At 42.3% G+C, this 72,089-nt stretch overlaps 3 protein-coding genes across 4 annotated transcripts; all 3 read left to right on the plus strand.

The window, feature by feature from the left end:
* The first annotated feature begins 535 nt into the window (after positions 1 to 535).
* On the plus strand, positions 536 to 11,310 carry ERCC6L (ERCC excision repair 6 like, spindle assembly checkpoint helicase). The gene is made up of 2 exons (XM_063431012.1): positions 536 to 702; positions 7,367 to 11,310. Exons 1-2 carry the CDS (start codon positions 626 to 628, stop codon positions 11,151 to 11,153), a joined length of 3,864 nt encoding a protein of 1,287 aa, XP_063287082.1. The 5' UTR covers positions 536 to 625; the 3' UTR covers positions 11,154 to 11,310.
* Positions 11,311 to 25,948: 14,638 nt separating this feature from the next.
* SLC25A53 (solute carrier family 25 member 53) lies at positions 25,949 to 30,500 on the plus strand. The gene is made up of 2 exons (XM_063431013.1): positions 25,949 to 26,000; positions 29,519 to 30,500. Exon 2 carries the CDS (start codon positions 29,650 to 29,652, stop codon positions 30,496 to 30,498), a length of 849 nt encoding a protein of 282 aa, XP_063287083.1. The 5' UTR covers positions 25,949 to 26,000; positions 29,519 to 29,649; the 3' UTR covers positions 30,499 to 30,500.
* A 23,642-nt stretch (positions 30,501 to 54,142) lies between these two features.
* LOC134572204 (thymosin beta-15A homolog) lies at positions 54,143 to 56,282 on the plus strand. Of its 2 annotated transcripts, none has more exons than XM_063431014.1 (3): positions 54,143 to 54,252; positions 55,031 to 55,135; positions 56,115 to 56,282. In XM_063431014.1, the coding sequence occupies exons 2-3, from the start codon at positions 55,036 to 55,038 to the stop codon at positions 56,150 to 56,152; spliced, it is 138 nt and encodes a 45-aa protein (XP_063287084.1). In that variant the 5' UTR covers positions 54,143 to 54,252; positions 55,031 to 55,035; the 3' UTR covers positions 56,153 to 56,282. The 2 variants fall into 2 exon arrangements, with proteins under 2 accessions (XP_063287084.1, XP_063287086.1); XM_063431016.1 differs by lacking the exon at positions 54,143 to 54,252 and adding an exon at positions 54,745 to 54,835.
* Positions 56,283 to 72,089: the final 15,807 nt, after the last annotated feature.

Consider the following 72,089-nt stretch of genomic DNA (forward strand, 5'->3'; position numbering starts at 1 on the left):
AAACATTAGAAGACTCTTTACAGGAAATGTTTAGGAATTCTGTGCAAGTCACATGCAGGGAGGTGTGACTAGGGCTGTATAAACATAGTTATTTAACTCATAAATGGCAGAGGATTGAGCAGTGAGACTGCAGGAGCACGATCTATACACTAAAACTGCTTCATTAAGTTAAAGTGTTTTTATTTATTGACTATGGTGTCCCTTTAAAGCCAGAATAGCTGAACTGAAATCATAATATAGGTGCTAGATATTTTGTCCCCCCAGTTTAGTGAATATCCCTGATTCCCTGTTGGAGAATCTGCCCAGTTCAGCCTCTGTGACTTTGAATTTGAAATGTGTGTGTAAGTGAGTATGTATTCACTGCACACTGAAGGATAAACTAGCGGAGGTGTAGGATATATTCACAATGACCTGAAATGCGCTGTTTAGTGAATATACCCAGTGACGTCATCACCACAGCTGACCATGTCCTGAGCGCATGCGCCGCTGTAGCCCAGCCCCCTACTTCGCAGAGCATGTCGGGAACTCTGTTCGAATCACCTGGCGGTTCTCCCATCCAGTGAGTGCCTGCACCAGCTCGCTGTGTGTCTCCTGCCGCTCTTAGACCCTCCCTCCCTCGGCGGACATGGACGAACGGGAGTCTAGAAGCTCCGGTGACTGCGGCATCGGGATTGATTCTCAGCTGGCGGAGAAGTATGAGCGGTGAGTGCAGCTCTAGAGGGTTCATATAGCGAGTGGCCGTGCTAAACACTAGAGATAAATGCAGTGTGTGCTGCTCATAGGATTCATGTAGCGGGTGGCCGTGCTAAACACTAGAGGTAAATGCAGTGTGTGCTGCTGTGTAACCCAGGGACAGAGAGGGTTATGTTATTAACCCCTTAAGGACGCTGGACGGAAAATTTCCGTCCAAAATGAAAATTAACCCCTGATTGCCACAATCGCGGCAATCGTGGGGTTAATCTTCCTGTAGTGGCTGATCTGTCTCTGGCTGTAAAAAAAAAAAAAAAACTGTTGCAAAATATCCCCCCCACCTCCTTCAAATAAAATGTAACCCCTTCCCTGCCCTTTGATCACTGATCAAAATACAGATCACAGTATTTCACTGTGATATGGTTTTTTTTTTTTTTTTTTTAACCCCTGAGGGTTAACTTATTTTTTTTACTCCTCAGGGGTTAAATGTATTTAAATATTTTTAAATATTTATTGATTTAGCTAGGGTGGGTAGAAGTTAGTGGGGAAATTGGGGGATTCACGGTTAGACTAGTTGGAGGTTAAAAGTAAAAAAAACAAAAGTGAAAAAAAAACTTTTGAAAAGTTTACACAAAGTTTTAAAATAGTAAAATAAGTTGTTAAAAGCTAAATAAAACTTTTTAAAAGCTAAATAAAACTTTTTAAAAGTTAAATTTTTTTTTTTAAAAAGGGGGAAAATGCGTATTACCTCTACACTTGGTACAGGCTAGCGGAAAAATGATACCACGCTAAGGTTTCAAATATGCCTATACACAACCTATTAAAAAAATTCAAAAGTGGGGCATGGACCCAGCGTAAAAATTCTAACTTAAATGGCTGTGTCTCAAATGTGCCCCTTCAACGTTGTCATATACCTGGTAAAAGTACATACGGGGGTATTGCTGTACTCAGATGACATAGCTGTATTATACTGCTGTAGCACATATAAGGTTTGCAAAATATATATTACAAACTCATTGAGTATGTCAAAAAGGCATAAAAAAATGCGTATTACCACTACACTTGGTATAAGCTAGCGGAAAAATTATTTCACGCTAAGGTTCAAAACACGTCTTTTTAAATACCCTAGGGTGTCTTCTTTGAGAAATGGTATGCCTTTATGGGGTAGCTGGAATAATTAACCTACAAAAACACCTCCAAAGTGGGGTATGGACACAGCGTAAAAATTTAAAGTTTGAAAAAACGTAAATGGCTGTGTCTCAAATGTGCCCATATACCTGGCAAAGGTAATTTTTGGGGTATTGCTGTGCTCAGACAACATAGCTGAGCAAGATAGGAAGTATTATATTGCCGTAGCACACATAAGGTTTGCAAAATATACAGTACAAACTCACTATGTGTGTCAAAAAAGCAGAAAAAATGCTTATTACCACTACACTTGGTACAAGCTAGCGGAAAAATTATTTCACGCTAAGGTTCAAAATACGTCTTTTGAAATACCCTAGGGTGTCGTCTTAAAGAAATAATATGCCTTTATAGGGTAGCTGGAATATATAGCCTGCTAAAAAAACTCTAAAGTGGGGTAACAACACAGCGGAAAAATGCAAAGTTTGAAAAAAACTGCAATGGCTGTGTCTGAAATGTGCCCCTACAACGTCCACATATGCCTGGTAAAGGTACATACGGGGGTATTGCTGTACTCAGACAACATAGCTGAGCAACATATAAAGTATTCTAAAGCCGTAGCACACATAAGGTTTGCAAAATATACAGTACAAACTCACTGTGTGTCAAAAAGGCAGAAAAAAATGCTTATTACCACTACATTTGATACAAGCGAACAGAAAAATTATCCCACGCTAAGGTTCAAAATTTACCTTTTGAAATACCCTCGGGCGTCTTCTTTAAGAAATAGTATGCCTTTTTGGGGTAGTTGGAAAAAGCAGCTTGCTTACATATTTAAAAATAGAATACGGACACATTAAAACTCTCCATGTAAATTCACACTTAAAAACCTAAACTTGTCACGTCTCTTTCACAGCACTGTAACTTCACAAAATAGTGTCTAGATCATACATTGGGCTTATTGTTTTACTCAGAAGAGGTAACTGAGCATACTTAGGGGGAATTTATGACAGTGGCACTTATCAAATGTAAGAAATACCCAGCAAAAAATGCAACATGTATGCAAAAAAAAGCTAAGGTATAATATATGCCTAATAACATACCCTGGATTGTCTGCTTTCTCAAATGGAAGGCCTTTGTGGGGTTATTTGAACAGTCAAATGCCTATAATGCCACAAAATCAGACATATGACCATCTATGAATATTCCAACTATAGAAACTGAAATAGCATGGTCTCCTATATGGCATTGTAGCTTCACAGAATAGGGGCAAAGGTAAAAATGGTGGTATCGTTTTACTCAGCAGATGTAGCTGAACACAATATAGGGTTCTGTACAGGGATAGCACACACTAGGTTTGCGAAATACACATTACAAAAACCTTGTAATGTCTGTATATGCCAAAAATAGAGAAAAAAAATAAAATTTTACTCCAATATTTAGCAGAGATTGGCGGTGAAATGGCTACGCAAAAAGTGTCAAACTAACCTTGGGTAAATAGCCTGTGATGTCTACTCTATATAAATATATACTTTTTTTTTTTTTCCGTTTCCATCGCAAACCTTTTTTTTTTTATATCTTTATTTTTGCGTGCATGAAAATACAACAAGTGGGCTCGTCATGCCCCAACAGCTTGACAAGCACATAAACAAAATATTTAACCATTGGGTAGCATGTAGAGTAATAGTTAGGCAAAACTATAGTCAGCTTGTGTACATAGGAAAACAGGTTAATTACAGCTGGTGTTTTTAGTTAGTTAATAAGTATTGAGTCATTTTTTGTAAGATATAATCTCAACTGAGGCGCTTCGTCATCTATAGGAGCATAAGTGAATTAACAGATAATTTGCAAAGCATACTTAACTAACTAGGTATACGTTTTTAGCTTGCATGGCTAGCTAGACATAAAAAAGGTTATGATAGCCTTATGATACCACATCTAAACAACACTTGTTAACAACATTTTGGATAATTCTTAAGGCTGTAGTTACGTGTAGATTTGGTTACGTCCTATAGTAAGTGAGCCCTTGATTGCTACTACTGCTTGGCACACATGTCAGCCCACTCTCAATGGTACCTTAACTCATGGGGCTACCGCAAAACAAGAATACAAGGCAGAGTCCAGTGTAGCTGCGTAGACGTGGTGGCGTGGCAGCAGGCCCTCCTGCAGTACTGCAGCGAAAGTCAGCCAACTCCCATAGTTGGCGGGAGCGATGTGCTGTCCAAAGAGTCCCATGGAGCCTTGGTGTCGTCGGTCAAGTGAGCTGGTGGGGCTTTACCACCGCCCCCCAGTCTTCCGTGAGTACCTTGAGTGGAGGGGGTCCGGGCTTGGCGGCAAGTCGGCCTCTTCGCTCCCAACGCAGATCTGTAGACTAGTGTCGCTCTTTGTATTCCTGATGCAGGGGTAGAGACCTTCTGGGTATCGGTAGTGGCTGTGCATCTCCTTGGGTGGCCGATGCGTTGAGTCACCCTCTCATCTCTGCTGGCCGCAGGCCAAGTATAGGCTCTCCGAGTATGTCGCTTTGGCTTGGATAGCGGTTGGCAGTGTGTGGGGGATCTCATGGTATGTCGGGACCCAGGCTGGCAGTGTTGAATGCGTGGTCTGCGGCCCTCGGGTCCTGGCCCAGCCCTCATTCTCCTCTGCTGCTTCGCACCGGTCGGCGGTACAGTTGGGCGTATGGGAGCCAGTTTGTGTGCAGGTGAGGTGGTGGGTAATGGAGAGACCGCTGTAGTCGCCTGGGTCCGAGCCAGTGTGGCCCACAACTGTGTCCAAAAATGGTCGAAGGCTGCTGCTATACGGTCCTCACGGGGGATCCCGCTTGCCTGTCGCGCCAGCAGAGGTTGGGTGGGTGTAGGCCCAGAAGCCTGGTTGGTAGCCGCCATCTTGGTAGCTGAGTGAGGGATGCAGGTAGTCGCGGAGGCTTTTAGGGTCTTGTGGCCCCGTGGAATGTGGACCGGGATAACCCCCGCCGGTCCGGGGGGGGGGGGGGGGGAACGTGGGCTCAGCAGTGTGTCAGCCGGGTATGGAAGCGGTGGGAGAGCGGCCGTCCCTCCCGTGCCGCCCATGTGAGTAGGCCGCATGTTGGTGCCGAGCGGGGTATCCGCGTTTGAGGTGTCGATGTGTAGGTCTCGATGTCCCCCGCTCGGTAGTAGCGTTCAAGGGCCCGGATCGGGTATCGATTTTAGTAGATTCTGAGGTTATTGTCCGTTTGCTCAGGAGCTGTTGCTGATTGCGTCCGCTCGGCTCAGCGGTCAGGCCCCACCCCTAAATATATACTTTTGTGTGGCAATTTTGCTTTCTGTAATGGGTATTAAACTTCCAAGACAAACATACCAACTTCTAAAATTGTTTCACATTGAAATTTTATTTTAGACCTTGTAGTTTGTGACTTGTAACTTTCAAAATAAACTGAAATCCTACACACATTATGCATTTTGTAAATTAATTTATTTTGAATTACTTTTCCTAAGCTGGACGTATTATACACACATTATTATTATTATTGCCAAAACTTGGGGGAAAAGGCATTTTTTTGTTTTTTTCCCCACATTATTTTGCATTTTTTTTGTAATAAATGAGAATTTATATATGTATATGTCACATCAAATTAAATTGTTGTCTAAAAAACGGTATATAATATGTGTTGGTACAGTAAATGAGAGAGATGCAAATTGCATTTGAACACAAACAGCAAAAAATGCAAAAATTGCTTGAGTCCTTAAGGGTATGTCCAGCTTCTGAAGCTGTGTCCTTAAGGGGTTAATGCCAGGCATGTGGGGTAACTGCAGGTGATGAATACAAATGAGAATAGCTGAGATTCATCATTTAAATAGATCTATAGGGTCTTCATGCACACTGCTGTTTATCTCTAACTATTGGTTCCATATAGAAACTGCCAGGCTAACATGGTAAAGTTGTGAATACAATGGATTTCTTTATTACTATTTCAGCCTTTCTTGTGTCATTTGGTTTTCAATTAATTATAATACATTTTAGAATGTCTTCCTATTATGGAAATATAGTATATTCGTTGCAGCTACACCGATAAGTAAATGCACTTAATTACCTGATTGGACAACTTCTATGAATAAAATACATATTTTGCTTTTCCTTGAAGCGGAACGGTCACAACTCTCCCCCCAGAAAAATTAGTATTTCGTACAGATAGAATCTTTCTGAAATTCTCATTTTGCCTGTGAGAATTTCACTGAATTTCCAACCAAGTCAAGAGTTATACAGAGTTAAAGTAGGGGGACTACTTTGTTTCTGTATATCTTCTCACCGTGACTTTCCTAGACTCTTGGCAGAACTACAGTGTCATTTCCAACAACAAGCACAAGGGACAGCTGTAGGGAATTGGCTCTCTATAGTATAGAGGGTCTTGCGGGATCCTAAATGGACCTCAAAGTGAATTCGGCTTTAGAGGATCTGCCGGGACAAGTTTAGGTAATTAAATCTCACCTTTATCCAACCTGCCTTAAGACCCCCAGCGGCGATGTCGCCATCAGGGGTCTTTGTAAATTAAGCAAAGTTCCCAGACGGTGGCAGTGACTCTTTAAAGCAAAGCTTAGGGCACATATATCACTTCGGCTTGCTGAAATTCTTTAGGGATGAAATTACACTCTAAACTACAGAACTACAGTTTAAAGGAAGGCTAAAGCATTGGGAATACAAACCTTTATTTCTAACACTTTATTGTCCCTATTTAAATTAAACATCAGGATGTCACTTATCTGCTGATGTCCAATCCATAAAGGAGCATTGGAGACCCAATGCGTGTGTGGGGTTTTCCTATAGGATAGCTTTAAATTCTTTCTTGTAAGAGGTTCCACATTAGTTTTACTCGATCAGTAACCGGGACATGCCTCTAGTAGTCTCTTAAAAACGGCACAGTTTTATATTGCAGTATTACACCTTCATTTTCCCAATCCATAACAAGCCTCTCACACAAAAAAGGATGGCCGCACAGCACATATTTATTTTTAAACTTGCTTAAACAAGATGATCCCAGATTGCAAATGGGAAGCTTGTGCTCTACGTGCAGCCCTTGGGCTGCTAGCTGGACAGCGCTGAATTATGCAGTTGCTCCCACACATAGGCAAGAATTAATAACTAGCCTCTTACCTATTCATACACTCATGCTTGAAGACACATGCAAAAGCACACACACGTAGATATTCGTACTAATATATGTTCAAAGACAGAATTGTTGGTTTAGAGGGACAGTTTTATAGGTTCTTTTGGACTGGGATGTTAGGAAATATGATGGCTACAGCACCGGGTCTCTTTTAGTTAACTATTATAGTTTTTTGCCTATTCAAATTAAATATTGCATGTAAGGGTGTGACTTTACCAATTTCAATGTATCTAAACTACCTCTAACTCGATGACCACCTGGTTGTGGTCAAGTTGCTCAAACAATTTGACCAAGAACCAGAGGTTGGCACCCACAGCCCAATGACACCAGAACCACTACATCAGTATGCGTAATCTGTCCTTTTAAGAGCATACTTATACTAAAACTTTTTTTTTTCCCTTTTCTATTCTGCAGGTACGTGAGAGAAGCAAAACATCAAGCAAAGAATGGAAACATCTCGAAGTCCATTGAGCTTTTCCAAAAGGCAAACTGCATATATCCCAGTGAGAAACTAAAGGGCCGTATAGAAAAACTTGAAGAGGCTCTTCAACAGCTTGATCTAGAGGAAGAACAAGATGATGATGAGTTTGTGGACGTGTTAAGCAGTGGCCTGATGGTCTACAAGGATTTGTTTAATAAGCTGTTTGAGCACCAAAGAGAAGGAATTGCCTTTCTTTACGGTTTGTACAGAGATGGACGTAAAGGAGGCATTTTGGCAGATGACATGGGCCTGGGAAAGACTATCCAAATTATTGCATTTCTTTCAGGAATGTTTGATGCTGAACTTGTAAAATGTGTTTTGCTGATAATGCCAACTACACTAATAAGCAACTGGGTAAGAGAGTTTGAAAAGTGGACTCCAGGCATGAGGTTTCATGAGTTTCATGGTACAAGCAAGAAAGAGAGGACTACGAAACTTGAAAAAATCCAGAGAAAGGGGGGAATACTAATGACAACTTATCAAATGTTGCTTAATAACTGGCAGCAAGTATCTACCTACAATGGCAGGGAGTTTGAATGGGACTATATTATTCTTGATGAAGCCCATAAAATCAAAACCGCATCAACAAAGACAGCCAAGTCTTGTTACGCAATACCTGCCAAGAATCGTATTCTTCTGACTGGCACACCTGTCCAAAACAACCTCCGAGAGATGTGGGCACTTTATGATTTTGCCTGTCAAGGAACATTGCTGGGCACTTTAAAGACATTTAGAATGGAGTATGAAAATCCAATTACACGAGCTAGAGAGAAAGATGCCACCCAAGGTGAAAAAGCTCTTGGGCTCAGAATGTCTGAAAACCTCATGAAGATTATACAACCCTATTTCCTGCGACGCACAAAAAGTGATGTGCAAAAGAAAAGGCCACCTGAAACGCAAACTGCTGTGGAGAAAAGTAATATCTCTCCTGCAATGCCATCTCTTACAAGAAAGAATGACTTGATAATATGGGTGTACTTATCGTCCATTCAGGAAGAAGTGTACCGCAAATTTATTTCTCTGGACCAAATCAAGGAATTACTAATGACTACTCGTTCTCCTTTAGCAGAATTAAATGTCCTAAAAAAGTTATGTGATCATCCCAGATTGCTCTCTGCGCGAGCCTGCATTCAGCTTGGTTTGGATGAAGATGATTACCAGCTTGGAGAAGGTGATCATGAGGCACTTACAAAGTTTGATCATCTGTCAGATGAGGCTTTGATGGAGGAATCTGGAAAACTGATGCTTTTGATTAATCTTCTACATAAACTGAAAGAGGAGGGCCACAGATCTCTTGTCTTTTCCCAGTCACGGAAAATGCTGGACATGATTGCTCGCATCTTGTGTAACAGGGGTTTTAAGATAATGCGTATTGATGGTACTGTGTCCTTACCAGAAAGGGAGAAGGTTATACAAAAGTTCCAGAGCAACAGTACTTATTCTGTATTATTGTTAACAACACAAGTTGGAGGTGTTGGGCTAACTCTCACTGCAGCTGATCGTGTAATCATCTTTGACCCCAGTTGGAACCCAGCTACTGATGCTCAAGCTGTTGACCGAGCCTACAGAATAGGACAGCAAGAAAATGTGGTTATTTATAGACTTATCACTTGTGGAACAGTAGAAGAGAAGATTTACAGACGACAGATATTCAAGGACTCTTTGATAAGACAAACAACTGGAGATAAGAAAAACCCTTTCCGATATTTCTCAAAGCAGGAGCTAAAGGAGTTGTTTTCTTTAGAGCATACCAGAACATCTTCAACACAGATTCAGCTTCAGAATATGCATGAAGCTCAAAGGAAAACTGACATTCATCTAGATGAACACATTGCTTACTTGCATACATTGAACATATTTGGCATTTCTGATCATGACCTTATCTATGCACATGAGGTGCACTCTCAAGATGACGACGATCAATGTGAAGATGAACATCAAGGTCAATACATTAAACAAAGAGTACAGAAAGCTCACGAGCTAATGCAGATGGAATCACAGATGAATGAGCAACTTATGGGACAGATCCGAAACGGAACTGAAGGAGCCTGGTTAAGACAAGCTGATATATCTGAGAAACCAAAGGAAAGACGCGTTGCCACTCCAAGGCAGTTCAACTCTCTGCCTGAGACTGTTGACCTCACCGAAGATGATATTGGTAATGTCAGCTGCCAGATGACGAGTATGATATTAGGAGATTCTAGCGGGGATGAAGTTGAAAAGCTGCCTCCTGCTCCTTTTATCAGTTCATTGCCTACTGTTAAAAATGGAAGTATTCATAGTAGTATGTCTCCTGCTAATCCAGAGACTGAAAATGTAAACTATTCAACATCCTCCTTCATTAATCATAAAAATAGTTTTAGTCCTTCTAGTATAAGAACTGATGTGGTTATAAATGATGACCATGCAGAGCCATTACATGAAAACCCTGTATTAGATTATGATACGGCCTTGGCAATCCGTGAAACCATGCCGCTGTCTAAACCATTGCACAATATGTCAAATGAAACTTCAAGTCATTCTGACTACCTTTGTAGTACAAATAGAGACCTGCATACGTCTGCTGTAGATATGGAAAAAGACAATTTTGAAACTAGCCAACCTGTGAGCAGGCCCCAGTTACAGTGTGACTTTAATCTTATTCTGGATGATTCTATGGAAAGAGATATGTGTAATGGATCTGTAGAGGAGTTGGAAAGTTTTATGGAAACCTCCATGGCTCAGGAAAAGGAGCCAATTCTGGTACTAGAAGATTCTATAGAAATTAATGAACGTAGTAAACACACAGAATCAATACATAGAGCAATACAAGACTTGGAAGTCCAACATAGTATGGAAAACAATTGTTTTGAGTATACAGAAAGTAATGATGAAAAGAATGGTTTGAGTAATAAAAGCAAAACCGAAACTAATAATGAGGACTTTCAATTGAAAATAGACTTGGAGAGTGAGGATGAGGATGAGGAGGAGGAGGAGATCTACACCACTAAAAGAAAAGTTGTAAAAAGAGTCTTATCTGATAGTGAAACAGACAATTCTGTGTTTCTTATTGAGGAGAATGATGTTAATTCACCTTTTAACAGTCCTTCCATGAAAGCAATAATTGCTTCTACACCAAAGTTTGAAAAGTCTGTTAGGGGCACACTTTTTCCCCAGGGAAGGAGTAATGGAAGACGCAGATCTATTGCATCTAGAAGGTCTTTTATTCAAGTTGCAGTTGAAGAAGCAACAGATCTTCCAGATACTATTGATAATGGCAGTGCTGATGAGAGTGAGGAGGAGGAGGAGGCAGAAAAAGAATATTTAAGTGATGAGGCCAAGGAAGCTGAAGAGTCTGTACAGTTAGAGGAGGAGCCAGTTGGGGAGACTCTACCTCAAGAAGAAAGTATTGTGCATTCACAAGATGAGTATGAATCTGATAGTTTTGTAGTTAAAAGTTCCGACCAAGAGGAAGACTATAGCACACACGAGTCTACCGGAGAGTTGGAACTTACCTCTGGAGAGCAAGTAGACTGTCTTTCTCAAGAAACCACAAGTGTCCAAGGTGGTGGTAGTACATTTAATGACAGCTACTCTTCCCTGGTGAAACGTGGAAAGGACTTAAAAGATGCTGGATGTGTGAAAGAAGCATTAGACTGTTTCTTGAAAGCCCTTGACATAAAACCAGGGGACAGTGAGGTAATGATGATCACATTAAACTTATATAGACAGTTGTCATAGCTCTAAATGTAGACGTCAGACACATCTAATCACTTGCTGAACTTGCACATCTCTGTAGAAATAGTTCATAACTATTGCCTACTGCATACTTTGTATTGTTAAAGATTATCACCGAGAGCCTCTAACATTTTAAGGAGACAACTGCTTTTATTTGGAGTTTTTTTTTTTTTTTTTTTCACCCACTCTCCCTGCTCTTGGTGGTTCTTCCCCCCCCCCCCCCCCCCCCCCCCCCCCCCCCCCCCCCCCCTCCTCCACCCTTGATACCTGTAGCGGGTGCTGGACTAGTTCACCATCTCATTCTGTTCAATTTTTAAGACCTAATCTGTCTTTGGTCACCAGTTCAGCCTTATTCTTTGGGGCCCACTTGCTTGAGTAGTATGTTTATCCTGCACTTTTCTATTCTCGTACAAGGAAAAAAAAGTTTCAATGTAAAACAATGTATTTTGTAAACAAATAAATATGCTTATGTTAATGACACACGGCTTCAAAACATTTACATATTTCTTACAAACGTTACTTTTTTGTGTGCAGTCTTTAGTGTAGTCTGTTAAATGATTTTAAGGCAGGAAATCAGACTTGTCTGAATTAGAAGGAAAAAAAACATATACATGTGTTACCTGTACAGTTTCAAAAGCATTTTACACTATAAACTATGCTTGGAGCCTACATGCACTGACTTAATTTTAGTTTAATGGAATGGGTTTGGTGTCTAGATCAGTCTCACTGCTCAATTTTCTGCCATTTATGTAGCGATACCCATACATTCCCTGCATGTGACCTATGCAATCTTCCTGCACACTTCCTGTCTAATGTTTAAACTTCCTGTATTGCACGCTGTTTAGAATAGCCTGCAGGAGCCTCATGTGTGATTCAAGTTGTATTAACAGAGCTATGGGAGTCTAGGAGAGGTGTGACTAGATCTGCATAAACAGAAACCAAAATGATTTAACTCATAAATGTCAGTTGCATTACAGGTAATGATCAATGCACTAGATTCATTAAGCTACTTGTTTTGGTGCATCGATTATCTATTTAAAGTTGGGGAAGTTACCTGATTAGCAGCGAAGGATTTGAATATGCTGGTAAGTGAATACTCCAAAATCATAATACTTTTCTGGTTTTATCATTTGCAGAGTTCATAACTAAAGTGAATTTCAACCTTTTAGGTTAAAGTTTCCAATTCAGCTTGTGTGACCTTAAGTTTTCAGCGTCACACCTGTACATTCTTCTAGAATGGGGGTAGACAACCTTTGTCACTTCAAATCATGTGGACTGAACCTTACTTGATGCTTTGCCAGCATTATAGCTGAAAGAGCATCATGGGAGGTGTAGTTCATAACATCTGGAGTGCCGAAAGTTGCCTACCCCTGGTCTAGAAGATTAATGAATGTTAAGCAAATCATCCCTGTAGCAGCATTTAGATGTATTTCATAGTTGCTAAGACTATAGCAATCCTCTTGTGTTTCACATTGTATCATCCATTCATGTAATTTCAGTGTGAGTGATAGTTTCACTTTAATTTAGATATAAATCGGCAGGCAAATATAGCATTTACCGATAGTGTTGCATTGGATACAAAAATGATTGTTTACTATGAGACTGCCATAAACTAATTATTTTTATTAGGTTAACCCTTTCATGATTGAGAGAATTTTCCCTATTGCTGTATGTAAGTGATCGTTTTGGCTCTTTTGCTATGTGTTCTATTGTAATGTAACACTTTACCTTTTAAATGCACCCATCTATCAAAACATTTGACACCGTGTCTTCACTCCGCAAGTTGAAAAAGAAGCAAGTGGTCTGCTCATACACATCATCTCTAAGGGGAGCGTTCAACTTTTCCATGCAGAGTGTAGGGATGCTGAATGCCAGTATGTTCTAGGCAAAACTACATCCACAATATTTTTGGGAGAGTTACTCTAAAATCCTCACTCCAACAAGACACAGAATATTTGTTTCTGGTTTAAACACACCTTTTCCTCCCCTGGTTCATTTGCTCTAATTAGATTACTCCATTCTAGTATACTAGGATAAAGCACCACAAGAGGCAGAGCAGTGGTTCGGTTTGTGCATATGAAGTCACTGGGACTGGATGCCAGCAAAATGGTGCTTTCTAGAGTTAGGAACCCTGGAGAGAAACCTAAAGACTCTGCGAAAACACAGCCACAGCACCACAAAGAAAGCCGAGGATACTTCTAAAACAAGGAGTAAAAAGGAAAACGAAAAAATACCACCAGAGAACCTAAATAACCATGTTGGCTGCCCGTAACAACAACCAAGATATATAAAATAAAAGTAAAAATCTTCGTATTGTAAACATGAATGACCTAGCATTCTAAATGCATAGACATTATGTAGTTGGTTCCCCCTTTACAGCTATAGCAGCTCCACTCTTCTGGGAAGGCTTTCCACAAGATGTTGGAATGTTTCTGTGGACATTTTTGCCCATTCATCCAGAAGAGCATTTGTGAGGTCAGGCACTAATGTTGGATGAGAAGGCATTGATTGCAAACTCCGTTCCAGTTCCTCCCAAAGGTGTTTGATCGGGTAGGTCAGGGTTGTGTGAGTGCCAGTCTAGTTCTTTCACACCAAAATCATCCAACCATGCCTTTATTAGCAGTCTTTTATTTGGAGTTCAGAGGAAATTACATTTCAGCACTATCTTGTGCCTTTGTCAAGTCACGGCAGCAGGATGGTCATACAAAGAAAAATCCAGCAAAGCATTGCTTCGCCCTGCCCTCCTCTAAAATCTGTTTCAGGAACCTCCAGTCCATCCTATCGAAAGCCTTGTTGTTACTCAACAGCAGCATAGACTAGGATCCCTTCATGCTCACACGCTGAATCAAGCCCAAGACATGCTTGGTGTTCTTGAGTGCTTGTCTAGAACTTTTCCCCTGTTCATAGAATGTCCGTGCAAGACATTCCTTTAGACCTGCATGAGCAAGCAGTAGGGCTGTTAGGGAGGACGTGGTCTGGATAGGAGCATGTGTTCTGCACCTCTCACAGTAATCTCTCCCTCGCAGTTCTAGCAATAACTAATGAGTCAGGGTATTGCCACTAGTATTCCCAGCCTGCACTGAGCACCGGATCGTGAGGGAGATAACCCTGTGATCTACACCCACCAGAGGTGAAGACTACATACTCTGCCACAGGGCTAGCATTTCTCTTAGGTAAATTGGGTAGTGCCCAGCCGGCGGGCGGGATCAGTCTCCTGCTGACGTAATGAAGGGGAGGAGCGGAGGAAGAAGCAGCGACGTGGGACATGTCACTGCCTCTGGTAAGTGACTGAAGGGGTTTTCACCCCTTCAGCAACCGGGGATGAGAGGTGGGGGGAGGGAGAAGGGACCTGCAGTGCCAGGAAAACTGATTGTTTTCCTGGCACTGGAGAGTCCATTTAACATTTTAGAAAAGATTTGTCTACAAGATAAGGTGTGGCCCCACTTGTAGTTAAACATTACCGTACCCGCAGATTTTAAGGGACACTCCAACCACCATAACTACTACAACACGGCCAGAAGATAATCATTACTCTACGGATGACATAAATGTATCTGTCCTCCCTGATTTCTCACCACCCTTCTTGACTAGTGTCTCTAATTGCCTCTCTAATTGCTATTTCCAACTGCATGGCTGCTAATTTCCTTAAACTTAACCTGTCAAAACAGAACTTCTGATCTTTCCGAGAGAGAGAGAGAGAGACTGCAAAGTAAACATTAAAGCCATTAGGCTAAATGCTAGATAGAGACAGACAAATTACCCAAACAAAGAGTATAATCGTATTACTTTTGCAAACTAATAACCAAAGCAGAGCAAAACCTGTCTATTGGCTTTTTAATGTGTATTTTACAGTCTCTTTTTATTTATTGTTTGATAAAATAGCAATAAATATTTTACTAAATGTCTTTATTTTATTCGTGCAGTGATTTAAACAAGCAGATTTGCACTGCCACATCAGCTGGTGCAAACCGATTTTTAGACATATGATAACAGTAGGATGGCATCAAGAACATTGTACTTTTTTTTTTTTATAGAGAAAGTAAACACGATTAAATCGTAACCCTACATGTCCCAGCATTAACCCCTTAAGGACTGAGCCAAATGTACACGTTTTGATCAAAATAAAGAGTAAACAAAACCTGGAATTTGAGCTATATGTCTGTACAGGCGTAATTCGCCTCTTTCATAGTAAGTGCACCCACACTTATTATATATCATTTTATTCAGGGGAAACAGGGCTTGCATTTAACATCAAATATTTAGCTATGAAACATAATTTATTTTGAAAAAAATGGGAGAAAATAAGAAGTGTTGTTTTTTTAGTTCTGCATGACATTTTAGTTGTGAATGTCATAATACTGTTTGCTTTTACTGCAATAAAATACACATTTGTATTTGTATTACACGTGTCTCCCGTGTAACACAATACCCCTATGTACAGGTTTTATGGTGTTTTGGGTAGTTATGGTTGCTTCCTTTTTTTATTTATTTTTACTCTTTATCCAAGTAGCATTTGTTATTAATTCCATTAATTATAAACACACAGTGGGAGCTCACTATCTTTATATGGGTATGGAATCAAGGATATAATATTGCCACGCTCCAGGATCCCCCTTAAGATACATACATTAGTATTGACAATATGACACATTCATCATTGTGAGTGTATGTACTTATAAATGTATAAATACTTAGTATGATCAGATATTGATCTCTATGTGCCTATGACACACTTACCACATGAGTGTATGTCCATTTACATGTAAAGATTTTTTAAGATCAGACATTAACCATCCCTGGGGCCATACAGACACTTTCAGTACCTATGTAAGTTACATTAGGAGATCAGAAGGTGCTTGTGTACCCGTGGTTGCTAAGGCAATAATCAGTGATATTGATAGACACTGGTTGGTAATATGGATGATTACTTTGCCCACACCTCAAATACACTCGTGCGGACACTCCCTTCACTCTGTGGATCCTAATTCCAGCCAACCCAGATCCACTCTGGATCACGCAGGAAGAACAATGGACCACTGTAATTGTGATGGGTATGGGTTTGTGGGGTCACTGAGTACTCGTATTTCAAGCTCGGTAATCGTTTACTTTCCTGCTCTCATTAGGGGACATACAGATACTTCAGGTACGCATATCTGATATATGTAGGTTACATGAGGAGATCCGAATGTGCTGGAGTACCCAGGATTGCTAGGGTGATAATCAGTGCTATTGATAGACACTGATTGGTAATATGGATGACTACATTGCCCACACTTTAAGTACACTCATGTGCATACTTACTCCCCTTACTCTGCGGATCCTAATTCCAGCCGACCAAGATACACTCCGGATCACAAAGGAATAACAATGCAAAAACCTCACAATCACATGGCCCAGGAGGGCCGGATCAGATGCAGGGGGGGATCGCCAGTAAGTGGCCAGGACAGCGGAAATGTACTATGCCACCAGCCAGCGTTTAGAGCAGGGTCCTTATGGACTGCATAGCTAGCCCAATGGCCTTAAGGGGTTAAACAGTAAATACTGGTAGACGAGATGGATAGCATGTAGGTGTGAGGATTTCAGATGATAAGAACCACTGGGTCACAAAAGAGAAATGATTGGAGCCAAAATTTACAATTTGCTCCTTGCTTGGGGGTAATCATGCTAACTAACTAAGTTTAGGCTAACCCCTGTGAGGAAAGAAGACTGATACTTGTGTGAACATATGTAACCTGCTACTGACATGCTGTCAGCCATTTTGCTGTTTATTCATCATCTTAAAGTATAATCAAAAGACGAATATTTCTACAGATACATTTCTGGATGTCTGGACAGTTTTTTGGGATTGGAAAAGGAAAGGTTATTTTAAAAACGTGTCCTGTCAGATGTTGCCAGGGGGGGGAAAGGTGAAATGTGTGCTTAAGTTGTGAAAGAGGAAGTCAGGCTTATATGTGTTAACTCCTATCCTAGACAAGCGATATTTTAGGGAAGTAAGACGCATGACTGTGGTCAAGTCATCTGTTAGAAAGATCATGGGATGCTTAAACTTTTGAACCTTAACCCCTTAAGGACAGGTGACATGTCATGATTCCCTTTTATTCCAGAAGTTTGGTCCTTAAGGGGTTAAATTTGTCAGTTATGCTAGAATTTAGCCAATAGGAAATAAGACCATATTTGGAGTTCTGATTCAAGCTAAACGAAAGGCCGGTTCCGGGTCATATGTATAAAATATGAGGAATTGTAATATGATGTTAGATTGCTTCTTGCCAATCTCCATGAGATATCTCTGTGTATTGTAATGGTCAATTAAAACGCTTTTATTGAACCTGGTAATATTTCTTTTCTACTTCCACACTTGCAAGGGCAAAATTAAAACAAAAGGGCACAACACAAGACTAAATAACAGTAGCTTATGACCTATACGAAAGTATACAATGCTAGAGGATAATACTGGTCATGAGCCTGTAAGAATAACAAATAAGTCCATGAAAAAGAGTATGTCAACAGGAAACGTGCTATATACTACATGTTAGGTATACATGTCGCGGTTGCCCAGAACCATTCAGCCGATGCCCGCGTGTGGGAGACTATGTTCATAATAAGTCGAGAGTCCACCTCGCCGTGAAGGGCCCCCCCCCAGCTCCAAATGCGGATGCGGCTTTGCGTTGTGCCTCCATGTATCCAGCAGCAATCAATCACATGTACAGGACTCCCGGGCCACTTTGAAGCACGCGGTGGACCTCGCTGAGTGAAAACCCTCTGACCGCGAGGTGTGCACTTGCAGGGATGACTTCCCCTGGAGTGTCGGTCAGAGACATGATGGCTGGGTATAACAGGCTGTATATTGTGAGCTTTTCAGCCGTGGCCCCCGCCTCCCTCTCTTCACCCCACAGCTTCTGGGGGAATGCGTCAGCCACGGCAATCTCTTGAGTTGCGATGTCCTGTGACGGCCACTTGGATGAGGCTCTGCCATGTGGCACCAGCCTGCTGGTCAGGTCCGAGAATCTTTGTCATATTTGGGAGGAGAAGTGGTGAGTATGCAGGCACTCATCTTCGCCCAGAACTGGGCACACACCCTGTCGAAGGTTTGCAGAATCGGGTCATCAGATTTGGAGAGCTGTGGGTTGGGTTGTAGAGCATCAGGCTGTGGCGAGTCAGCCATCTTAAGCTGTAGGCCTCCACCTCTGAAATCGCTGTCGGTGAAAAATGAAAATGCTTCTCACAAAAGACCACAGGTAAGTGCTAGTGGGTACTGTGATAACGCCCACCAGTCCAGAGGCGGTGGGACAGGGCTCAAGAATGGGTGAGTATAGACCGGGGCTGAGGATAGGCCACCTTCCCCACCTCGAGTATTCTCTTTCATACTAAAAACAACATACTACAAAAACAATCTGTAAATTTGACTAGAGAACAACCTCAATTTGGGCACTCGACTCACAAAAACCTGTGCTCTATAATACATCACAACCATGTTAAATCTAAGGATGTGATATAATCATCTTTTTTTCTTTTTTATTATTATTATTATTCTTTTTGCAAATTTTACATGAAGCATCTTTATGTAGTAGTGGATTTCTTTGGAGACTCATACAAATGTGTATATCATTAAACGTGCAAAATTAAAAAAGAAATGGAAGGAAAAGTAGTAGTTGCTGTCTTGTATGATGTCCTGCAGTGTTAGTGGCAAACAGTCTATCCAGATTCCGATGGTCCAGGGACAGTGGGACCTGCACAACTGGTGACAGAGGGCGGTTAAGAAAGACATGAGTGTTTGGGAATAAACATGTAATACAGAAATGTCCTGTGCTTCAAGAATAAATTGTTGCATGCTGCGTGAATATGCGCAAAGTCTTATTTAACAGAGTGTCTCAAAAGGCTACTACAGGCAGGCGCTGCTGCCTGACACTACCTTCTATACCTATCTGTATGTATTGTTGGTTTTTCATTTCAGGGGTGTGTTTGTATGCATAATGGGTAATCTCCTATGTCCCTTTGTTTTAGCCAAATAACAAACCTTCTAACACCCTCCCTAACCCAACATTCCCCTTGAAATAATTAACACACCATGCTGGGAGATAAAGCTATTGCTGGCTGCATTTATTGAGTACACCAAGGCATCATGGCCAAAAACCATTCAAACAGAACGGCCGTAAAAAATAAATAGTAAACCATTTTAGCTAGGTTGGCGGCGCTGAGTGCTAGACTTCTCAGCCCACAAGAGGATGCAACTTAATCTAATCCTGCAGCGCAGCACCCGTTGCATCCGCCCAAGCAGGGGCATAAGGACAGCAAGGGTGAATCTTGGGCAGGGCCACCTAGAACGCATTCTGCAGGAGGAGACCCCAGCCGGGCCACTGCCCAATAGGGGGAAAAAGTCCAGCCTCTTTGCTCAGCTGCCTAAGTTGCCGCACCAATCCTGAAAGAATGTGAAGTGATATGGCAGACGGACAAACTCCGCCTGGTGCAGCACTAAGCTCAAAACTCTATTAAACTGAAAACGTGACAACGCTGCACAGTCTGCGTGGACTAGAAACTGGGCACAGATCAGGGGGCAAAAGCTAGAGAAGGAACTAACTTATTGTACTGGGCAAAGAGCGCTATTTTGCGAGGCAGGCATGGACACCCATGTACCTCGCCCTTCTTGGTCGGACTTGGAATGGGGAATAAAAAGCGGAACTGCCTGATGGGAAAGGGAGCAGCTTGGATCCCGTAACCCACCGCCTTGGATGATGGAGCTATCAGCTTTCCCACCCAGAGAGCACCATGAAAAGCCAGGACAAACGCTGCCCGAAAAAGCGAGACCTCAACGCAGAAGAACCAACTAACGGTAAAGCAAGCAGGAGCGATCTCAGACAAGCTGGGGCTATGGGTTCCCAAGTGTCCGGCGGACGAAACTCTTACCTACTCCAACCTTTGAGAACCTGCCTAACCATAAAAATCTGGAAGGATCTGGCTTATCTGCAAATCTCAAAAAGAAGGAGAGGGCAGCGAGCCTGGTCCCCACCATAGCTCTAGAAAGGCCACGGGAAAGCAACATAGCCAGCCAACTCAAAATCACCCATAGAGAAATTGACCCATTTGCCCCAGCAGCAGATTTACGACTTCCAAGTTTGAGGGGCCAGCAAGCTCTCACCAAGGGGAAAAGGAGCTGCCATTGTCCATCAGCTGCCGCTGATAGAAGAAGGGATCTAAAAGGATCCCACTAAAAACGTGACAAAGCATCTGCCAGCGTATTATTGACCCCGGGAACATGGCAAGCTATAAAGCGAATGTTGTTTTGCAGGCAACGGAGAGCTAGCAAATGGAGCATCCTAACCACCACGGGAGAAGAGGCCGACAACCGATTGATGGCATGAACCACCGACTGGTAGTCAGTCCAAAAAACAACTGACTGGTCGTGGAAGTGCGTGCACCACAACTCAACTACCACCGGTATGGGGAAAAATTGTAGTAGAGTAAGGTTTCTCGTAAGGCCCCTAGCACGCCACGTTGGCGGCCAGGGAGCGGCACTCCAAACCCCCTGAAAATAAGCCCCATAACCGCAAGAAACCGAAGCAGCCCTAAACGAATGGAGAGACTGGTTGGAGGAAGGACCCGACTGCCAGAAATGGACACCGTTAAAGTCCTGCAAAAAAACACCCCCAAATGCGAAGATCCTCCAACATGTCCTTAGACAAGGAGATCCTGCCGCGAAGGGCCATCTCCAGACGCCTATTGAAAACCCGACCCATGGGGATAACCCTGCAGGAAAAGTTGAGGAGGCCCAAAAGGGATTGCAGATCCCTCAGGGACAAAACCCACGCTGCCACAGCCGTACGAGCCAAAAGCAGCTTCCTATCAACCTTGTCCTGTGGTAGCCTTCACTGCATTAATGAGGTGTCTATCTCAATGCCAAAGAAGGAAAGCACTTGGGTAGGCCCTTCGGACTTGTCCTCTGCCAGAGAAACACCAAACTCAGCCAAGAGACTCCTCATGATCAAATAGGAGCAATGAAGTGAGCCGCTAGGACCCACAAGGACGAAATCGTCCAAGTAGTGTACTACCGATGTGCTGCCTGCAGCCGAGGCCACGGCCCAGTGCAAAATGGAACTGAAGGATTCAAAGAAAGCATACCACACCAAGCAGCCCATCGGTAAGCACTTATCCATGTAATAAGCCCCATCAAACTTAAAACCCATCCACTGAAATGAAGGGTGGAACAGGAGAAGGCGAAAAGCCGACTCAATGTCAAGCTTTGAAGCAAATAACATAAGTTCACAGGAGCCAGGATCTAAAGATCTGAAGTGTTTCAGGCAAATCAACAACTTCAATGCAAAGGCGATGAGGTGAGTTGGGTGTTACCTTTTTTAGGAACCTAATTAGTCCAGGCAGGTGAGGATGAGAAGGTGAGTTTCCAGAACTAGAGTCAAGGGAGGACAGTAGTGGTAAAACATAATCAGTGCAGGAACTTGGTTTTAAAGAAACAGAATGAACGGAACAAAAAGTCTTGCTTGTCAGGATAGGATCCTAACACGCTGCCACTCGTCAAATGATTCTAGGCGCTTTGGACGTTTTGTAAGCCTCCGAAGAGAGCTAAAAAAATGCTGACATATTTCAACTCCCAAATTTTTGCCTTCACCTTGTGCTTCAGGTGCGCAGAACAGGGGTATGAGTCCCCTTGAATGGCCAAGGGAAGAGATGGGGGAAGTCAGCGGTGCCGGGGTCGGAACAGATCCGCCCACCACGCCCGGATGATTCCCCCTACCCTGCGCTAGTAACAATTTCCTGAGCATGAAAAACATCAATTCCTGCCCTTTAGAGGACAAGCCTAACGCGCCTTCATCCTCTGACCCGGAGTCGTCAGATGAAAAAGATAAATCAAAACTGGCAAGTGTAGGAGGAAAAGACTCACCAAGTGGCACAGCCACCTGCAAACCCGTGTCCGGAGGAAAGCAAAACCCACCTGAGACGATGCAGACCCTCTGGATACAGTGTGAGTGGAGGGACGTTCTATGTTTCTCAGCTCCTCCTGTAAAACAGAAGATAAAATGGGAGCTCTTAGGGCCAAGGACATTGCAGCCGCTGGATCCACAGAAGTAGAGGCATGATAAAGAGAAGGATCAGCAGAGTATGTAGGGGTAACAGTGTTAAAAGTAGACTCGGCGGGAGCACTGCAGTGTTGTTAGTGGATAGCCCCAGATTGAAATAAAAAATTAGAGAAATATTTTTTGCTTCCCTGGTACTTTCAGTGATTTCAGTGACAGGGTTTAAAGAGACACGCTAGGTACCAAAACAACTTTGGCTTCATTAAGTGTTTTTGGTGTATAGACCATGCCGTTTTAATCATACTGCGCAATTCTCTGCCATTTTGTTCAGCAACACCTCCAATGGTCGTAACTCACACTCAGGACAAGGTTGATAGGAACTGAGAATTAAAAGTAAATTTAAAATTTAAGGACATAGTAGCCAAAAGGAAAACATAGCTGACTTTCCATTTTGGCTCTTTTGACCTTAGGTTTGAAATTCAGGGACAATTAGTGAAACAAGTCTGGATCCCAACTCAGGTACCAGTCTTTCCTGTTCCATCTGTACCAGCAGAGAGAGTGCTATCACCACACCATCATACATATTGATATGAAAATAACAGGAGACTGTGATATGACTATACCAGCATACATTGTTAAAATCATGCAGAAAATTAATTGTTTCCTTGTGCAATCACTGGAACGCAGATCTCAGTGGAAGTGTGCTGCGAATAATCAGTTGCTGTGAACACCTTTTGCCTTCTCTGCCAAGCGAAACCCTCGAAGCCAGCAATCACAGGGTTTCAACGATAGAAAGGAGGACTTAAAGGGACATTATAGTCACCCAGGCCACTTCAGCTCAATGAAGTGGTCTGGGTGCCAGGTCCCTCAGATTTTAACCCTTCAGATGCAAACATAGCAGTTTCATAGAAACTGCTATGTTTACATTGCAGGGTTAATCCAGCCTCTAGTGGCTGTCTTCCGGACAGCCACTAGAGGCGCAGCTGCGTCGTTGGAGGCATATTATGTCTCCATCACGCAGAGCGTCCATAGGAAAGCATTGAGACATGCTTTCCTATGGACACTTTGAATGCGCGCGCGGCACTTGCCGTGCATGCGCATTTGGCTCCACTGACGGACGGGGGAGCTGACGCCTGAGTGGGAGGAAAGGTCACCAGCACCGAGGGAGCCCTGCGCTGGATTAAGGTAAGTGGCTGAAGGGGTTTCAACTCCTTCAGCGCCACGGGAGGGGGACCCTGAGGGTGGGGGCACCCTCAGGGCACTATAGTGTCAGGAAAACCGCTTTGTTTTCCTGACACTATAGTGGCCCTTTAAACACAGGAAAATTATCAATTATTATTATTATTATTATGTTATTATTTATATGGCACCAACAAAAATGAGTTGTGTCTCCTGAAAGGCAATATTTTACTGCTTCTTTGTGAGTTTTTAAAAATTCTTATTTGTAAAAAAATTATAATTTCTGGTAGTAAAAACTATGGAAGTGTGATTCTATTTTACAGATCTGGTGGAACTTTGCAATATACACACACCAAATCATCTAGGATGTATTTGACCTGTTTGTTTGTTTGTTTGTTTGTTTGTTTGTTCGTTTGATAGCTCTAGAATATATTGCAAGTTTATAGTAATATTTACTGTGTCTTCATTGTATTAGTAATACAGTAATTGTAACATGTTGCTACATTTTGCCATTGCATCTACACATTAGTATATTCATAAGTATATTTTGATTTGGACAATATATGTGAATTTAATTTGTTTTATCTAAGCTCTGGATTCTTGTTTTGTTAACCTTTGTTGAGAATCTACATCTTTAGTAAATATACCCCCGTTGTTATGTGCATATTCTCCTTAACCCTTTAAAGGCACACTGTAGACACCCACTGCCCAAATACAAAATAAATAAAAATCACTATTTAGTATTTATACCCCAAATGAAAACTTGTATGCATTTAATTATGCATTTTCCATCGGTGGTATATCTAAAACTGTTTTCAAAACCTGCATTTCTCTTGTTTGCTGCCTTTATAAACCCTCCCCTTCTAACCCGCCCAGACTATCTGTAGCTGTCCAATCACAGACTTCCCAATGCAGCTCAATGAGAAGTCTTTGCACGGCAGGTGCTCTGAGCAATTGCTGCCTCTTGAGTTTATCTCCACTAAGCTATCAATGGCATATTTACAATTATCGCGGCTGAGCACAATTGCGTTCGGCCACTCTATTTAAAAGGATTTAAAGGGCTATGTGCAGCGCTCACTTTGAGCACTGTATATAGCTCATTTGTCAGTCTAGGGTGCCTAGCTGGCAGAGGGGACTTTTAGGAATCGAAAGATACCAGAGATTCCTCGGTACGAGCAGAGATTTAACCCCTGCTGGTTGCTTTACAGCATGATGGTTTACACTGTCAACAGGCATTAAAACCCTGCACTCTATTATTGCAGAGACTGTCATTAGATATCTCTTTACAGATGGTGATAAGGAAAGCTGTGTAAGTCTCAGGCAAAGGGCTGCATAATCAAAGTGATTTAAATGGCAGAGAATTGATCAATGCAGGGGCATGATCTATACACAAAACTGCTTCATTACGCTAAAATTGTTTTGTTCTGCCTATGGTATCCCTTTAAGTGTATGTACATGAATGTGTGTGTACGAGTGAGTGTGTATATGAGTGTTTTTGTATATATGCCCGTGTGTGTTTGTGAATGAGTCTGCTTGAATGTAAATTTGTGAGAATATGAATGTGTATTTAAATGAATGTGTGTGTATATGAACGTGAGTATGTGTGTGTAATTTCTATAAGAAACTGAGTTGGGTGGGTTCAGAGTGAGATACAAATAAAATATTCTACAGCTGGCGGGGGGGGGGGGGGGGGGATGCCAGAATTCAATTCAGCCTGGGGTGTCATGTAGCCTAGGTACACACGGGATAGGAAACAATAACTGGAAGGAGGAGAGCAAAGAGAGAGTGTAGTATAGGATTGGTCGGGAGATGATAGGGTGGTATTGCATGATAAGAATGAAGAGATCATTGTCAGATATGTTGGCAAACGGAGGCAGGGTGTTACAGTTGGCGGAGGAGATATGAGGTGCACCCTGGGTATTGAAGGATGCTCTAATGTTTTCTTTCGCTTGAAAAATTAGATGCAGTTTCTGTTCCTGTTGCTTCAGTAAGGAGAGAATGGTGAAGGAGGGAGAGAATGGGGGAGGGTGGAAGAAGATTGTTTAGAGTGCTGGGTTAGGGGAAAGAGTAGTAATATATTTTTTTCTACCGTCGATATCTCTAGTCTTTAAAAAACAATTGCAGAGTATTTTGAAAGTATGGTCTATATTTGTCATTTAGTGCTGCTAAGAAATTAAACAATGTTTCTATTAATCTTCAATCTTTGTAATGACACCCTGTCGGTGCTTGGACTGAAATGGATTTTAAAGTCATTTTCTAAACATTTAATATGAATTTTAAAATAAACTGCACACCATATGAAATAAAGGTTAACACTAGTTATAGGTGATTCTCAATGTTTTATTTATCGGTTTAATTGTCTGAGACGTCACGGTTCCATTTAAGCAGATTTTCTTCTTAATTATACAACCGTCTAATGCGTTTGAAAGGAAAAGAATGAGCATCCCTGCTAACACACTGCTACAGAATGTCACCAAGAGAACAAAAGGATTTAGACCATGTATAAGGAGGATGTATTGCTGAGATTCTCCTCCAATCAGAATGGGGTCAGAGGGAGTGTCTCCTGCAGTGACAGCTATAGCTGGGTAAAATAATGTTGATGAGAAACAGCGAGGATGGGAGATGGTGCTTATGCACTCCAGCAGAGGTGACGTCTTACTTTCATATATTTGGGGGTTAAAATTATGGAGTGGGTTGTGTGTTGAAATTTAAATCATGATAGAGGATACTTTGCATGGAACCACTAGAATCAAAATATAATAACTCACTTATCACATTCAAGAGTCAGTCACTATGAACTAAAAAGTGACGAATTACAGTATCCCTTCTATAATGTATTGAACAGCCATTTGCAATAGTAGCTGGAAACATACATAATGGCATTACATGATTTGTGGACAATCTGACATTTCTTGTGTGGTGTGCAGACACCTCGAGTAGAAAATGAAAGTGAAAGAGCAGGTCATTCGAAACATGTTTAATGATGTAAATATAGAAATTAAAGAAAAATATATAACAAAACCCCCTTCCTAAGCACGTACTGTGCATCAACAACATTTTATTAGTTACATTATTATAATTGTATTCTTCCTATACAACTCATTCTGTGATGCAACCTCCTAATTTTCAGCAGTGTCTTGTCAGCGACGGAGTAGACAGTGTGTTCTCTTTGTTGATAAAAGTGTTGATATTACTAGTTTGAGATTTGTAGGTTATAAAATAGTTTCGCCGTTTTAAGTTACACGTATTCTTTTGAGCACCTTTTCTAGGTGGGCTGCGTAAGTACTTTATAAATCTTGGTAGTTTGTTTTCAAGTTGGTGCACATATCTGGACATGGGAGGGGTTGATAAAATCCTTACAGCATAGAGAGGTAAGTACCAGGTTCAATTTTGCTATTCAATATTGAGTGAAAAAAGGTTATGTAGTATTGTAAAATATTACTACTAAAACACACGTCCAACGCCACAAGTTTTTTCTTATGAGAAGTTCAAGCCAGACATGACCATTTCATTGCACAAAGATGTAAACATTTGTTTATTAATTAAAAATGCTAATGTTAATCCCAAAATTGCAGAATAACTATTTGCTTTATTGACAACATTGTATGAATTCATATTATGAATAGGAAGGAGGAAACACTCTGTTTGGAACGTATCTTTGAACTCAAGGCTAACACCCATTTCCTCCAAAACCGAAACTTTCAGTACTGTCTCAGCATCAAGGGTATTGCAGCTTTGCAACAGTTGAAGATCAGCCTTTCGCTGCACGGCAACTCACCCGCTGTTGAAGAACTGCAACTTCTATGATCTTCAGTTTGCAGGGTTGGCTTTGGCAAAAAATGTTAATGAATAAGCCCTATAAAATTCATAAGCAAAAAATGAATTTTAGTGAAAAACACATATTAATATGACATTTTAATAAGCAAATGTTCACATTATAAAACAAATGTTAGTAAATCAGCCCATTAAATCTCACAATCAAAAAAACAATGTTAGTGAATAAGTCCTTTTAAATCAAAAGGCCACTACTCCACACTAATTCTTCTTGACCTCTCTGCTGTCTTTGACACCGTTGATCATGCTCTCCTTCTTCAAACTCTTCAATCACTTGGTCTTTTGTGACTCCGTCCTCTCTGGGTTTTCCTTTTATCTTTCCCAACGCTCATTCAATGTCTCCATTTCTAATGATACCTCCTCCCCTCGTCCTGTCTCGGTTGGAGTCCTCCATGGCTCTGTCCTTGATCCCCTTCTATTTTCTCTTTATATTGCCTCTCTTGGCAAATGTATTACCTCTTTTGGATTTAACTACCACCTGTACGCTGATGACACCCATATATATCTCTCCTACCCGGACCTATCCCCTGCCATTCTGCAGCGTGTCACCATTTGCCTTTCTTCCATCTCTGACTGGATGTCCTCCTGCTTTCTGAAACTCAATCTCTCTAAAACGGAGGTCCTTGTCTTTCCTCCTCCTAATACTGATCCTCCTCTTTCGGTCTCCCTTCAAATTAGTGGTATTCACATCAGTCCATCCTTGCAAGCGCTCTGTCTTGGCGTCATACTTGATTCTGCCCTCACCTTTGAGCCTCACATCCAGTATGTTGCCAAATCCTGTAGATTCCATCTTAAAAACATAGCCCACATATGCCCCTTTCTTACACAAGATGCTTCCAAGGAGCTTGTCCATGCTCTAGTAATTTCCTGCATGGATTTTTGTAATTCTCTCCAAATTGGTCTTCCCAAAAGCCATATTGCCCCACTACAGTCCATAATGAATGCTGCCGCCAGACTTATTTTCCTCTCTAGTCAGTCCTCTCACACCCTCTGTCAGTCCTTACATTGGATTCCTGTATCCTATAGGAGTCAATACAAATTGCTAACCCATATCTAAAAAGCACTGAACAATTCTAGCCCCTCATATCTCTTCACAGATCCATAGGTATGCCCCTTCTAGGTCTCTCCACTCTGCCCATGACCTTCTCCTGTCTGTTGCTCGCACCCGTACAGCCAACTTCTCACGGGCTATGGAATAGCCTGCCTACCGCCATCAGACTCTCCCTTAGTCCTCAATCGTTTAAAAAGTGCCTTAAAACCCATCTCTTTAGGAAAGCTTATGGCCTCCCAGAGTAATCTCTACCTTACATACCTGTCTCTTGCTCTCTCCTGAAGGGCAGCACTCTACACTCTCCACCAGCTCTGCTTCACTCCCACCTTATTTGAATGCCATTTCCTGTCCTAATGTGTTTTATACCCCACTTCTTATAGACTGTAAGCTCGTTTGAGCAGGGTCCTCTTCAACCTATCGTTCCTGTAAGTTTTCTTGTAATTGTCCTATTGATAGTTAAATCCCCCTCTCATAATATTGTAGTGCGCTACGGAATCTGTTGGCGCTGTATAAATGGCAATAATAATAAATTACATAGTCATGTGACGGCACTCAAAGGATTAATATGCCAATTTAAAAAACTAACTTCTGTAAATAAACTTTTTATTTGATAACGCTAACTTTGAATTGTTAGATTAAAAGGGGTGTATTCACTAAGGCTTCCGGTGGATTACAAAAGCTGTATTGCAGCATTGATAAGTCTTCCAAAGGCAGGCGCACTGTGCAAATGCCTGTCTTCGCGTTTAGCTCCACGCAACAAAACTACCAGAACAAAAAATCTGTTGGATTTGTTTTGTGTTTTAGAGTTCATTTATAAAAGTCCTAATTTGTATTGAAATGGGTGCTTTTCTATTATGAAACAAAGAGGACAAACTCTAAACGTATAAGTTGAAAGTGTTCATTTAAATTTAGGCTTTTCCTGATGGTCAAAAACTCCATTTAACCCCTTAAGGACACACGACATGTGTGACATGTCATGATTCCCTTTTATTCCAGAAGTTTGGTCCTTAAGGGGTTAATTAGAAACATAGAGCTGTGAATGGAGAGGCACTCAGCTAATGACAAAATAGCCACAAAAACCTCAAACAGCAGTGTTACGGGTCATAAAGATTAATATCCACATTTTACTTGAATACTGATAAACATATTGATAAATATTTTTACATCATTATTTTAGAGATTTTATTTGAAATATATTCCTACTAAAATTAAAAGGATAAATGTAGCATTGGAGAATAATGAAATACTAATCCCTTGACTTTTTTTTCTGCGTTTTGTAGGTGACAGAGCACTAACCAGAAGAATTTTTACCAGAAGACTTTTTTTATGATAACAATTTATGGATGACTAATGAAACACAACGTTAAAAGCACTAGTTTTGAAGGTGATAAACACCCAAAGAGATTTAGGAATGGAGGATGGAGATGCCCCGCGTTGGGTTTCTATGAATAACTATAGTTATTTTGTGGGGGCAGCATCTACCTTCCTGTCCACAGTTCTCACATTCCCCATCTACAAGACTATATTCCGTCAGCAGATTCACACCTTGAGCATTACGGCTGCCACTGGCCAATTAAGGAAAGAAGGGATCGCATTCCTGTATCGTGGATTGACACCACCACTTATGTCCAAGACCGTGCAAGGCACAATACTGTTTGGTACTCAGGGAAGTTTCCAAAGTCTACTTTCGGGTGGTGGTAAACCAAGAACTGTCCACTGCACCCTCTCTGGATGTCTTGCTGGTGTGCTAGAGGCCATCCTCCTTGTTCCATTTGAAAGGGTGCAGAACATTCTACAAGATGGACGTAATAATAAACGGTTTCCTTCTGCTTACTCCATTATGCAGGAGTTTCAATCCTACAGCAAGAAGCAATGTTTGTCCTGCGGCATCTATAGAGGCTTTAGCATCATTGTTGTTCGCAATGCTCTGGGCAACGCTCTCTATTTTTCTTGCAAGGATCCCTTGCGAGACTTATTGAGTGCAGAGGGGATTCCAAAATGGGCTCCTTCTTTATTTTCTGGAGCTCTAAATGGTGCCCTAATCTCACTGGTACTGTACCCATTGGGTGTGTTGGTATCAAACATGCAGGCAGCCGTGGGGAATAGACTGCCAAGTACAAGAGAGGTGGCACGTACACTGTGGGCACAGCGCGGGGGAAGAATAACACTGTTATACAGAGGAGCTTCCCTAATTGTTGTGCGCTCCTGTGTCACCTGGGGCGTAACAACTGCCATCCATGATGCTCTGAGCAATAAATAGAACAATCATTGAACAATCATTTGTTGATATATACATTTTTTTTTTTAATAATACAAACAGACATGGAATACAATAATTTTATATTAATGAGTATTTTATGCACGAATGCAGCTAGGAAATATGGGACAACATATTAGTTCAGGTTTAGGGCACATTCTGTAGCTGACAACCAGTTGAACCAACCCCAACTATAATAAAAAGTAAACCTCTTTTTTGTATAACTGTTTGGCAGATATACTTTTGCTGGAAGCAACATTGATAACAAAAATGTCTAATTTACACCTCTTCATCAGTCACAGCGTCAAGATTATATTCATATATATACTTAAATACATAATGTGACAAATACCTTAACAGAAAACGTACAGATCACTCCTATGGGTGAGAGAAGTGTCTGAAGAAGAGTTTAAAGTCACCAAAAATAAAACGTCTTACACTCTCCAGGGCAGTCCCAATTTGACCCATGCCTTCAGTAACAGATCCCCAAAAAGTGCAGCCCAAGCACATCATTAAAAGTTTGCCCTCCTGTCCTGATTCATTCCCTCCAATGTCGAGAAATATAAAAGGTCTCCTCGGCCGCTGGGCGGGATCAGTCTCGCCCACCGGCCGACGGAGACAGTATGAGGAGCGGCGCGGAGGAGGAGACAGCGATGAGGGACATAGTCGCTGCCTCAGGTAAGTGACTGAAGGGGTTTTCACCCCTTCAGTAACCGGGGATTGGGGGGTGGGAGGGAGAGGGTACCTCCAGTGCCAGGAAAACAGATTGGTTTCCTGGCACTGGAGATTCCCTTTAAGGATGGAGGCAATTGTACAAGTTCTGAACCAAAACAAATCATAGAATTTAAATTACATGTTTGTTCAACCATAATTTACCTCTTTAATATTAAGTGTACGTATTGTATATCATTTTGTTTAGAAGAAACAGGGATTTAATTTCACATAAAATATTTATATAAGAAACATAATTCGATAAGAATAAAAATCTAAAAAGGTGTGAAAAATTAAGAAATAATTGTGTTATTTTCTAGATTCTGCGTGATATATTAAGTGTGAATGTCAATACTGTTCGCTTTTACTGCAGTAAAACACACATATGTGTTGTGATGTCCCACGAGTAAAACAATGCCTCACACACATGAACACATTTTCACAGGACATATAATTCTGATATGAGTTAGTGCAATGAAGCTTTAGTATTTTGGTTTAACATTTTCTCACAAATATAACATTACCTTCATGTACCAGTTTTCCAGGTTTTTGTGGAAATTCACAAGGCCAACAGTGCGTTATTGTTAAAATGGAGAACTCGCTCATAGTGATCCCTCTTCATTGCCCCTGGCACAAGAGGGGTTTCCAGGATGGGGTGCTTGTGCCAGTAGAACCTAATGCTTGACCTTTTTCACAATACCCATTACTTACCCATTAGTGCCCCAATATTTTTTTTTTATTGCGACATCAGTGGGGTGCCACACAGGGCCGGACTGGCCCACCGGGATACCGGGAAATTTCCCGGTGGGCCGTCAGCACCTGGGGCCGGGCAGACATGTGGGTGTGCTGGCGGCCGCTGGAGGAACTTCATTGGCGGCCGCAGGGGAAGCTGTGCTGTGTCTGCTCTCCAGCGCGCTACTGAATGAGACCGGTGCCGGAATATGATGTCATATTCCGGCCCCGGTCTCATTCAGTAGCGCGTCAGTAGCGCGTGACACAGCACAGCTTCCCCTGCGGCCGCCAGAGAAGTTCCTCCAGCGGCCGCCAGCACAGTTTCTTCTGCGGCCGCCATCCCTGCGCTGGCGGATCCAGGGGGGGGTGGGCAAGTGCCCCCCCGAGAATCCGAAGTTCTCCCTCTCCCCTGTCGGCTAATGCAGGGCTGGCCTGTCCAAGTGCCAGCCCTGCAATGTGCCTTCATGGACCGGAGGGGAGATCAGAGATCTCCCTCTCCGGTCCGCAGGCACTGTTTGCTGGCCGCCGGCAGGGGAGGGAGAGAGAGAGGACCTGGGAGAGCTCAGTCTGCAGCTCCTCCAGGTCCTTCTCTCGCGAGCACGAAGCGTTGCCACGGCAACACTCCGGATCTCACGAGAGTGAACTCTAGCCCTGGAGACCGGGGCTAGAGTTCACTCTCACCACATGCACCACCAGGGATCGAGAAATGTTCCCCCTCCTCCCTAAACAAAGGTAAGAAGGGAGGGGGGACATTATTTATATTTAAAAAAAAACAACACATTTTATCAAATAAAAAAAAAAACCCCACATCCTTAACACAAATAAAGAAAAAAAGCCCCACATCCTTATCACACACATACCCTACAAACACACACATACACTGCCCCCACTCACACACATTGTCCCCCAACTACATAGACTGCCCCCATACACACACATTGCCCCACATACATACACTGCCCCCATACACACATACTACTGATCCCACACATATACACTTCCCCCATACACACACATTGCCCACATACACTGCCCCCAATACACACACACACCCTACACACACACACACACATTGGCCCCCCACACACATACACTGCTTCATACACACAAACTTCCCCCTATACACACAAACTTCCCCCCCATACACACATTGCCCCCCACTCACACTGCCACGCACACACACACACTGCCCCCCCTAACACACACTGCCGTCCTCACGTACACACTGCAACTTTCACACACACACACACACACACACACACACACACACACACACACACACACTGCTCACACAGTCCTTCTTACAAAACACACACACACTGCACCCCTGCTCCTATGCCCTACTACAGCCCCATTTCCAAGCAGACCTCAGGTAAGTTGTCAAACTGTTCTTAAACGGTTTGACTACTTACTCTGGGAGGGGGTACTGGCACCATAACCACTACACGGAGCTGTAGTGGGTATTGTGTCTGGATTATTTCTCTAAATAATCTGCAAGTGCCCCTCCCGAGGTCAGGCTCTGGATCCGCCACTGCATCCCTGCTCCTCCAGTGGCCGCCATCACACCCAGCTCTCTGCCCTGCATGACCCCCTGGCCGGTCACCCACAGGTAATATGTGTTATGCTGTCAGTGTGTGTGTGTGTCATGGTATGTGTCTGTCTGTGTCATGGTGTGTGTGTGTCATGGTATGTGTCTGTCTGTGTCATGGTGTGTGTGTGTCATGGTATGTGTCTGTGTCATGGTGGGTGGGTGTGTGTCTGTGTGTCATGATGTCACTAGGAGGTGTCACTTGGAAGCAATGTAAACACTGCCTTTTCTCTGAAAAGTCAGTGTTTACATTGAAAAGCCTGCAGGAACAGGCTATAGACACCAGAACCACTACATTAAGCTGTGTGTGTGTGTGTGCGCGCGCCTGCTAGTGAGCTTGCTTGCTTGCATGTGTGTGTGTGTCTGCTACTGAGTGAGCTTGTGTTTTTATGTCAATGAGCTTATGTATATCAGTGAGATTGTTTGTCTATGAGGCTGTGTATCAATGAACTTGTGTGTGTCAGTGACATTGTCTGTGTCTGCATGTGAGTATGCTTACTGTATAATTAAACGTTTTACTATGAAAGGACCAATATTTTATATTAGAAAAAGCTATATATATATATATATATATATATATATATTTTTTTTTTTTTTTTTTTTTTACTCAATCATCTGGGGTGGCAAGACATAGCCTTACATATTACATGCGACAATATATGGCGCATTGACTTATGGGGCTGGCATATATATTTTTTCCAGGGCTGCTTTGTATCCCCAGTCCGGCCCTGGTGCCACATGTTTTAATATGACTCTGGATTCGCATAAAGATACTGGGCGGCAAACAAGCTGGTTTGCACAACCACCAGCTCAAATATTTTGCCCGACATAAAGAGGAAAAAGTAGTTCACTTGCTCACAAACATCTTCTGTTGTTGTGATGCCAGATGTAGCCATAGTTGGGGGGGTTTCTGGGGCAGTTTGTAGCTTTCCTCTGGCACTGTGGGATATCCTAAGCGACTTCTTGTAGATGACGGTGGCATCACTGGAGCACTCACTTATGGGCTCAATGTCAGATGCTGATATAGTGTAACTGTCTGAGAGAGTGTCATGATCCGAGCCTGCCAGAATGGCGTATGCCTACTTTGCCAAATATATAAAATAGTGTGCAGTCTTAGGGGTATTAATTTAAGCTATGTCACTAAGTGGCTCATTTAATTCATTTGCCTATTACATCAAAGTCCAGGGAAAATCCTGTAAAGAATCTTAGTGCCCCAATCCCAGTGGGGAAAACATATCCACGGAAAGAAGAAAAAATAAAATAAAAATACTGTGGTCTCCCAAATTAAAGTTTCACCATCTTGCTCTAAAAGGCAGTGGCGTCTCTAGGATTAATGTTTAGGGCGGGCACATGGTGGGCCATGGAAAAAAGTAGGGGGGCACATTTAACCCCGCCCTCGCTGCAATTTGACCCCGCCCCTGCAGCATGTTAAGCCCCGCCCAGACACAATGTTTTTTTAGTTTTTTTTTAATAATCCCTGGTGAAGGATGCATTATTTTCCAACAGGGATTATTAAAAAAAAAAAACACATTTCCCTTGATACAGTGCCATAGTTGCCAACATTTAAAAAAAAAATTCCAAGGACATTTTGTAGCACAGCTATCAATTACTACCTTGAAAGTTTACAAAACCCACTGCCGCAAAACTCGGGCCACTATATCCAACCCACATAATTAATCTCCGCCTACTTATCACAGTACAGATTACAGTCAACTCAATAAAGATAGATTCACAGGGAATTGAGATGGTAATTTTAAATTTAAGGCCAAAGTAGCAGAGTTAGAAACATTCTCCCATTCAGCTGCACTATTTCAACCTAACGTTGGAAATTCCCATCACAATTCCCTGCAGTTCTCTTTATTGAATAGACCTTTATAACACCAAGTTCCCACCAACAGTACCATATATCCATGGTATGTGATAGACACGTTCACAGCACAGCATTATATCAGGCAGGTATATTTTAGCACTTTTAGGCGAGTTTGGTATCGGTGGTGACACGGTCTGTACAAATATAAAAAAAGACCTTGTGTAGATGTGCTTCAGTCAGAGTTGTGTCTATACCATATAACATACATTAGTTCACTAAAATAATCATGTTGGGGAGTGAATATAGTTTAAAAAACAAAAGACTGGGGGGCGGAGCTAGCAACTCAACACGAACAGACGCCATTTCTAACAGCTCCCACAACCGACAGACAAAATCCAAAAATATCCTGAAACCCTGAACCCATCTAACCACAACACTAACGCCAACGGCAGCAGCTCACCGTACTGCATCCATCGATGCCGTTCTTTCAGCCACAGAAGCTGCAGAAGCAGAAAATCAAGAACGGGGCCTACCACGCACCATCGAGCCTGGACCTCGAGGAAATCCTGTGCGGACACCTGGCGAAATACACCAGCCAGATAAACCCGCATCCCACTGACTCACCGGATCATACTCCGGCAATGGGACGCCGCTCTCAGAGACAGCAAGGTACTGGGGACAGAGATATAGGGGTCATGTTCCAGAAGCCCAACAACCCCCCGCCGGCACCCGCGGCATTACCGCCGGAACACACCCAGGCACCGCTCCACACATGGCAAAGCCCAGATCACCCGGGTAGCCCCCACAGTGCCCAACCTAGGGAGGCACCCAGGACAACGGGACAGGGGCCTGAAACGCAAAGGCAACCCACTACCCAGACAGCGCTGGAACAGCCAGAAGGCCCAGACGCTCGGGAAGGACCCAAGGGGAGGCCCCCAACACCCCTGCAAACCCAACCGCATACAGCCCAGCTAACAGAACCCAATATGACCCCAGCGACAAAGCAGGACATAGCGGACCTGCTGCATGAAATGCGGCAGCTGCATGCAGCGGATCTGGACTTGCTCAAAACGGAGATAACTGCGGTCGCAGCACGCACACAAACCTCAGAAGGAGACATAGCAGAACTGAAGCTAGAAGTACAAGGTCTAAAAGGCGCCCTGCAACTGCTACAAAACTCCCAGGCCATGCTACTCACTAGGGCAGACCAGGCAGAAGACCGCCACAGGCGGGCGAATATAAAGATAAGGGGCATACCCGAAACTATTGGTTCCACGGAACTCCCCCACTACATGAGACGGCTCACCGCTTCCATCATGTCACACACTCAAACTAAGAAAATCGCCTTCGAAGGCTTCTTCCGTATACCCAAGCCGAGGCAAGCACCACAGGGGGCACCGCAAGACGTCATCGCCCGCTGCCACTCAACCGCTGACAAAATTCAAATAATGACAGCGGTCAGGGGTAAAACCCCGCTAAACTTCGAGGGTGCCCAACTAACTTTCTACCAAGATGTCACCCACACCACACTCTTATGGCGCAGATCGCTGGGCCCGGTGACCAACCACCTACGCACCATGGGCATTGAATACCGGTGGGCACTACCACGCACTCTACTAATCACTAAAGACGGGACCACTAAGAGACTATCCACGCTGCAAGACGCTACCTCATACCTCCTCAACCTGGGGATTCCCATGCCGAATTCGGAGGCAGCAATCCCATCGAGCTCACATTCCTGGGACCCAGCGGGATCAGTACCCTTTACTCCGAGAGACACTGAACATACAATGGCCCCAACCTGACAAAACAGGCCAACACAAAGAAACATGCCATACAGAACAACCGGGACTCTGAGCCTCAGTCACACCAATTGATGGCTCTGCTTTATTATGTTTTATTATGTTTTATTACTATGTTTAAGTTTTGACAGTATTATTTTAAAGTGCATCACAATGTACATTAACCTATCCCGCACTGGCACTACCGCGCCAAGATAGGCTTTGCTCCTTAAACGGCGCATGGACTCTCCCACGCACACAACACACACATACCAGACAAGAGACGAGACATATCTCAGTCACACCTCCCCCACCCTCACAACCCAACGACAATACGTGGAACACGAGACTACGCCCCCCCCCCTCTCACTACTACCTCCCGAAGTTAGATGGCCCCCACATATGACACCACAAGAGGCACAAGAGACCCCCATAGGTCCACACAGACAGGCACCGTGACTGCCCTCTTACACGGTCAAATAGACACGACCAGACTACCCACAACCACGCACGCATAACCCACGCACAAGGGACCGAAGCAACCCCCGAAACGCACCTTACCCCCCCCATAGGGGGACACAAAGAGACAGGGGATCTACAAATAGACACCCCACTGCACTAGACACCCCAACTAAACTACCGAGCATGAACATGAAAGGAAGACACAAAGCGGACCCGCAACACATGCTTAAAAGTCAGTAACACGCACGACCAAAACCAAACACAAACAACAAACAGCTCGTGACCAACCTACAGACAACACACACGACTACGGACTAAACACTTAGCCCACGAAACCAACAGCCAATACAAAAACATACAGGCAGAACACATGGAGGCCTATAACCAGGGACTTCATCCCTTATAGCCTCAACCGGTTAAATGGCGTACTACTCATAACGCTCTGCAGTTCACGGCGACTGCCCCTCATCTTCGTGAGATGTTACAAGCTACACAAAAGTCGAGACCTGCAGCACACGAGTTAGAACATCTTGTTTACCTTAATCCTTCAAAAAAAAAAAATTGTGCAGAAACCAAAATGCATACAAATGTACTACTATGCCAAAATGTACCACTATGCCTAAACTACGTTTACTAATGCTGCCTTGGCAATGTAGGTTGTACTGTTAATATTTGCACAACAAAAATAAAGAATTATAAAAAAAAAAAAAAAAAAAAGACTTAGAACAGGAAATGAAAAATTAGAGAAAAAAAAACTTAGAACAGGAAATGAAAGATATTAAAGCATAATTTACAGAATGGAATTAAAGAGAGAAATGGGAGCAAAAGGAAAATATATGCACATATTCCATTAGCCCATTTTCATGCCACCAATTCAACATGTTAAATGTCTCAGATTGAGACATCAGTCATCACTCCACTGCTTCTGATTCCTCTAGTTCCTCAGCAGTCCAAACACAAACAGACACACAGACTGCTGAGTCCATACACACACACACACAGACTGCTGAGTCCATACACACACACAGACTGCTGAGTCCATACACACAGACAGCTGAGTCCATAGACACACAAACTGCTGAGTTTGTACACACAGAGACACACAGACTGCTGAGTCCATACACACAGACTGCTGAGTCCATACACACTCACACACACACGCTGCTGAGTCCTTACACACACACACACACACACACACACACACACTGCTGAGTTCATATACACACACAGACTGCTGAGTCCATACGCACACACACACACACACTGCTGAGTTCATATACACACACAGACTGCTGAGTCCATACGCACACACACCGACTGCTGAGTCCATACACACACACACCGACTGCTGAGTCCATACACACACACAGAGACTGCTGAGTTCATACAAAGACTGCTGAGTCCATACACACAGACTGCTGAGTCCATACACACACAGACTGCTGAGTACAGACACACAGACACACAGACTGCTGAGTCCATACACACACACAGACTGCTGAGTCCTTATACAAACACACACAGACTGCTGAGTCCTTACACACACAGAGAGACTGCTGAGTCCATACACACACACACACACACACAGACGGACTGCTGAGTCCATACACACAGACACACAGACTGCTGAGTTCATACACAGACTGCCGAGTCCATACACACAGACACACAGACTGCTGAGTCCATACACACACAGACTGCTGAGTCCATACACAAACACACAGAGACTGCTGAGTCCATACACAAACACACAGAGACTGCTGAGTTCATATACACAAACACACAGACTGCTGAGTCCATACACACACACAGACACACACAGTCTGCTGAGTCCATACACACACACACAGAGACTGCTGAGTCCATACACACACACACAGACTGCTGAGTCCATACACACACAGACTGCTGAGTCCATACACACACAGACTGCTGACTCCATACACACACAGACTGCTGACTCCATACACACACAGACTGCTGACTCCATACACACACAGACTGCTGACTCCATACACACACACACAGACTGCTGAGTCCAAACACACAAACACATAGACTGCTGAGTCCATACACACACACACACACAGACTAATGAGTCCATACACACAGAATGCTGAGTCCATACACACACATAGACTTCTGAGTCCACACACACACAGACTGCTGAGTCCACACACACACAGACTGCTGAGTCCACACACACACAGACTGCTGAGTCCACACACACACACACAGACTGCTGAGTCCACACACACACACACAGACTGCTGAGTCCACACACACACACACAGACTGCAGAGTCTATACACTCACACAGACTGCAGAGTCTATACACTCACACAGACTGCAGAGTCTATACACTCACACAGACTGCAGAGTCTATACACTCACACAGACTGCAGAGTCTATACACTCACACAGACTGCAGAGTCTATACACTCACACAGACTGCAGAGTCTATACACTCACACAGACTGCAGAGTCTATACACTCACACAGACTGCAGAGTCTATACACTCACACAGACTGCAGAGTCTATACACTCACACAGACTGCAGAGTCTATACACTCACACAGACTGCAGAGTCTATACACTCACACAGACTGCAGAGTCTATACACTCACACAGACTGCAGAGTCTATACACTCACACAGACTGCAGAGTCTATACACTCACACAGACTGCAGAGTCTATACACTCACACAGACTGCAGAGTCTATACACACACAGAGACTGCAGAGTCTATACACACACACAGAGACTGCAGAGCCCTTACACACACAGAGACTGCAGAGTCCTTACACACACAGAGACTGCTGAGTCCTTACACACACAGAGACTGCTGAGTCCACACACTGCTGAATCCATACACACACACACAGACACACAGACTGCTGACTCCATACACACAGACTGCTGAGTCCATACACACAGACTGCTGAGTCCATACACACATACAGACTGCTGAGTCCATACACACATACAGACTGCTGAGTCAATACACACATACAGACTGCTGAGTCAATACACACACAGACTGCTGAGTCCTTACATACACAGAGACTGCTAAGTCCTTACACACACACACACATACACAGACTGCCGAGTCCATACACTCACACAGACTGCTGAGTCCTTACACACACACACACACACACACACAGACGCTGCTGAATCCATACACACACACAGACTGATGACTCCATACACACAGACTGCTGAGTCCATACACACACACAGACTGCTGAGTCCATACACACACACAGACACACACACAGACTGCCTGCATTCCCAGGTAGGTCCCTCGAATGTGGTATGCAGCTTGAGAAAGCAGGAAGACAGGAGGGAGAACTATATCGTTAAGCTTGCTATGCCGCCCTAACGGCATTTAAACCCGCCTCCTGCAGGATGGCATAACAGCATGACTGGGGTAAATCCTGAAGTTGAGAAGGCGTCATGACACTCCTGCCTCATAACAACTTAAATCAGGTCACATTGTTATGGGGGTATGCGTGTTCCTTTAAGTTTACAATTTACATCTCCCAGAGTCTATGCGCTTACTTAATACTGTGAGTAGATTGCATATTAGCACAACGTTTGTCAGCAGTTCAGTTCTGGTCTGGCCTTATGTGTGGGATCAGTCTGATATGCAAACATTATAGGTTCTCTTTGTAATGGCACAAATGAGCAAAAACATTTTTGAGACCTGAGCGGGGACTTAATGAAGGGCAAGATACTGAGTTTCTCTAAGCTTTGGCCCATACTCAAAGTTCTCATATTCTCTGTTTTTGTGGCAATACATTTGATTGGGCTCTCCCTGAGCTAAAAGGGTAATCCAGGCGAGGATCCCATTCTTACTGTGCTTAGAGGAGTATTAGCTAAACTTCGCTGACAGGGCCCAAAAAAGGCGCACAAGATCGTCTGGGGTTGCTGAATCTCTCGTGCAGAGCGAATTTCCCGGCATTTTTTTGTTTTGGACTGTGGGATCAGTCTTATATGAAAATTGTATATGTTCTCTTTGTAATGGCACAAGTGAGCAAAAATATTTTTGAGACCCGAGTGGGGACTAACTAAAAGGGTAAGCAATTGATTTTCTCAAAACTTTTGTTTTTGTTAGAATGTTTTTTAATGCTGCAATACTGGTTACTCATCATTAGGTGTCACTCTAGGACAAGAAATTACCCAGTAGTACCTTGTCCACTGTTAGTGTGGAACCCTGTTTGAGGAATAAGAAGTAGTACACAGAGTAATTCACATTTTAATCCCTTATTTCACGTTACGTCTTAGTTGTTAGATTTAAATTAATTTGTCATATATTTATATTTCTCTCATTTTAACCATAAGCTGTGATATTGGAAAAAATATACACGGGTTATTCACTAAATTGAGAAATGTTTGGAATTCGAAATTAATTCAGAGTAAATTTCAACTTTAAGGCCAAAATAGCTGAACTGGAAACTTTCTCCAAGTCAGCTATGTTTCCATCTCAGCTACTCTGGCCTTTAATTTGAAATTCACTTTGAATTCACTTAAAATTCCCAACAATTCTTACATGTTTTAATTATTGATTAGACCAGTGGTTCCCAAACTTTGTGTTCAAGGCGCCCATGATATTTTAATATTTTTCCAAGGCGCCCCAAGTAGAAAAATGTTCTAGGTTGTATATATGTATAGAGCAGCGGCACATACTGGGCCCCTGTTCGGCAGAAATGCTTGCCGTTCAAGCGCAGATCCAGAACCTAATCTTGGGAGGGGCACTGGTAGATTATTTAAAGAAATAATCCAGGCCCAATAACCACTACAGCACTTTGTAGTGGTTATGGTACCAGTAGTGCCCTCCCAGAGTAAGATGTAAAACTGTTTAAGAACAGTTTGACAACTTACCTGGGATCTGCCAGGATAGGGTCTGTAGAAGGGGATAGGGGCAGTAGTGTGTGTGAGGGGTGCAGTGTGCGTGTGTGTGAGGGGTGCAGTGTATGTGTATGTGGGGCAGCTTGTATGAGGGGTACAGTGTGCGTGGGGTACAATGTGTGGGGGCAATATGTGAGGGGTACCACACTAAGGGTAAGGGTGGGGGTGAAGAGAGACCACTAGGGGAGGTGGGTGGAGGAGAGACCACTAAGAAAGGGAGGGAAAAGGCTGAAGAGACCACTAAGGGTTCCCAAACTTTTTATGTTCAAGGCGCCCATAATATTTTAATATTTTTCCAAAGCGCCAAAAAATGTTCTAGGTTGTATATATGTACAGCGCAGCGGCATATACTGGGCCCCTGTTTGGCAGAAATGCTTGTCGTTCAAGCGCAGCTATCTTCCCCTGGTTCCCCTCTCCTCCCTCTTCCATGACCACTTTGCTGCCTGGCTTCCCTACTTCCTCTCCTCTAATATTCCATCCCTAATTCTTAGGGACTTCAATATTCCCATCAACCTACCTTTGTCCTCAGTAGCCTCAAAACTGCTTTCAATTACCTCCTCTCTTGGGCTATCGCACTGGACTAAGTCACCACCCATGTAGCTGGCAATACCCTGGATCTTATTTTCTCCCATGAATGTACAATCTCTAATCTCTGCAACACTCAATTTCCTCTTTCAGATCACCACCTCTTATCATTTGCTCTCAATAGCCCCCTACCCCATCATCTTCAACCTTACCCCTTCAACTATGAAGAAACCTGAATTATATTGACCTCCAGCAGCAATCAGCTAATATTGATTTCCAACTTCTATCCATCCCTACTTTCTCCTGTTCCTCACTGGCTATTTCCTCATATAACACTACCCTTACCTCTGCCCTGGACGATGCAGCCCCGCTCCAAACATGCACCTCAGGGAGAACACGCCGATAACCGTGGCACACTAAATCAACACGCTACCTGCAGAGATGCTCCTGTTCTGCTGAACGCTGCTGGAGGAAGTCACGCACCCAGTCTGACTTCCTCCACTACAAATTCATGTTAATTCATACAGCACAGCCCCTGCCCTTGCCAAACAGTCATGCTTTTTCCTCCCTTATTAGCTCATGCTCCCGTAATCCCAGGCGTCTTTTTAATATCTTTAACTCTCTTCTTTGCCCTACTGTGGCCACCCCCCAAACTAACCTTACAGCCAATAGCTTTGCATGCTACTTTACCAACAATATATATATACACACACACACAGAGGGAAACGGCTGGTATGTAGATGGAATATACAAAAATAATATAGTGTAATACTGTTATAAAATCACAATCTGCGCAAATTATAATGCACTCACAAGATCTTGTATGATTCAGGCTTGTAAGGTGCCTCCCCTGATGGTATGGGGGGCTTGGGAAACTTCCCCTGGATTATTCCACTCAAATACAGGACTCCGAGTGGATGTTGGAAAAAAAAAGCAGCTTTTAATAAAGTAATAAAAGCAAATAAATAAATACAGCGGTCGGTCCTACGCGTTTCGGCCCTTAAACAGAGTATGGGACTTCCTCAGAGACCACAAAATAAAAACAATTACACAGTTAGAGAAACAAGAAAGGAAATATTAGAGGTGGACCAAGTCCACATCAAAATTCCTAAAGGGTTACAGAGATATCAGAAGGGCATGAACCCCATACAATATTTAAAGCAAAAGGAAAAAACTAAAGTGAAATGGTTGTTCCACTAGAGATGGAAAAATTGCACACCCATTCCACCAGAAGATATCTCTAGGGTATTAGAATAATTATATGGTATAACCTTTATTAAGCCGCTAACGGGCAAAACAAAACAAAGTGTAATAACAGTGACACACTCGTGAAAATACAAGTGAATTAAAAACTGGGTAGATGCAATGTGGATATCGTCCAGAGGTAGTGAGAGTGGCAGCGGTATCTGAGATGAAGTTAAAGTGCAGAGTACAGTATGTAGTACAATATAAACTAACTCAAATATTGCATAGGCCACATTCCTCTAGACTTAAATACCCACAGTCTGTAGGACTTTTTAAGTAACTTGGCTATAGAGGTGGGACTAGACCGGTTACATAGACTCCAGTGTATTTTGATTATAGTAGATACATAAGTAATAAATCTATCGTGCAGTATTCATCTAACTTATGCACATAGAAGCAGGAGTCTGAAGTAAACTGAAGGAGAGTGTATACCGATAATATCACTCTCTGCTTAAGTCGAGTGATAATACATAGGGCGCTGTTTAGTCAGTAAAGAACGTAATAGCGACACCTATGCATATATGTGTATACACAATATAGGTTAGTGGATACTATTTGTTTCTGATATCAACAAGTCTCCTTATAATTGTTAATAGTATCCTGGAGGTAATTTTGGTAGCAGACAAATAGTAATACACTTAGTAAATAGAGCAGTGGAGGAAATATCTCAGTATATCAATAAAAAGGAAAATACACATAGGTATAGATTGAAGATGGGAGTGAGGAAATTGGTATAGCAGAGTGAACCTGAGGGAAAGTTTGTAGGTGTCCCAAGTAAATGGTTAAGAGTATAGGTCCCATATACAGAATGACACTCGCCAACCACACTAGTCTCTCCCAGAGACAAAGACCACTAAAAGAAATATACTGCTAATGCAAATTGATAATAGAGTCAAAAAGGTCTAACTCATAGATATATTCCCTACACACTGCTGCTTCAAGGCAGCCTATCACTAATTGGAATAAGCAAACTTACTAACTGGCTGAAAGGAGTAGCTACTTACAAGACAGCCTAGCACTGAAACGCCCAGGCAAGCTATCAAGCTGGCTGAAAAAAATAACTCAATCTATCTCCTATTGCTGTAAATAGCTGCTGCTTTTATGCAATTATCGATAGGTAACCAGGGAGCAGGCTGAGTAGTTGGGAAGTAGCAACCTCGTGGTAAATGCATATGGCAAAGATCAGAGAACCAAGGAGAAACTGGAGATCCAAACAGGAATAGACATCTTTGCCAAGGAAGGACTCCACGTGTCCTGCTATGCTTGAACTTTCCTTCGGGAAGAGGTGGGGAGTTCTGGAATGTAATATACAGTTGTATACCCAGAAAATGAAACTGGAGGAGGGGCCTATGGTTTAATCTTAAGACAGCGGAATACTCTGGGATGAAAACAGATCCAAGGTCTTGTGCATACTTTGGGATAAATCTGCTGCGGCTTTGGCTCAATTCAACATCAGTTCAGATCAGAACCTATCAGACACAGAACTATTCTCCCGTCATTTCACAGGCATTAAATCACTCTGCTGTGCTTTTAACGCCTCCAACTCCCACACCACCGATTGTTCTATCAAACCCAGTTTTCCCACAAACAGTCTCTCCCTATGTGTACGTCTCTCCCTTAGGCAATTGTCAATGTGGATACAATAATTTAATAGATCCATTATCGAAACTATTCATAAACAGGACATCAGGTCACGCATTAAGACTGAAACAAATGATATTTAGTCTAAGGCCATTGGAAAGGGTATTTTACAGTAAGAACAATAAGGATGTGGAATTCTTTGACTGAAGAGATGCTTTTATCAGAGTCTGTACAGATGTTTAAACAGCCATTAGATAAATACTTGCAAAACATAATTTACAGGAATATAACATTCTTAATTAGTTGGACAATAGCTTTTTGATCCAAGGAGATATCGGACTGCCATTCTGAGGTCAAGAAGATTTTTTTCCCCTAGTTTGTTGCTAAACTGGAAGGGTTTTTACCTTCTTTTGGATAAACAGCAAAAAACAAATGTAAGAAAGGTTGGACTTTATGGACCCATTTCTCTTTTCAGCTATGTAACTATGTAAAAATTAATACTTGCGTAGGCCGCAGGAGGCCAAGACCAGCTTGTTTGGAGTTTAAGTAGTTTGTGTTGACAACTTTTGAATTTGAAGTAGATGGTTCTATACTGATCCAAGCAGTATCGGCCCAGAGGAATGAGTGGCCTGTGTATTTACATGCTGGGTAACCCCTCCCACAATGTCAGCCTCCACCTACAGGCTCAACCTTCCATATATATATATAGATATAGAATAGGCTCCTCAGTGCAGCCCAATCCTCAGTGGCGTACATACCAGGGTCGCAGGGGTCGCGGCTGCGACCGGGCCCGGCCCACCAGGGGGCCCGGCCGCCCCTGCGACCCGGTTTGTACCCACAGGGCCAGCCTCTTCTGCTGGGGGGCCCAGGAGCCGGCCACCTCCGGGCCCCCCGAGGCTGGCCCTGCTGTCACCCGGCTGGCGGGCGCGCGAGGGAGCACTGTCCCCTGGGTGCTCCCTCTTCAGCTCCCTCGCGCACCGCACTGAAACCGGAGCCGGAAGATGACGTCATCTCCCGGCTCCGGTATCAGTACGCGGCGCGCGAGGGAGCTGAAGAGGGAGCACCCAGGGGACAGTGCTCCCTCGCGCGCCCGCCAGCCGGGTGACCAGCAACACCACTGGACCCCAGGGAATCCCCCCAGCTCTCACACAGGTAAGGAGGCTGGGGGGATTAAATTAAAAAAAAAAAAACGTGTGTGTGTGTGTGTGTGAGTGTGTGTGAGTGAGTGTGTTAGTGAGAGTGTTAGTGAGAGTGTTAGTGAGAGTGTTAGTGAGAGTGTTAGTGAGAGTGTTAGTGAGAGTGTTAGTGAGAGTGTTAGTGAGAGTGTTAGTGAGAGTGTTAGTGAGAGTGTGTGAGAGTGTGTGAGTGTGTTAGTGTGTTAGTGAGTGTGTTAGTGTTAGTGAGTGTGTTAATGTGAGTGTGTTAGTGAGTGTGTTAGTGTTAGTGAGTGTGTTAGTGTTAGTTTGTGTGTGTTAGTGAGTGTGTTAGTGTTAGTGAGTGTTTTAGTGTTAGTGAGTGTTTTAGTGTTAGTGAGTGTTTTAGTGTTAGTGTGTGTGTTAGTGTTAGTGAGTGTGTTAATGTGAGTGTGTTAGTGAGTGTGTGAGTGTTAGTGAGTGTGTTAATGTGAGTGTGTTAGTGTGAGTGAGTGTGTTAGTGAGTGTGTTAGTTTTAGAGTGTGTTAGTGTTAGTGTGTGTGTCTGTTACTGAGTATGTTTGTGTGCGTCTGTCACTGAGTGTGTGTCTGTCAGTAAATGTGTGCGTCTGTTCATGAGTGTGTGTGTGTGTGTGTCTAAAGCACTTACCTTTCTCCAGCGCCGGGCTCCCTTGGCGCTGGGGATCTCTCCGTCCCGATCCGCCTCTCGGCTCCAAATGCACATGCGTGGCAAGAGCCACGCGCGCATTCAAACCGCCCATATAGGAAAGCATTACTCAATGCTTTCCTATGGACGTTCAGCGTCTTCTCACTGTGATTTTCACAGTGAGAATCGCAGAAAATCCTCTAGCGGCTGTCAATGAGACAGCCACTAGAGATGTATTAACCCTCAGTGAAACATAGCAGTTTCTCTGAAACTGCTGTTTTCAGCTGCAGGGTTAAAACTAGAGAGACCTGGCACCCAGACCACTTCATTGAGCTGATTTGATCTGGGTGTCTGTAGTGGTCCTTTAAGTGTATGTGTTTATGCATGCACTGGCGTACATACCGCGGTCGCACTGGTCGCAGCCCTGCGACCAGGTGCCCGCCCGCCATGTGTTGCGGCCCCAGCCCGCGCAGAGTAAGCGCGGGGGGGGGGGGCCCACAGATCAGTTTTCGCACCGGGGCCCCATGGGTTGTGTGTACGCCACTGCCAATCCTCCTACCTTGAAGTCATCAGTCCCAAAAGAAGATCTCTGCATAAAATAAATAAAATAGCATTTTTTTGTGCTGCAACAGATGCCAACCAAGAGCTGCAAGTTGACGCCAGTCAAAGATTGAGAGGTATATACTTATCATTAGAAGTGACCATTTATCAGCATCAAAAACTACTCCTACATAAAATGTTTAATTTAATTTAGAATATAGTAAACTGATCCATGAGTGGAGAACCTTCTATAATTGTAAATAAAACCTGTATGAAATAATACAGCACTTTTGTTAATTAATAGGCAGCAAACACTTATAACAAAAGTCCCTTTAAAACTGTGTTGAAATAAAAAAGTATAAAAAATAAAAAGTACTGGTACATTGTGCCAGGAAAAGTATAATCTGTAGTGATATTGCAGCCAGTGATCTTTCTCTCTAATTCCACCTTGATAGAAGAGATTCAAAAATATAGTGTAACGCTGTTACATTTGCTGGAATAGAAATTATTAAATGTAAGAGCCGCACTTACGTGGTGCAGAGATATAAGGACTAGCTCTCTGTCATACAGGCAGTAGCGGTTTAAATCCCCACTATGGATCTAAACATCCACCAGGGTCCTTGATAGGGTGTAGACTATTTACTAGATTATTGTGATGCCTTTAATGTGCCCCACCTAATGCTAGAGGTGGGGACAGGGAGGCCAGTGGCTGGCCTGTTTAGAAACTTTACAGATCCCATCACACCGTTATTGGAATAGGTCCTTTAGTGACTAGACAGCCGATCATGACTCTTTTTAATCCCTGATTTCTGGGCAGTGAAACCAGTGACAGGACCTCCATTATTCCCACCTTATTGCTTAAGAGATGAGGTATCAACCAGCCACTTAACCCTTGCACTACTGTGAATTTGTTTTCTACTATTAGCTCCCTGGCTGCTATTGCAGCCAGTAGGCAAATAGTGAAGTTTTTTTTAAATTCAGGTACAGGTATAAAAATACAGTTCTGGATTTCAACCATCTGGAGTGCCATATTGATGACATTCAAGTCCCTTCAGAGGCTGTATTGCAAAATTCAGACAATAATAAATTGTGTGAACAATGTCTTGACGAAGACCAGCAACTTGGTCGAAACGTTGTCTTCTATGCACTGATAGAAAATAAAAAGGATTACTGACTACTCAGAAGGTGTGCGGGACCTTTTTTTTATTGTTGTTTCTGGTTACTTACCTGTACTGTGGATCAAGAGATTTATTGCACCATTGCCTTTGTGTTAGTGTGCTCGTCACCGCTTACTTGTTTTTTGTTGTAAAATTCAGACATTAATAAATCTTGTGAACAGTGTCTTTATTTTGCAGTCCAAATGTCCCTGTATGAATTATATTTGGAAGTCTAGACCGGGCTTATTAGGAATTTAAAGAATAAAACCATTTGTTTAACGGCTAGCCTTCTATATCTATTTTAAAGGGTTACTCTATTTTGTTGTATCATTATGTGTAATCGTGTTTGAAATATAGTATTTTGAAACTGGCACTTAGTCCCTCCTTCCTCTTTTTTGGATCAAAAACATATATAAAAATAGGTTAGAAATTACCTGGATTCCAGTGCCAGGCCAAATTCTCCCTGATTTTTTTCCGACTCGCAGTCCAATCAGCTTTTTCTTACAGGGAAGCGTTGAATCCAGTACTCCCCTATAAGAACCAGTGAATGCGTCACCGCGCATGCGAGTTGTGTGTATTCGCAAGATGAGCCAATTGACAGCTTATTTCTCCGCTAAACACCGTCCACATCCTACGCCCAAGCAGAACGGAACCAGCGGAGGAAGGAAGTGTGAACTTGCAAAGGGTGCAATGGACATAAAAGTATGCAGAATCTATAACTGGGGAGCAATGGCACTAGGGAAGGAGGCACAGGAAGATTTGACTTACTTGCAGGCCAAGGGCAGGTCAAGGAGTGTGGCTATAACAGTGAGTGTGGGTACAAAAAGGATGAGGAATCTGTTATAGAGGGGGGCTAGGGAAGGATGGAGGTGAAAAACGATCACTTCTATAAGCTTTGTCAGTATGTCTCGGTCATGTACTCATTTTGTTGTGGAATGTGTTTATTGTTCTGAAGCTAGATAATAAATATTGCATTGTTTAAACGTAGCACGACAAATTTATTAGACATTTGGCATTCATGTTTGGATACAAAGGAGTCAGCATTCTGTCTGCTTAAAGGGACACTAAGTACCAGATGCACTACAGCTTTATGTAGTCGTTCTGGGGAAAACAGACTGTCCCTGCAGTCTAGGCCAGGGGTTTCCAATTCATTTCTTCAGTGGAACCCTTTGACATAATGTATCAGCATCATGGGACCCCCAACCCCTACTCCCCCACCCAGTAAAAAAAGCTTTCCATCCAACTGTCAGCTGTTGAGGGGTTTTCCCAACAGACAGCTTCCACTTCCATATCCATGAGTTCATATCAGCCTGCCTACCACCACCAGCCCTCGGCAGGCTGCGACTCCCCAAGTTGACTCATCATTTCCTTCCATTTTCAATGCGCTGGCCCGGAACACCGCTGCAGCTGTGATAACGAGAAAGAAAAAAACAACCAGAACCACAACACAATGCCAACAAACCAACAACGCACATTGCGCCAAGATATAGGGAGGGTGGGTGGAAAAATGCCAGGGACTCTCCTTCTGGCGAAGACCCCTCCTTGCTCACCACCTTTTATCCCCCTTTTTGCAACATTGAATCCCATCTGAACACTGCTGACTGCTGACCAGCAGTCATGCCCTCCCTTCCTTTTAGTCCAGGGAGTTACTTGACTGCTGCCCCAATATCAAACTCCCGTTGCCCTCCGCAAATAAACACAACACACAATAATTAAGGGTAAGGGTAACGGCCACAGCTTTCCATCTTACTGTCAGCTGTTGAGGGGCTTCCCCAACAGACAGCTTCCACTTCCAAATCCATGAGTTCATATCAGCCTACCTACCGTCATCAGCCCTCGGCAGGCTGAGACTCCCCAAGTTGACTCATAATTTCCTTACATTTTCAATGCGCTGGCCAGGAACACCGCCACCGCGATGGCGACCCTGTTCGCCTGCTGTCGGCATCGCGCCCCCCCGCAGCCAGCGCCAACTCCACACCAGACTGTAGCCCCAGGTTAAAGATATCCAGCCCTATGTCCGATAAGTGGACTCCATCTCTCTGCATTAAATCCGAGTTATCCCCTTCCAGCTCCACGTGACGGACCACTATACCACCAGTTCCTACATCACGTTAACCTTAGGAATGCATGTTTGTATTCCTAACATTAGAGTGCTCCTTTAAGAACTTGCTTCATTGTTTCACTTACTAGATTTGTTAGAGAGCGATTTAGACCTCCGCTTTGGGGCATGTTGTATGTAAATAAAGATTAAACGAACATTCCACTGCCCAAATACAAAACAAAAATTAACAAATCACTGTTTAATAGATATATTCCAGATGCAACACAGACTTCCCAAAGCAGCTTAATGCAAAGTCGTCACAAGGCAGGTGCTCCACTAAGCTAAACAACCAAGACCTGTTGTCCGCTTACAAGCCAGGTGATGTAACAATTTAATTTATCAAAGTGCACATTTCTATTGAAATCTGCACTTTATGTAACATGAAAAAAGAGGATACACTCTTCAGACATAAAACACTTCAGCACGCTAAAGTGCTTTAGGGGTGTGGAGTGTCCCTTTAAGCCTGGGCAACCCTCACTTTTTTGACGGTTATTAGATTTATGTCTTTAATATGAAACACATTTGTGTCTGTATTTTGTATCCCCTGTATTTATGTACATGTTATTGTAAATGGGGTTAAGTAGACACTCTAGCCACCAGAACCACTACAGTTGTATGTAGTGGTTTTGGTGCAAAGAGCTTCTCTCTGTACTCTCTTTGTAATCACTGATCAGCATTGGTATAATGCAACTCAATAAGAAATGCTGATTGGAGCAGTGTGGCGATTGCTGTGCATGCACAGTAGACCTTCCAATGCTTCTCTGTGAAAATGGATTAGAGATCATCAACTGGAAGAAGGTAATATAAGGTAATGTTAATATTATTGTTATTTATAAAGCGCCAACAAATTCTGAAATGCTGAGCAATAGGAGGACTAACAGACAAGTAACTGCAACAAGAAGAGCAAGATGGACAGGAACAGAGGGTGTTGAGGGCCCTGCTCAAGCTAGTTGACATTCTATCAATCTTATACAGCACATTAAGCCCAACTTACATGTTTTGAAAATATCTCAGATGTGACAATTCTGCTTTAAAAGGGACACTATAAATTCCATGCATTTTCTCTGGCAATGTATACATTACCCTTTAAGAGAAGCCGCAATGTTTACATTTGTCAGAGAACATGCCTCTAGTGGCATCCAGGCACAGCATGATGATGCTAAATGATGTGAATGCTTCTCACAGAGGACTACTGGATACAAGGCTTTTCTATGCGAAACACAGGATTGGACAAGGATCAACACAACTAATGATTTCTTCCGTAGAGGAGCAGCTGCCAAGAGTAGACTATCCCAGCAAAGATTTACAAGTTTTATAGCTTATCATCATTTTTAAATGGAGGGCCAGTAACATATCTGCCACCATCCGATATAGCTCACGCTACATTCTGGGTACTACGTCCCTGCAGAAAGCACTGAAACAGTTCTCCCCACACGTCCTGCCCTCAGTGGGCTGACCTGCTTGACTGACAGGCAGCCTGGCATGCATTTATGCCATTCAGATCTGTCAGTAGTTCAGGAGGACCCAACCTCTTTCCAGGCAAGTCCACCCCCTTTGGGCAGAGCCAGTGAGACAATCACATCATTGACTCAACCCCTTTATCCCTTTCCCACTGGCGTCCCGCTTCTCAGCTTGTCAATGATGGGGGGTATGCAGTGATCTAAATTTACAAAAAAAACACAATAGTAACAGTGAAAACTGCTGGTAATTCAAAAGGAGTTGAAAAGGTTAGGTAAAAAAAAACAAATGTAAACATTTTTTGGCCTCATAAGCGTGAGTAGCACATTACATTTCGGTGTGCACCCCAAAACATTATGATCTAAACTTTGTTTAAAATTACAAATTTAACAAAAGAGATGCAAAATACACATTTTTGTTCTAGTAGTAGCATACCTCCTAACTCCGACATCTTAAGAACCAGGAATGGAAGGGCAACAAAAGGGATGAGCCACTGACGCAATCTCGTTTTTAACTCCACCATTTTCAGTGTTCTCGCCAGAAAGGGGTAGGTCCACCTAAGTTAATGGTAAGTTAGCCTGGTGTGAATACTTGTTCAAAATTACATTTTAGTCACATAAATTAATAATTAAAATGCAATTAATACAACTCACCTAAAATCTTTCAGAACATCCCTGGTCCTGGCTACACACTCCACTCACACCCCTACAATTAAAGCGTCCCTCTTTGTCCACTTGAAATGAAGTGAATTTCAAATTTAAGACCAAAGTAGCTGAGCTGAAGTGAAAGCATGGCTGCTTAAAATAATTATTCTAGTTTAACTATTTTCACCTTAAATGTTAAATTAATTTTGAAGTCTTACTTTAGACTTATATATTTATTTCTTTATTTATAACCTTACAGTGTTCCTTTACTAATGGCCAGTGCATAGACTTTACTGCAATTAAATTTACTGAAAATTAGAATACATTGGTTCCATGTGCTAAACCTGAAGTCTACTAAGTAGTCTTGCACAATTTTAACCAATTCATATGATTAACTATCAAATCAACAATTAGGTTTAGTACGTTTAGGTGACACAGAAATGTATACAAAAGGGATTTACAGATGATTCACAGCAAGAATGGCATATTGTGTCACACCCCATCATGGCCATGTAACCGAGTTAATTGCAGACATCACTGGCAGGTATAGATGTAATAATACTATCACATCGAGGAGGGGTTTAATAGGGCGCGGGTAAACGCCTGAGTGAAGAGGTGGGCGTGTTCATCGCCAGTATTTAAGAAGGAATCTTTCAATCACGTTATCCACTTCGCATATTTCGTCTGTTCTGACCTTATAAAAACCAGGTATGATCGGGGGATTATTTTGTTTAAACCTGCAGGGGAGGGAGACAGATTACCAAGCTACTTGTGCTGAAAGGCTTTCTTTGTAACGTTTCCATATGTCACTGTACCCCTTGTTTTCATGACATGAGGCTTAAAGAGATCTTTTGGAGATGTTTATTCTCCAAACGATGAACTGCAAATTAATTTGATCATATTAATCAATACTAGCTGATCTGTGAGCATTCTTCAAAGCCGCTGGAATGGATCAGGCATCGTTTAGACTTCACTGTTTAGTGGATAAGATGTATTGTGCGATCTGCCGTGTGTGTTTTAGCAGATGTTCTGTTGGAATCTGTCCCGCGCGTTCTTAATGTTCCGAGTGTTCTAATCATTGTATAAACTGATTTTTAGTGTTCTGCGTCACTGACCTCCCTTTCTCTTAAAAAAAATCCTCTGCAGCCTGTCTAGACACGTGTGCACTTGGTCACACCCTGCAGTTCTTGCCCTGGTTTGTCCACCCTTGGGCTCTATTGTCTGCCCGATTCGTCTGATTGCTTTCTCTGGTGTTGCGCAACAATCTGGCTCTACGAGGTTTACTTTTGGGGTGTGTTTTGAACAAAAAAGTTGCTGATTTTTACTAACATCAGGCGGCTAAATTGTCTAAACGACCAGTTTTGCGTGTCCATATCGGGACTGTCATTTGTGTATTTTTTTTTTTGTGTACGTACTCGTTTTGTGCTCTAGGCATCACCCGCGGGGATATTTCTACTGCTCTAAGTTCTGTTTTTCGCTTCTGCAGCCAAAATGTCTGATAAGCCAGATCTGTCAGAGGTAAAGGAGTTTGACCCAAAGAAACTTCGGAAAACTAACACAGAGGAGAAGAACACCCTACCCTCGAAGGAAAGTGAGTAGAAAGACATTTCCTTGCTATAATTTTAAAGTAGGGATCTGCAGATTAAAAAGCAAGCCTCCATTACTATGCAAGAAACAGTTAATCGAAGAATGGGTTTTATGGAAAAAGTTAGTATGGGGAGAATACACTGTTGGACTTAGATGCTACCTATCCAGAAATACATTAATTTGTTCACATGTCTTGTTCTCTAACCCATATCTTGAAGATAAATTCATCTTTCAAGTAAAATGGTATCGTATCTGTCAGGTAGGGTAAAAACCTGTATAGATGGTTTATCTAGAGCTTGACTATTTAAAGGACTGTCAGTGAGCCCCACTAACTAGGAAAGTGGTTATTACAGCTGGCTTTCATCTTCTTAAAGGGACACTAGGCATCAATTACTATAGCATAATGTAGTTGTTCTGGTGTCTATAGTGTGTCCCTGCAGGCATCTTAATGTAAACCCTGCCTCTGCAGTGGCAGTCAGACTGCCACTAGCTGCTTCCTGGGGTCACTGCTGCACACTGACATTCAGCTTCTCCACACTCTGCAAGGAGACGCTGAACGTTCATAGATACATTGATTCACTGCATCTGAGATGCTGATGGGTGTGTCTGGGGACACGGTGCATTTATTCCTCTAGTGTCAGGGATACAAACACCATGCTAATCTTACCTTCACTTTATTGCAATGCCATGATGATGGCGGGGTGGGGGGGAGAGTGAAACTTGGTTGTGATAATGGATCTGCATCACAATCTCAAATGCTCACATTCTAGGAATTGACGTGTGAAAACTGTTCTAGAACTGCATGTTTGTGAGGATGAACACATTCAAGCTAGTATAGCTAATCTAGACACACTTCCAGCAAGTCTTTATGCATGACCAGCTCACTTTGAGGCCAGGAACAAGTACAATACAATTGGTAAATGCTATTAATGTTACTCTCACATTACTGCCTTATTTTATTTTGCTATTCTTTATATCAACAGCTATTGAGCAAGAAAAAAAAGCATGTAAGAAATCATGAAGATGCTTCATGTCGACATGTCAAGCTTCCATGGTCTTATGATCTGTTTCACTGGATGTAGGGCAAGCATGGCCCAAACACTTTTGCCACTTAATTTGCAGAATAAACTGTAAAAAATAAAATAAAAAAATATTAAAGATGTTTATTTTTATCCAGAAAATTGTTGGTTACCAATTTTTACTTATGGCAGTTTGAGTTACGTTGCATGTATGGTGTCTGACTTTGCAATGCATATAACTAGGAGGGGAAATGAGCCATGAATTCACTTCTGCAAATAAACTGTAACACTGCTTAGACTATCATTGCACAATCTGTAGCTTAAAAGGACACTAAGCACCGAGAAGCAGATTGGCATATAGATCATGACCCTGCAATCTTTGCTTAATGTCTGCCATTTAGGAGTTTAACCATTGTTTGTGCCCTACGCAGTGATAGGCAACTTATAGTACTGCATCCACATAATGCTGGCAAAGCATCATGGGAGGGGAGTGCCAAAGGTTGCCTGTGACATAGCTTTCTCTCCTGGCTGAGACTTGCATGCTCCCTACACAATAAGGTAGATAACCAGGTGTTTTAATACTACAGCTTCCATGTTGCTTTGCTATTATAATGGGATGCAAAGCATCATAGAACTTGTAGTTCTAAATCTGGGGATCTGTTTTGGGCACTCTTATCGGAGATCTAGGTTTGGTTTTTAATATCATTCAGTTTAAAATTTGTGAGATGACAAATTAAACATAGAAATAAACTCTTCCCCGCTTTTTCCTATTTTGAACGGTTTTAATGAATAATTTAGCTAAATATTTAACATATGAAAACCATTAAAGTTCAGCACAAATGATGGATAAATAGGGGATATCTCGTTTTAAACCATGAACTGTAGTAACAATGTAGAGATGAGTGCTGTAAGTATTTGTTGCTGAAGACTACAGGCCTTAACCTGTGCTGGGGCAGGGTTTGTATGGTGGTTAACTGGCCTGCAATTGTTCCCTATACTGTATCACAGGTACCTGGTGTGCTCCATGTTAAACAATTTACTTTCACTTTAGATTTACTCTTGTTTCTGCACCTCTTCATGCAACACCCACCACCTGGCTAGAGGCTGAACAGAGGATAATTTGCATGTTCCCTCATTTTTTTTTTTATTTTTTTTTTAACTGTCTAACCTGGAATGGGAGTTCCGGGGTGGCAAATGTCACTTTTTTTTTCCCTTCAGTGCCAAGAGGATTCAACACGGGATGAAATACAGATCAGACCTTTAATTTGTGTGATGTCCCCTCCACCCCCCAAATAAAATCTTATTGCTAGTTGTGCCTAGCTGCCCAGGAAAGCGCATTTTTTTTTTTTTTTAAAGCCTTTTGCATTTAATGAGTTAGCTGGATTTTTCTTTCAATGTGTGTGCTTCCTCACTCTCTGCTAGACTGAAATTTAGCCAGGCACATTTATTTATAAAATATTTTACCAGGAAAGATATACATCTGGGATTTCTCACGTTTTCAAGTATGTCCTGGGTCCACAAAACATTTCAGTGATACAATAGGGTACAATAAAAAACCAATATTCATACACAATAGATACAGAATTTAACATAGAACAGGTAGGAAACATATAATCAATGTAAGGAATGCATGGCCTTTCTGTGATATCTTGAACATTTGAGTCAAAAACTGACCAAATAAGTTAGAAAAATGCATGGCCTCTCTGTGCTGCTGTAGCTATTTAATGTAAACAATTAAAATTTTTGTATATACTAGGGCAATTCTTTCTAGTTTTCAGTGTGGTGTGCTCTTGTTACCCAATATTTCAAAAACACTAGAACTTAGTTATACTCATGATACCTATTTTGTATTCACACTTTTTTTTTATTTTTAAATACATGGCTTGCTTTGTTGAAAGACTTTGTAATGGAGGGAGACTGATCAATCATAGTAAGAATTCCAAGTGGTAGTCTGGGGGGAAAAAAAAAAAAAGTTAAACCCAGCTCGTGAGACCCACTTAAGTAGGAGCACTTGCTATCTGTTCATAATGGACAGTTCTCTCCTGGTTAGTGTGAGAGTGGAAATGAGGGGTGCAAAGAGACAAGGGAATAGGGCTTTGGAGACAAAAGTAAAGAAGCCTCTGGTGGGACTTCTGAGAGGGGCACTAAAATAGAAAAATGTGGAGATCCGGGGGGGAAAAAAAACACTCAATCAGACATTTGCAACAAACTACACAACCTGCTCTAACTACATTCATTGGCACTACATACAAAGTAGAGACTGTCCAGTCGATCCTTCTATAAAAGGTTAAATATTGGGTAAGGAGTCGAGCTAGAGCAAATGCTGCAGAATCTTGCCATTGTGGGAACAATTATTAAACTATTTCATAGTAGCTTGAAAATGTACTGCAACCATAGCCCTCTAGCACGAAAAACCCCTACATTAAGCATTAGTGGTTTTGGTCCTTTGAGGTGTCACTTTACCTTTTAAACTTCTGAGAGTGTGTGAGTGGTCAAATCTGCCCTGGTTACAAAGTACACTAGTTATGCCGTTGTTTAGTTGCCAGCCACTATGTGTCTAATGTGGATGCATATTATCTCATATGTGAAATCCAAACTAGCTTGGCGAATATTTATATGCAACTGTTAAGGAAAGGATCGAACACACATCTACTTTATGTAATTGACAGACTAATATTTGGGCTGAACACGTGTAGCATTCTTGGATACTTTGCTACTGTGTGAGGTTGGTAAGTGAAACCTTCATCTCGTTGGTCCACGTAAGATTGACAGTTAGAGAAAGAGTATCCAATGACTCATAAAGCAGAACCGGATTTCCCAGTAGGCAATGCAGACACATGCCTAAAGGCGCACCTTAGCAAGGGCAACTTGCCAGCTATTGAAAATGGGCATGTTTAATTGTTTTTAACCCTAGGGCAGTCTGTCAACAGATCTTCACTAGCAGTGACAATGTGAGAAGGTGGACGGCAGATAAAATGGTGGTGTCTGTGCTGCAGGTAGCATATGAGTTCATGCAGGGCCGTCTTTAATATTGATTGAACCCTGGGCAAGCATTTGCTTGAACTCTCTCTCCCAACCCCCAGCTCCCTGGCATGCAGTCACGGCCTCTACCCCAACCTACTGATGGAACTAATGTAGAGGGCTGTGGTGCAAGAATTTGTTTGGGTCTCCCTAATAGTGCAAGAATGGAGAAAAGATAGAAACCCATCTGTCGTACAACTTCCACAATACTACCGTGTTTCCCCGAAAATAAGACCTACCCCGAAAATAAGCCCTAGCTGAATTTTTGGGGTGGGCTGCAATATAAGCCCTACCCCAAAAATAAGACCTAGGCATTTTACCTTTGCGGCCAGGCGGGACTTCCTTCTTCTATGAGGAGGAGGGGGAGGAGCGTTACTGGCCGCGGCATCACGCAGCGTGATGACGACGTGCGCAGCGTGATGACGACGTGCGCAGCGCCGTCAGTCTGCCTTCACGGATCTTCAGCGGAAGGATCCATTCCGGGCGGTGAGGCACCCAGTGGTCGGACTCTTTGAACTGTGAGTAGATACTGGTATTTTATGTCTGGGACTTAATTAATTAAAGGGGGGGTGAATTAATTAAAGGGAGGGTGAATTAATTAATGGGGGGTGGATTAATTAAAGGGGGGTGGATTAATTAAAGGGGGGGTGGATTAATTAAAGGGGTGGTGGATTAATTAGAGGGGGCTGGAATAATTAGAGGGGGTGGATTAATTAGAGGGGGTGGATTAATTAGAGGGGGTGGATTAATTAAAGAGGGGTGGATTAATTAAAGGGGTGGTGGATTAATTAGAGGGGGGTGGATTAATTAGAGGGGGTGGATTAATGAGAGGGGTGGATTAATTAGAGGGGGTGGATTTATTAAAGGAGGGGTGGATTTATTAGAGGGGGTAGATTTATTAAAGGGGGTGGATTAATTAGAGGGGGTGGATTTATTAAAGGGGGGTGGATTAATGAGAGGGGTGGATTAATTAGAGGGGGGTGGATTTATTAGAGAGGGTGGATTTATTAAAGGGGGGTGGATTACTTGTGTGTAGTGTTTTGTGTATTGAGTTGGTGTTTGTATATAATTTTAGTGTTTTAATAAAGGGGTGTGTTTGTATGTAACGTTTGTAATTGCATGCAGGGGTGTGTTTGGATGTAGTGTTGTCATTTATATTAGGGATCGACCGGTATTGATTTTTTTTAGAGACGATACCGATAATCTGTGAATTTTCAGGCCAATAACCGATAACTTACCAATATTCTGTACATTTACCATTTTGAAAAAATAAACTATTTCTAAAGGTAAATGCACACAATATACATGCCACATGTAGTGGATGCAGTGTGTTTAGACAGGGGAGCTGTGTGTGTTTGTATAGTGGATGCAGTGTGTATTTGTGTAGTGTGTATATAATGAATGCAGAGTATGTTTGTGTAGTGTGGATATAATGAATGCAGAGTGTGTGTGTGTTTGTGTAGTGTGTGTATAGTGAATGTGGTGTGTGCGTAAAGCGAATGTAGTGTGTGTATATAATGAATGCAGAGTTTGTGTAGTGTGTGTGTGTGTATAATGAATGCAGAGTGTGTGTTTGTGTAGTGTGTGTGTATAGTGAATGCAGTGTGTTTGTGTATATAATGAATGCAGAGTGTGTGTGTTTGTGTAGTGTGTGTATAGTGAATGTGGTGTGTGCGTAAAGTGAATTCAGTGTGTTTGTGTAGTGTGTGTGTATATAATGAATGCAGAGTGTGTGTGTTTGTGTAGTGTGTGTATAGTGAATGGGGTGTGTGCGTAAAGTGAATGCAGTGTGTTTGTGTAGTGTGTATAGTGTGTATATAATGAATGCAGAGTGTGTGTGTTTGTGTAGTGTGTGTATAGTGAATGGGGTGTGTGCGTAAAGTGAATGCAGTGTGTTTGTGTAGTGTGTATAGTGTGTATATAATGAATGCAGAGTGTGTGTGTTTGTGCAGTGTGTGTATAGTGAATGTGGTGTGTGCGTAATGTGAATGCAGTGTGTTTGTGTAATGTGTGTGTATATAATGAATGCAGAGTGTGTGTGTTTGTGTAGTGTGTGTATAGTGAATGCAGTGTGTTTGTGTAGAGTGTGTATATAATGAATGCAGAGTGTGTGTGTTTGTGTAGTGTGTATAGTGAATGTGGTGTGTGCGTAAAGTGAATGCAGTGTGTTTGTGTAGTATGTGTGTATATAATGAATGCAGAGTCTATGTAGTGTGTGTGTATAATGAATGCAGAGTGTGTGTGTTTGTGTAGTGTGTGTATAGTTTGTATATAATGCAGAGTGTGTGTTTCTGTAGGTATGTAATTTGTGTAAAATGGGGGGAGACATTTTTAATTTAATTTTTTTTTAAAATATTACCAATTTTTTTTTTGTGTCAATCGTATTTATTGAAAAGAGGTTTTCATGAATTCCGTAAGCATACGGCAAGTAAGACAGTAAAAGGTACAATACATATATGAACAACAAAACAGTGTTGGGTGTTCTCTGCCATCGAAATCTGAAGTCTGCCTATGAACTGCCTTTTAGTAGTGGTCGTATGAGAAGTCGGCCATCCTCAGGCCGTAAAAAATATTACCAATTTTTTTGTCCCCCCTCCCTGCTTGTTACCTGGCCAGGGAGGGGGGATATAGCGTTCCCTGGTGGTCTGGTGGCTTGGTCTGTGCAGAGGGGGCCCAGCACACTCTTACTTCACTTCCCAGCAGCTCCCTTCGGCTCCCCTGTCTAAATCATGCGGCCTGTGTGCTGTGTGGAGGGTTGCCATGGTAACCAGTGGCAACGCTCTGATGGGCCGCGGGACTCGCAAGATTTACACAGGGAAGCTGAAGGGAACTACTCGGAAGGTAAGTAAGAGCTTGCTGGGCCCCCCAGGACCGCCGGGCTTGTAATGGGCCCGGCGGTCCTGGTATGTATTATCGGCAATATCGGTATCTTTATTGGCCGATACCGATATTGCCAAATATTGACCGATTGATTGCAGTGTGTTTGATTGCCTGGATCTATGCACATACATACTAACACAGATATACATACACATTGACACGCAGATACACACATAAACACACTGACATATGCACACATCCTAGCACACAGGTACACACTAACACAAACACACTGGCATATACACACACACACACTAGCACATGCACACACTCAGATACACACCTTGACACACAGATACACACACTTTAATACAGACACTGGTGCACACACACAGATACACACACTGGCAAATCCACACAGAGATACGCACTGTCACAGATATGTACACACACAGGTTTACATGCAGGGGTGTATTTGTGTGCAGTTTTGGCGTTGGAAAGGGTTATTGTGCCTGGATTGTTTCGTAAAATAAACTATCTGTGCCCCTCCGGAGATTAGGTTCTGGATCTGCCCCTGACCGGGAAACATTACTACAGAACAGGGGCTCAGTATATGCTGCAGTGCAGTACATTCTAGATATTTATTTTGATTTGGGGCGCCTTGGAAAAATATTGAAATATTAAGGGTGCCTTAAATCTAAAAAGTTTGGGATCCACTGGTATATGCACTTTATCAGTGTGGGCTTGTAAAACTGAATGCACACCATAAATATCAAAATCAAAAAGGAAAATATTTCTCAGGATGCTCTATAATATGCATGATATGTGGTCTTTTGTCTTGAGTGTTATTTTAAAGGACAGAGTCCTAAAAAGAAATTGGAGCAGTCTGGATTATGAAAGAAGTACAAAAACAAAACTTCATGGCTCCGGTCCCAGCCTCAAAAGCATTACATTGGCACTGAGAAAGCAAATATTACAGGAAGCCGCACCCTGCACCTGAAAGACGTTTCTCTGGGTATGTTTATACCTACTTGGAGATTATGTTGTGTACCAAGTTATACAGCGACATGCACCAAAACTTACCCATATGTACCAAACTTTTGTCTACCAAGGGCAAATTTAAATCACTCTCATGAATATTTACTAAATTGAGAATTACTGGAAATTCAAAGGGAATTTCTCATTTAAGGCCAAAATAGCCAAACTGGAAAAACGATCCAGCTCAGCTTTCCTAAATAGATTGACTACTTCGGTCTTTAAATTTAAATTCACTTTGAATTCTCACTTCAGTGAATAACCCTGTCTGTGTTGTATTCATACTTCTATACATTACTAGTTATTCACTAAAGTGAGAATTCGAAGTGGACTTCAAATTTAAGGCAAAAGTAGTCAAAAGCATAGCTGAGTTCCGCTATTTTAACCTTAAATTTAAAATTCCCTTTGAATTATCACTTTGAACAACTCATTTAAGTATATACATATCATGTAAAGGCATTAGTGAATCTGCACATTGTGTTCACACGCCAATATATATTTTTTTTGAGGCCCATTTATATTATATTGTTTGCACCTAATTCACTGACTCAAGAGTGTGTGAAAATATAATAAAAAAAAAAAAAGTGGCTGAAGATACTTCCCAATCAATGTGCAGCACTCAAGGAACATCAACGCAGTACAAGGGGGATATTTGAAATCAGAATACAATTACATTTTATTGTAAATACAATAATAAACTAAGAACAGTGGTTACTTGTACTTTATGTTATTTAAAGTGACACTATCACCAGAACCTCTTCAGCTTAATGTAGTTGTTCTGGTGTCTATAGTCTATAGTAGGTTTTTCAATGTAAACACTGCCTTTTCAGAGTAAAGGCAGTTTTTACATTGCTGCTTAGGGAGCTTAACTGGTCAACTGGCAATTGTTTGTATAATATGCTTGTATGTTTAATCAGCTCAGGAGAGGTCTTGATGTTTGTTCTCCTCATGTGCAAACACCTTGCAAATTTTCACATGTTGATTAATTATTTGGAGTGTTTTACTAATCATGAAGCAGAGCAGAGTGCACTGTAGTGATTATGGAGCCAAGAGTACCCCAACGCTATCTCCAATGTATTCAGTGTCTTGTTGTAACCCCCCCTTTTTGAATTTCTTAACCCTTTTGTGCTCTAGTGTATTTTATTCCCCCTTTCTGTGTCTCATTCTTACCCCAGTTCTCCGCCACAGTCCCTCCGTGTGGCTCTTTTTCCCTCAATCCGTTTTGTGTTTCCTTCCCCTCCAGATCCCTTTGTATGTCTTTCCTCCCAAGCCACAGGCACACAGGCATTGTTTTTAAGGCACACAGTCAAAGTCATACAGGTACACTTTCATACAGAGACATACAGACACAGAGACATGCAGTGCGATTCCCTCCTGCCGGTCAGCCTGACATTCACCTCCAGGGCTGGTGCGCCCTAAGGCGGCCGTCTGGGTCGCCTTATGGTGTCACCAGCCCTGCCTCTACTGCCAGAAGCTGTCTTCACCAAACAAAGCCTGGAGGTGTAACAGGTAAGAAGTCAAACTGTTAGCAAACGGTTTTACTTCTAACCAAAGTGATTTCCAGGGTCTCATGGCATCATAAACACTACAGCAGGCTATTGTGGTTATGGTGCTTGGAGTATTCTTTTAATATACTTGACATGATTAAAAACGCTAAAAAGAAAACTAAGCACCCCACATATTAGAATACCCACAATCACCTGTATAATAGAGCTTCCACTTGATGCTGAGAAAATACTTTGATTAGAAGTAATAACTGACGCAGTTCTGTCACTCCAATACAGCTTTCATTTGTTTGGTATTTTTCACACATATAAGTCTCAATCTTTTTGCAACCTCTCAGGGTACTGACACTTATTTATGGTGTTTCTGGTACCACACCTCTCCCTATGCGTTACATCACACAGCATAAAAGTATAGCAGGGGATAATGATAATTTGAATAGTGGAGGATAAATGGAACACAAGATGGAATGGAAAGAAGGAATGTGGAGGTGAAAACAGAAGGAATACAGGGGAGGAGAAAGTGGATGAAATTTTGAAACAGAACGAGGGGGGTGTAACATAGGGGTGCACAACCTTTTTAAAGAGAGGGCAGATGACTGAATGATATTTGTAGCAGAGGCACTGCTATATGTCAATGAGATGGATGTGCTTGAATCTTGGAAGTGATTTTTCTGAATTCTAGTTGCAGCATGCTGTATAAAATCTGTAGAAAACCTTGATGATCTAAATTTCCTTTCATCCTCCCAAATCTTGTCTTTCCTAAAATTCCTATCGTCTTTATAATCTGTAATCAATCCCTTCCCTGGTATCTTTTCCTATCACACCTGCCTTGTGTCTCTCCCCAGTATTCCCTTTCCTTGTGCTGATGCCCTTTTCACACACCTCCATGTGTCTATCCACTGCCCTCGAGTATACAGTGGCAGTCCTTCCCCCAAGCAGCATACCTAAAAGTCTTTGTCAACTTGGTCGGGAGGTTGAAGCGTTGCTACAGTGATTGCTTATTGATACAAATAGTATAGCTTTATAACAGTATATCTTTATGGGTTTTTTTTTACATTTTCTACCATCTTTTAAATGATTGTGTGTATGTAATTTTTGTTGCTGTTGTCATTTGTAACCTAAAATTTTGTCAGATATAAAACCTTACTATTTTTTTTTTTTCAGAATTCCCCCTTCAACTTAGTATATAAATTGGCTTCTCTAATGCTTTTGATGTGTGCGCTGTTTTGTATTTCAATTGTGAAACTATATATATATATATATATATACAAAATTAATAAGTACATAGATGAAAATAATACATAAACTGCATTCAAATACAATTTTGGTACAATCAGTATTACACAGACAGTGGTTATTGTTAGAAATACAGAATATCTGTGTTCTTCCCCTCATCCCCCAGCTCCTGCTCCTAGTAATTTGTTTTTCTGTTTATTGTTTCCTTGCAAATAACTGCTCATTATAGCACATTATCTAAATAAAGATCTTTGAAAAACACCATAAAAATAGAATATAAAAAAATATTTTTATCCATGAAGTTTCTTTTGGAAATCTATAGCAGGCAATAAAAAACATTTTGGATAGAATAATTTGTTGCAGCTAAAGGGGTTATAAATCATAACATCTAAAATTATTGTGCCGTAGGCTGTGAAGAAGCAAAAATTCAGATCAGAAGATGAGTTTTTCTATCTCTCCCTTATCAAGTCCCCTCTTGATCTCTTTTTCTTACCTGCCTAAGACAGGAATGTGAGCCCTGACAGGTCCTTTCGGCCTACACCCCTCACCGACCTGCTTCTACAAGTACTTGTTGGTGAAAAGAATCTACTCTTTATTGCTAACACAGAATAAAATACTTTAATTACTTTGTACTTACATGTATAAACGAACTGACCCTGAGATTATTAAAAACTCAAGTAAACTGGCATCAGAATAAAAATTGTATAATACATGATACTTTGATAAAAACAAATTTTTGTGGTAATGCATATCTCTAAAATCAATAATATGAATTTAACCCCTTCAGGACGGAGTCAATAGTACACGTTCTGATCAAAACAAAACGTAAACAAAAACTGGAATTTGCGCTATATGTCTGTTCAGCCGTAATTCACCTCTTTCATATTAAATGCACCCACACTTATTATATATAATTTTGTTCAGGAGAAAAAGGGCTTTTATTTCATATCAAATATTTATATATGAAACATAATTTATTATGAATAAAAGAAAAAAAACTGTGAGAAATTTTTAATTTTAAAAAAAATTTGTAGTTCCGCCTCACATTTTAGCTGTAAATGTCATAATACTGTTAGGTTTTACTGCACAAAAATGCACATATTTGTAATCAGCGTTGTCTCATGAGTACAACAGTACCCCCCATTAACCGGTTTTATGGTGTTTTGGAAAGTTACAGGGTTAAATATAGAACGTTCCATTTTCAAATAGAAATTTGCCAGATTAGTAATGTTACCTTTGAGACGGTGTGGCAGCCCAGGAATGAGAATTACCCCCATAATGGCATACCATTTGAAAAAGTAGACAAGGTATTGAAAGTGGGGTATGTTTAGTCTTTTTTAGTAGCCACTTAGTCACAAACACTGGTCAAAGTTAGCGTTCATATTTGTTTTTGTGTGAAAAAAGCAAAAAACTAATATTTGGCCAGTGTTTGTGACTAAGTGGCTACTAAGAAAGACTGGACATACCGTTGTCGTTTGTTTGTAAAAAATGCAAAAAATGTCACTTTTACTTAAAATATCATCGTTGTAATACAATTTACCAATTTGAAACACTAATATTTGAGTTCAGCAAAGTCTCCCGAGTAAAACAGTACCCCCTATGTACAGGTTTTATGGTGTCTTGGAGAGTTACAGGGTCAAATATAGTGCTTGCGAATTAAATTCTCTGCACTTTCTCCCTGTGTTGTCAGGCATGTCAATCAAATTTTAATTAATAAAATCACATAATTATGTTAAAAGATTATTTAAATATACACGTAGAATTTTAATATATATGCATTTATAGGTATTTAAATTCTACGTGCAGGGCCGGCGCTACCATAAGGCGGCCCAGGCGGCCGCCTTAGGGCGCACCGGCCCTGGGGGCGCAAAATCAGGCTGACCGGAAGGAGGGAAGCGCACTGCGCTCCCCTCCAACCGACGACCTTTTGTAGCGTGGCCGAACGCCCGGTTCTGCAGGCACGCGAGGGAGCACTCTCCCATGTGTGCTTCCTCTTCAGCTCCCTCGCGCACCGCGTAGGGATGCCGGCGCCGGAAGATGACGTAATCTTCCGGCTCCGGTATCAGTATGCGGCGCGCGACGGAGCTGAAGAGGAAGCACACATGGGAGAGTGCTCCCTCGCGCCCGCCCGCCAGCCCGGGAGACAGACAGCCACCAAGGGAGACAGCCACCAAGGGAGACAGCCACCAAGGGAGACAGCCACCAAGGGAGACAGCCACCAAGGGAGACAGCCAGCCAGGGAGCCAGCCAGCCAAGGAGCCCAGGAGCCCAGCAGCACCACCGGACCCCAGGGAATCCCTTCAGCACTCCAAAAAGGTAAGGAGGCTGGGGGATTAAATAAAAAAAAAAAACATGTGTTAGTGTTAGTGTGTGTGTGTGTGTCTGCTAGTGAGTGTCAGTGTGTGTGTCTGCTAGTGAGTGTCAGTGAGTGTGTCTGCTAGTGAGTGTCAGTGTGTGTGTCTGCTAGTGAGTGTCAGTGAGTGTCAATGAGTGTCTGCTAGTGAGTGTCAGTGTGTGTGTCTGCTAGTGTCAGTGAGTGTGTCTGCTAGTGAGTGTCAGTGTGTGTCTGCTAGTGAGTGTCAGTGAGTGTGTCTGCTAGTGAGTGTCAGTAAGTGTGTTACTGTGTGTCTCTTACTGAGTGTGTTTGTGTGTGTATTAGTGAGTCTGTTTGATGTCTGTTAGTGAGTGTGTGTTTGTCAGTGAGAGTGTATGTATGTCTGTCGCTGAGTGTGTCTGTTAGCTGGTGTGTATGCATCTGTTCGTGAGAGTGTGTGTGTGTCTTCAGCACTTACCTTTCTCTAGCGCCGGACTCCCTTGGCGCTGGGGATCCCTCCGCCTCTCAGCTCCGAATGCTCTTGCCGCGCATGCATTCAAACCGCCCATAGGAAAGCATTACTCAATGCTTTCCTATGGACGTTCAGTGTTTTAGAATAGCGGAAGCTCCTCTAGCGGCTGTCAGTGAGACATCCACTAGAGGCTGGATTAACCCTCGGTGAAACATAGCAGTTTCTCTGAAACTGCTATGTTTTCAGCTGCAGGGTTAAAACTAGAGGGACCTGACACCCAGACCACTTCATTGAGCTGATGTGATCTGGGTGTCTGTAGTGGTCCTTTAATTGTGTGTGCATCTGCATGCACTGGCGTACATACCGCGGTCGCAGGGGTCACATCCCTGCGACCAGGTGCACGCCGCCATGATGTCTATATGCCTGCATGTATGTCTCTGTCTGTGTCTGTATGTCTGTATGATTATTTCTGTGTTTGTATGAACCTTATTTTGAACGAGGGTGGGGGGCACCAAAATGCATCTTCGCCTGTGTAACTAAAAATCCTAGCACCGGTCCTGTCTACGTGTATACTAATGTAATCTTTTATGTAATTATATGTATGTATCTATATATATATTTGCGGTTATTTGTATTTTATATATAGATAGATATATATAGAATGTCATTCTAAGTGTATTTTGTTACATATATATATATATATATATATATATATTAATAACAAAATACAGTTAGAATGAAATTACATATGAATATATAATTTATATAAAATTTTGTTTAAATATTTTATTTATTATTGTAATTATACGTGTATATATATATATATATAGTATATATCTATTATATATATACATATTATATATATATGTAACGTCATTCTAAGTGTATTTTAATATTAATATATACTAATATTAATTTTAAAATACACTTTGTATGACGTTACATATATATAAAAATACTTTTAAGTGAATTTTACACTTGTTTAATCATTTTTTTTTTACACTTCCCACCAGCAGGGGGACTGTCCGATATTTGAGATAGTCCCCCTGCTGGCAGATCCACAGCCAGCTATAGGGGGCCATGTGATCGCTCACATCTATTAAAGAAAAACATGAAAGGCGCACAGTCGGATTTGCCAACATATGCGCTAACCTTACCCAAATCCCATTAAGACTCGGACACAGGTTATACTGTTGGAAATATTAGTCCACAGCTTTATTAATTATAAATTAATTAAGGAATAACAAATAGGGTAATTGCCAACAAATCTTATTAAAGTCTACATCCCCCCATATACATAACATACCCCTGGCAATGACCCCACAATAATAACAATAGATTATCTAATTAACATAGAAACTGGCCATCCAATATGACCACATTTCCACCAAATTAAATCGTAGGGGTGTGCCAAGACACCGCTACCCACCATATTAATTGTAGGGGTGTACCGAGACACTGCTAACCAGCAGATTAATTGTAGGGGTGTACCGAGACACCGCTACCCACCAGATCAATTGTAGGGGTGTACCAAGACACCGCTACCCACCAGTTCCAATGTAGGGGTGTACCAAGACACCGCTACACCCCCAGGTTAGGAGCCACCGACAGGCTCGAACCTACCAACCACGTGTAACACTGCCTAATCCACATTAAACCTCAGGATACCCACTTCCTCCTCCATCTACCACTCCGATTTAACCTGGCCATTCCCGGCTGCTGTGAAAAAACTTGAAAATTATCTAACCGAACCAAATTCAGGGAGGGTGGGAGGAACAATTGACAGGTAAGTTTAGGTTTAGTTAAGATGGCCCCTTCATAAGATGTCTGGTATAAATACTCACTTTATGGCTCCGCCCCACCCAGCTTGCTAGCTGTCACTCAACTTCCTATGGCTGTTATGCCTACCTCCTGGCTCTGTCAAGGCCCACTCCCCTAGCTGCGCTGACCCATGGGCTACATTTTAATGTGTGAAAGATACACTACTTTGAAGAGTGTGTTAGAGGAAAATGCCATTTTAGGGTTGGAGAGACATTCATAAACCACTTGACCTATGGTCTCATTTATGATGTTCCAGAATCCTTCAATGTTATAATTTACTTAAAATACACTCTTTTAACTCTGTAACCCCTATACATAACATGATCTCTCTGTTATTCCAGTGGGCAGAAGATCATTTTCAAATCCTGTATTGCACAGTGTGACATCACAGTGTGCAATATGTTGTAACTATAATTCATAGTTGCAACACTGTGTCTCACTGCGTCCCTGTGTCTGCGGTGGAACACATTTGCTGTTAAAGATTGATTGAAATTATACACCCGTGCTGCAGGCATGTTTAATGCAGTCGGCATTAATTGTGAACATGTCTGGTAATATGCATGCCAGTCAAACATACTGCATCCTTTACACAAACATACCAATCTGCATTCATTATACAAACAGACACCCAGCATCCACTACACACACTGCATCCCCTGCACATCACAGCCAGTCAAGGTGCTCTCATCTGCACCTAATGCACTATTTCACTAATTATGCACTATATCACTAATGGGAGAAAAACAAAATTAAATATTATAGTGTCTGGTTGCGTACACACACCTCACCTTTGAAGGCATATTTACTCTATCTGTATCTCCTGTGAATAGTCTTTACTGTGACCCACTCACAGAGCCGGATTATGATTGCCTAGAGTCCTGGCAGGATGTCAGATTGGGGTCACCTCCTAGAGCCTTGGGCTCTTTTCTTTAAACAGTGGAGGCTGAGTGTTGTATGTATGTGGGGGAGACAGTGTTGTGTCTGTGTGGGTAGTTGAGTGCTGTGTGTGAGAGGGTGTAGTCGCAGAGTGAAGTGTGTGGAGGAGGGTGAGAGTATCTGGGGGTAGGCCAAGTGTTGCTATGTATAAGATCAGGGCTGAAATAAGGAATTTTGGGGCCCCTTACACAACTTAATGTCTGGGCCCCCCAGGGCCTGCCAGTGAGTCTGCCCACAAGTCTGCCCACAAGTCCCACCCTGAGTCCACCCACAAGGATGCAGTGTTTGTGGAGCGGATGCAGTGTGTTTATAGTGGATGTAAAGTGTGTAGTGGATGAGGATATTGTGTATAGTGAATTCAGAGTATGTGTGTGTGTAGTGGATGAGGTGTGTAGTGGATGCAGTGTGTGTGTAAAGTGGATGTGGTGTGTAGTGGATGTTTTTTGTGTGGAAAGTGGATGTGGTGTGTAATGGATGCAGTATGTGTGTAGTGGATGTGGTGTGTAGTGGATGCAGTGTGTGTAAAGTGGATTTGGTGTGTAGTGGATGTAGGGTGTCTGTATAATGAATGCAGATTGTATATTTGTGTAATGGATGCAGTGTGTGTTTAGTGGATGTAGTGTGTAGTGGATGCAGTGTGTGTGTAAAGTGGATGTGGTGTGTAGTTGATGCAGTGTGTGTAGTGGATGTAGGGTGTATGTATAATGAATTCAGATTGTATATTTGTGTAATGGATGCAGTGTGTGTATAGTGGATGTAGTGTGTAGTGGATGCAGTGT

This window comes from Pelobates fuscus, chromosome 9 (genome assembly GCF_036172605.1).
Source record: "Pelobates fuscus isolate aPelFus1 chromosome 9, aPelFus1.pri, whole genome shotgun sequence".
NCBI lineage: Eukaryota > Metazoa > Chordata > Amphibia > Anura > Pelobatidae > Pelobates > Pelobates fuscus.

Bases quoted from the DNA above. Each gene is read 5' to 3' on its own strand.
- ERCC6L (XM_063431012.1), top strand. From the start codon at position 626: ATGGACGAACGGGAGTCTAGAAGCTCCGGTGACTGCGGCATCGGGATT. The intron at 703-7,366 runs GTGAGTGCAGCT...TCTATTCTGCAG, and splicing joins CTGGCGGAGAAGTATGAGCG to GTACGTGAGAGAAGCAAAAC.
- SLC25A53 (XM_063431013.1), top strand. From the start codon at position 29,650: ATGGAGGATGGAGATGCCCCGCGTTGGGTTTCTATGAATAACTATAGT.
- LOC134572204 (XM_063431014.1), top strand. From the start codon at position 55,036: ATGTCTGATAAGCCAGATCTGTCAGAGGTAAAGGAGTTTGACCCAAAG. The intron at 55,136-56,114 runs GTGAGTAGAAAG...TTATATCAACAG, and splicing joins CACCCTACCCTCGAAGGAAA to CTATTGAGCAAGAAAAAAAA.